The 72089-nt window shown below is 36.5% G+C and overlaps 1 long non-coding RNA gene across 1 annotated transcript; it reads left to right on the forward strand.

The window, feature by feature from the left end:
• The first annotated feature begins 12460 nt into the window (after positions 1–12460).
• On the forward strand, positions 12461–51572 carry LOC132345805 (uncharacterized). The gene is made up of 2 exons (XR_009495371.1): positions 12461–13503; positions 51350–51572. It is a non-coding gene; the product is annotated as an uncharacterized lncRNA (long non-coding RNA).
• The last annotated feature ends 20517 nt before the right edge of the window (positions 51573–72089 follow it).

Genomic DNA, 72089 nt, shown 5'->3' on the forward strand with positions numbered 1-72089 from the left:
GTAGCCATTTATATATACTTACACGTGTATATACACATACATATCTACATACTCAAGATATTGGCTTTTTTTTTTTTTTCAAATAACAGGTATTTTCAAACATGGATATTCTGTAAACAAATTTTTAAAAAAGAAAATTTAACTGGCAGTTTCTAATAGAATGAAGAAGAAGCATAAGTGCATTTAAACTACTGGATTATTCCTCATGAAATTGGAATATTGATATTATTCATATACAGCAATAGATAAAGTTCCCACAAGTTTAGGAAATGCATATTAGAAAACAGCAAAACATTATTAATAGATAAAACTATTAAGTAGTATGCATCTGCAAACCTAGAATGATTTCATTATGTTAACTAGAAACTTATACAAAAGTAAAGTTCATATTTCTTTCTGGGCATGTGGAAACAATTGATTCAAATATGTAATTTGAAATTTCAAAAACATTGGCTGCAGGAGGCCCTGCCTCTTATTTTATTCTGGGCTAATTCTGGTATAGTTTTGTTTTTATTGACAATTTTAGAAGATACTAATTTCCAGTTAAATTTAATAATTTTAAAAATATAAATGTCTTTGCATCCATTAAAGATAAAGGAAGAGAGGAAGAAGGAAAAAAACAAAGAAGGCAGAGGAGAGAGTGAAAAAGGAAAGAGAAATTGAAAGTAAAAAGACAAAAAGAAGAGAGAAAAAATAAAATATGAAAATGACATTTTCCAATAAATAACATTTAATGGCAATGCACATGTTTTCATGTAAGTACTGTGTAAGAGAAAAAATACTGTAAGCATAAGTACAATCTCAAGATTGTCAGGAAAACTGATTAATTTTGCTCTCTTTCCCATTTTCTCAACAATCTTTGTCTTCAGAGCGGATAAATGCAGTGTCACTCTGGGTTCGCTTGGCAATCTTAAAATTGTCACAAGAATGGATTGGGTGCCGTTTTCTCTTCTTGTTACAATCTTTGTCATGAGCTCTCCCAGACCTTTTAATGCTTGATATGCTCTCATTCTCATTACATATTCTCATTCCCATAACAAAGATTATAATGAAAGAAGAAAATGTCATAAAATTAATCCATTCTCATAACAGTCTGTAACGAGGGCAGAAAATTGAGCAGAATTAATCCATTCTCATAACAATCTGAAGATTGTAATGAGAACAGAAAATGGCATGAAATTTATCCTTCTTGTGACAATCTTTAAATTGTAACAGGGCAGAAATGGGATACAAGATTAACAAGCCCTCGGGACAAAGGCTCTAACTAGAACTGAAAATCATACAAAATTAATTTGTGTGTGTGTGTGTGTGTGTGTGTGTGTTTGACAAAAGCCTGGAAGCCTGATATGATGCCTGGTTCCATTGGGATGTCATATTAAAACTAGTAACTATTTTAATGTGCCTTAAAATATTAGAGCCTGACACCTTTGCTAAAATGGTGAATTAAAACAAATATGGATGTTGATTCTTCAAGTAGACCCTTGAGGGCAAAACTTTTTTAGTAAGTAGTATGCTAAAGAAAGTGGAACTTGTTATTGAATTCATGAATAACCCATTTGTTATCCAATAACTTTAATTTTAAAATACTTTTTAAAGTGAATAACATAGCTTAATAAAGAGTAACCGCTTTGTGACTACAAATCTTAATACATTTGTATATGCAGCTGACACATGGATTTGTCTGTGTGTAAACTACAGTTTACCTTATTTTGACTCATTTCTGCTGGCAAACGTAAGTGATCTAATATCTAGGTTTTTGGTTTGTACTAACTTTAAAAAAAATTTACCTAATGTATGTATAATATCTTCAATTTAGTCATGTAATGAATTGAATTTATAATTGCCTTTCAAAATGTTTTCGTTTTAAATATTCTCAATTTCTAAAAGGAAACTAAGGTCAGACAATACTTGCAAAGAGCTGCAAATCTATTCAAGCAGAACATGAACTGCCTTTTATTTGCCTTTATAATTGAAGTATAAACAATATAGTGAATTAATGTGCTAATTATTCTCACTTATGAGGGCACACATATTTGTACAAAAAATGGAATTTTGAAATACTTGCTTAGCACTTGTGATAAAACAGCCATTATAAATGAATTTATGATCATATGCATACTCTATAACAGTTATAAACTTTTTTCTGTAAGTACAGGGATTATTACAAAGAAGTGATAATTTCAATAGTTTGACAAAAGTCCATCATTTTAAAGACATATAACAGGAAAACCCTGATGCTGTGAAAGATTGAGGGCAGAAGGAGAAAGGCATGACAGGGACGGTTGGATAGCATCACTGACTCAATGGACATGAATCTGAGCAAACTCCAGGAGATAGTGAAGGACAGGGAAGCCTGGTGTGCTGCAGTCCTTAGAAGAGTCGGAAACGATTTAGCAACTAAACAACAGCAACAATAATGAGTGACAGTAATATTAAATAATTTTAAAAGTTTCATTTTTATGAAATGTAAACGAAAAGCCACATTTATATTGTTGTTTTCCCTCTTTGAATCTCATACCTTCAAAGGCATTTCAGAAAACTGTGAGTATATCAGTGAAATTGTGGTACAAATCTAGTTTGTGGTATTTTCCTGAAACTTTCAAAGGAAATGTCTATTTGAGAAACTTCACTGTTACATAAAATTATATCAATAGTTGGGAATATATTATTGAACATCAATTGTATTAAACATAAAATATACTATTAATATTTCAGTAAGTCAGAGGTATAGTTAGCATGTTCAAAAAATGTATTTTTAGTTGCAGCTATTTTCATATGTAGAGACTAGATTTGAATGATGTATCTTCTACTGTTTCTTTTGACAAGAAAATATAACTATATCGACAATTAAGATTGATTTTTTGATAAAAAATATCATTAGAATCTTGATCAAAATAAGTAAATCTGGAGATGGTTATGGCTCCATATTTTGAGAAACATGCCAGGCCTGGGCTTAAATTGCCACCCATTTTTCTACATCTAGAGGGAAGATAAATATAGTGATTCATAGTACTTGTGAAACCTTCAGAAAGTAAACCTTTGCTTCATGGAAAAATGAGAAATTTGGGAGGTTGCACTTTTCATCATCAACAAAAGCTATTTTTGTAGACCAAAGAAGAAATGAAAAACTTTTCATTTATTTAGCTCTTCCTGGAAAGGTTGTAAAAGGTCCTGTATCATGAAAGACGAAAAGGAAGAGCTGTTCACAGAAAGCTTTTAAAGAACAAACATCATAAGCACAGATTCATATGGTAGGTGGAATATTGTAGGAAGGTGCAGGGGGGCAAAAGTGCCAGGATTTGTTCCCAGAAAGATGAGCCTCTTCTCTGTACTTTCTCCATTGTTCCCACCTTTTATATACTTAGCTATAGGTATGTTCCAATTTAGTGCCTTATTCTGCGTGGAGATACAAGTTTTCCAAAAAATATAAATGAGTGTAAGTTATCTTTAAAGTCAGTTTTACTAAAGTGTACACCCATGGGCAGCTATAAAAAGTATGCTTCTATAATTTCAGTGTGATATGTGCCATTATCAAAATGTGTGCCTTATTCAAAGTAGGCTCTGCCTAATTTTATTGCTAAGGTATTCCAAAGTCGTCTTATCTGAAACTATTGATAGAAGAACCAAATAACTTTAACTATTATTAGGAAGTAAAAATACCCATTTCTTACATAGGCAGAATGGAAGATTTTTATTATATTATAGCATAATTATTGAGTTGTACACGTCAGGAATGGAGGCAAGATAATATTCAAGGGAAAAATAAAATGATATTTGGTTAGTGTTCAGATTTTACTTAAATAGAGGCAACTGGTCCTGGAATGTAGCTGTGTCGCCTTGGAATGTAGCTGTGTTGCTGTGTTGACAATGATTATCCCTCCAAACTTGTCAGTCTTAGAATATAGCTATGATGTGAGGTACTGACAAGGTCGTTAACCAGGTGGTAATGAGAACTTTGCATCCAGTTTCTCAAGGACCTCTTACCCTTGAATATGCTCCAGTTGCTTCCACATTTCCTGTACGTACGGAACAGTTGATGCATCCCAAGAAGCCTCTGCCCAGTGAGTACATGCCCTCACATCATTGCAAATGGAAGGGGTCATTGTCTCCAGCTCTAGACATTTTTTGGAAGTCACAGATGTTAACCCTCTACTGTGGAAACTGTGTTCCCTGAGAAACACAGTCTCTGTTCTCTAGTCTAGAACGATGGATAGGTTTGGCCATCTGCATCTTGTTTAACTTTTGGTGGTGATTCCACGTCTGTAATTTTTTGCTTGAATTACACAGATATTTTTCAGAGACCTAGCCTGCTAAGGATAGGGCTCCAAGATGGAAGACTGTTCACTCATGTTATTTGGTCACTTCTTTATGTTTCCCACACCATTTTGTTATCAAGTTTACTTGACAATGATGGCAGAAGTTTGCATTGAATTCCTGTAGTTTATCCTGTTCTGGCCCCCAAATTTATTTAAACATTTTTCTGTTTATCAACCACCTTTCTCAGATTATATTTAGGTTTTACACGCCTCTAAGGGTTTTCAAACTGGGATATATAGACTTTATTATTTATATATTAAATCTCTAAACAGAATTAAATGCTGAATATGAATATGAATAAAAGTTCATTGAAAAGATATAATTGTACACTACCTCAAATAAAACTCGGTGTGTTCAGCCAGTAAAATGATCACTGTGTATTTCCTCAGCAATACTAAAATCATAAAGTAATTCTGCAATGTGTCTTAAGTAGGATAGGTAATTTCCCCAGGATTTCATTGATGATGTGCAGCATCGCAGGTACTTCATTTTAGGAAGAAGGAGACAGGTGACACATTGAGTTCAGCAATGAGAAGGGAGAGAAAGTGCTTTGTTTAGACATAGCAGAAAAATACCACTTTATATGTAGGCATTTATTTAGCCTTTATTTCAGATGTTTTAACAATTGTACCCTGTCACTTCTGACAGCTATTTCTTAGAAGCGAAGCCTGTCTTAAAACTACTCCTGCGTCCTAATAGCTCTGACACTTCGTATAATGTCTTTTAAGAGATAAGAAAATAAGCATGAGGGGCAAAACTGGAGTTAGGGAGGGGAAAGTCTCAGTCGGATGGAGGTGAGTCACACTTTAGAAAAAACATCAAGAGGGATCACTTTTATTTCAGTCTCCAGATGTTTTCAGGTTCTGTAGTAAAGCTAAAGGCGTAACAGAGTGCTTCTTTTCTCTTATACTTTAAGATGTTTATCAGTCCAATTACCTTAAATTACCAAAATCAATTTATAGTCTACTTTCTCTTGTTAGTAGACTATAAATTGATTTTTGCTAATTCAAGGCAATTGGACTAATACCATCTTAGAGTATATTTCTACTAATTATCAATAAAACCTTCATATTTGGAGCTGTGTTGAATATTTATGACAGAATCTTTTTCTAGAAATTTGCTTTAAAGTCTATTAACTGACAAATTAATAAAATATTTATTAATAAATATGTAGTGCATATAAATGTATAAACAATGTATATTGTTTATAATATACATTATTATATGTATAAACAATACATGTATGTTTTGTTTGTATATGTTTATACATATATGTATAAACAATAAATGCAATCTGCTCATTTATTTACTTTTAAATATAAATGCCTTTGGGATAATAAAATGAATTATTATTTCCATTTAATGATTTCTCTTCAGTGTGTAAGTAATTTTCTCTCTCTCCCAGAAACAGTGGAAGTCCAGTCTATTTTAGGGTCTGCTGCACCAAAGAAAGAATGGAAGAGAAGGGAAAGCAGTGAGTTTAATGGTTAAGTTTGTAATAACTCACTCCTAGAGAGCGTATTCCGGAGAAGGCAATGGCACCCCACTCCAGTGTTCTTGCCTGGAGAATCCCAGGGATGGGAGAGCCTGGTGGGCTGCCATCTATGGGGTCACACAGAGTCGGACACTACTGAAGCGACTTTAGCAGCAGCAGCAGAGAGTGTATATCTACGATCTGTTGTAATGGGGGGGCTTAGACATTCCACGTTACACATGAAATAATTAAAAGATGTCGGTGAGCATGAATTACTTGAAGTGGTAGCTTACTGTTTTCTGCCTTGATTCGTACAGTTTGGGGGCAAAAAAGGGGAAGATGTCAAACCATGACAAATAGGCTGATCTCATTTATTTTTTGCTGCATACCTGCAAGATTTTCAAAGCTGTGTATTTTCAATGTTATCTTTATTATTGTTTCCTTCTAGTTGTTCAGGTCTTCTTTCTCCTAGAATTGTCGAACTCAGTAGCAGAGGAACTGATGCTGAATTACCATCGCATGTCCATAGACTTTCTTCTTACCCCAGAGCATCCTTACATGAAAGCAAGAAGCAGCGATGAAGACTATATCCAGAATTTGGTCACTGTGTGGAGGCAACATCCCTTTGTGCTGTTTCTGAACATACATAGACATTCTATTGAAGCATTATAAAGTGTTTTTTAATAATATTCATAATATGCAAATGTATTAAAACAATGCTAAAGCACTTTAATATTAATGTATTAAATGTGAAACATAATGAATTATGTAAATTATTACATTTAATATTTATGGAAAAGGATCTTGGATTATGCACTTAAAACTCCACTATTAACTGTTTTTATCTTCTACTTTAATATTTCTCCAGTTTGAAGACTGTTGATTATTTCTAAAGAAAATAGAGCTTCACTAATAATCTATGTCTTAATGTTTGAATCAAGTACTTATGAACTGAGAATCAATGAAAGAATTAGGGAAAAATTTTTATTTGTGATTGCCTAAATTAATCATTTGAACTAGTTAATTTATACTTATTATAAGTGGAAAATCATGATGATTAACTGGAAAGTAGCTCATTTATTATTTTATTCCCACCAATCAAGAAAATATATCTTTAAGATGGAAATATTATTTTAACTTTTCTTCGTAAAGCCTTCTCTGTTGCTATAGATTCTATTTAAACTTCATGTTGCAGTTTGCACCAACATAGCCCCTTATCAAAAGTGAGCTTATTTAAAATTATACAAATAATATATTTAAAATTTTAAATTAAACAATTATATGTTTAGGCCACTCAAGATGGCTGTTCTCTTGCTCTCTGTATATCCCCTGCTTGATCAGGGCCTGCTTCACGCACACCCTTCTCACCTCACTGAACTTCCTACAGATTGCCCCAGACCCACACAGCAAATTTCATATCAGAGGGGTAGTGACGGCCTTGCCCCTCCTGATTTCCCTGGTAACTAATGAGCTCACCTGACTTCAATTCCCTTATAACTGGCAATCTCCCTTTCCCCCAGCAAATATGTTTTTCTATCTGAATTTGTTCTTTAGAAAATTCAGTGTGATTTTTGCTTGCATTTGTCTATGACTTTCTTTGTAGTTATCCAGTTTAATGTTCACTGAACTGCTTGAAACTGTGATTTAATATCCTTCATCAGATTTAGAAAAAGTTTAATCTTTTCTCCTCAATATTTTAATATTCTCCTCTTGTCTCCTTCTTATAACCCAACTACTTGTATTTCAAGTATTTTGAGCAGCTTCACCAGTATCTTCTATTCTTCTTCTGTTTCCATTTTTTTCTATAAGCGTCAGTTGGATACTTTCTGTTGACTCTTTGAAATCATGAATCCTCTCTTTGTTGGTTACAGGCTTGTGTTGAACACATCCATCAAGTCCTTAACTTAGGTATTGCATGTTGAATTTATAGAATGTAAATTAGATTCTTACTTTTATTGATTCTAAATATATTTTGAAGTTGTTTACCTTTTCCATCCATTTCCCCTATAGTTTATTGCATTTTATTTAATGTATTAACCACATTATTTGGAAATATTTGTCTGATATGTCCAATATATGGATTATCTCTGGTTCTATAAACAAATATATTGCCACATCTAAGTTTATCTTCTCTCATAGATTGTGGCCCTAAACTGGTTGCTTCTCATTGTCTGCCAAGAGTTCTTTTATAAATTTTTTTCAGTTAAAATAGTGTTGGGCGTTCTTATTTATTTAGTTATTTTTTGGTTGCTTTGTATTGAGGGAATGAGCCTGATAACCTCTTCTAGATCATGACTGAAACTTTAAGTTGTGTTATTGAAAGAATTTTCTTCTTTAAACAAGTAGAAAAGGCAGAATTATCCTTTTTACTCAGGATCAAAATCACAATCAAACATGGAAAGTTCCTTTCTGTTTCTTAAAGGTATCTGTTGATTCAGCTGCTTCATTTGCTGTCAAGTAGCAATAGGTTCAGTTCTTCTCCTCATGGAATAAGACACTGTCCTAACAGTTTAAACATTCATTCTTTCATAGGAATTATAAGAAGCTCTGCCAAATGTTTTTCACTGGCTGTACACCTGCACCTTCTCTTCTGAGCAAACTACTTCCGATGTATGTGGATCAGCCTCCAATGGCCCGTCATAATCCCTTCTTTGCAGTGCATTAGAATAATCCACTTCTTCACTGACTTGTTTTAGGTGGCCTTCTTGTTTTAGCTTTAAGTAATTATGATTCAAACATCCTGTAAGTATGAATAGAACAACAGTGGATTTTAGAATAGATGATAGAATAAAGTCAAACATTCTGTTCAGCTCTCATATTTTACAATATTGCTACACAGAAGGTTAGTAGGTCACCAGAACACAGAAATCAACATGAGACAAGATTTGTGTCAGTTCTCATGTACAAAGATCCTTTTTTACATTACCTGTTCATCTGACAAGAAGATGTGTTTGCAGTTATTTGTATACTTTTAATTGTGATACAAAATAATTGAGTGTCTACTGTGAAAGTTCTGTGGCGATCTAGGCATGAAATGTCTGAGTCTCAGGAACCTATAGATGGAGCCTTCAGAATCTCTGAGAAGCATACATGCCATGGGAATTGGAATTTGAAAACTAAATATTTAATAGAAAGTATGCCAATAACAGATCAAATAAACATAAATGTTCTATTCCAGTTCACAATTTTAGTGCTCCATGAAACAATTTTCTAAACTTATGTTTAAGTTAGTAGGCCAACACTGCAGCTGTTGCTTTTAGACATGAGTGGATTGACTTCTGGCTTATTCAGTGATTGGTAATTATATAACATGGTTTTATTTATTTTATTTTTTTAACATGGTTTTAAAAACGACCTTAATTTCTCTTTTCTATCCTGAACTATGGGAACATTATTTAACAAGATTTTACATTTGAATTCTTAGAGAGAATACTACCTAACATAATAATACTTATTCTAGAATTATGTATTTTTGCAAAAAAATAATTGTAAATATTACAAAGAGAAATTACCGTATCATGCATAGTCCTCAAAGTCCACCTGCAAGAAATATTTGTATTATTTTAAGCACTTGTGCAGTTTCTGGAAATAATACAAAGTCTAGTAAGAATCGCTAAAATACTGTAGTAGAGACATCTTACCTCATTTTAAAAATTTTGGTAGCTGATTAAATTCCCTAAGTGCTTCTTTATGAACAGAATACTAATTAGAAATATATAGATTGATTTTAAAGAGTAGAACTCCAAGTCAGGTAAACTTATCTTTTTTGGGCTGACCAAACAAAGGCAGCTATTGTTTCAATCTTCATATGAAACTTAATATTTACAAGTAAAATATAATACCTAATTTCCCTTATGTGCAAACACTTTCAATATTATTGACATCCCTAAGTGCTATCATGCTGCTCAAAAACTGCTGCTTTTGTTTTGTTTTTCTGTAATCCATATGTTCTTAAACATGAATATATATGAGTGACATAGGGTTTTTGTCCAAAAGTGTGTCCCTTGTCTTCAGTCTCAGAGATTCCAAATATCAGTCCAGAGTGGGACTCAGGAGCATATATTATAATAATGGAAATCTGATCCAAGTGGTCCAAGGATAACACTTGATAAATATGACTTTAAGCACTCTAGTAAGTACTCTGTGGCATTGTGGTTGTTCTTTAATAATTGTGAGACTCAATTTCCCATATTCGAATTGATAGAATAATTGTAATTGATCTATCACATTTTTTAGGTAGACTTTTAGATATAAGGTAATGATGGCAATATTATCTTATTTTTATATTTAACATCAATTAGAAATCATGGTATAAGGATGAAATACTGATAAACTTACTTGTATATAATACTTTGTATACTTTTGATGTTTTATAAATTTTGTATTAGTTTTTGTACACACACATGCACACTCATAAACCAAAACCAAACAAACTAAAAACACACTGTACATATGAGAACATTGAGGTTAAGACAGAATAAATGACTTAAATTGAGGGCACAGATGGAGTGAGGTCCATTGATTCTGGGTTCAGTGCCCTTCTGAGTACAGTGCAATGCATCCCCATTGTCAGAGCCGATAACTCGCTACAGAAAGCTGACTCACCCATTCAGCTTAGTGCTAACTATGAAACAGGCGATATGCCAGATACTAGATGACAACAGTTAATGAAGCAAACAAAATTCCTTTCCCTTATGAAGCTTCCATTCTACAGTAGAGAGAAAAGAATGGACAGAGGGGGTGAGTCACATGTAAGTTGGTGAGTCCATGAGTTAGAAATATGCCTAGCATATATTAGAAAAATCAAGGAAGTCAATATGATTGTGAATAAGGAGAAAGGAGGAGAATAGGAGGAGATAAGGTCAAAAATGTTAGATAGCTTAAGAGGGGAGGAGAGGGTAAGATGTATAGAAAGAGTAACATGGAAACTTACATTACCATATGTAAAATAGATAGCCAATGGGAATTTTCTGTCTGGCTCAGGAAACTCGAACAGGGGCTCTGTATCAGCCTAGAGGGGTGGGATGAGGAGGAAGATGGGAGGGAGGTTCAAAAAGGAGGTATACAGGTTCAAAAAGGAGGTATACATGTATACCTATGGCTGATTCATGTTGAGCTTTGACAGAAAACAGCAAAATTCTATAAAGCAATTATCCTTCAATAAAAAGTAAATTAAAAAAAGCTTTGTGGATCAACAGTGGGACTTTGGCTTTTAACATGAATGAGATAGAAAGTCATTAAAGTTTTCTGATCAAAGGAGTATTGTGATCCAACTTATGTTGTACAAAGCTAATTATGTTTTTTTTTTTTCCAGATTGGGCTTCCCTGATAGTTCAGTTGGTAAAGAGTTTGCCTGCAATACAGGAGACTTCAGTTCGATTCCTGGGTTGGGAAGATCGGCTGGAAAAGGGATAGGCTACCCACTTCAGTATACTTGGGCTTTGTGGCTCAGCAGAAAAAGAATCTGCCTGCAATGTGGGAGACCTGGGTTTGATCCCTGGATTGGGAAGATCCCCTGGAGAAGGAAAAGGCTACCCACTCCAATATTCTGGCCTGGAGAATTCCATGGACTTTATAGTCCATAGAGTCGCAATGAGTCAGACACGACTGAGTGCCTTTCATGTCACTTCACTTTTTGAGGTTAGTATGGGCAGAAATGAAATAGAAAGTTATTAATAAGAGATGTAAGTGACATGTGCTAGCTTGTTATTTGTGGAGGTAGCAAGAAGGTATCAGATTCACTAATATGGAGGAAGAAAATAATTTTTGCCAACAGACTGGATATTGGGTTTCAATAAAGGAAGTCAAGAAGACTCCAAAGTCTTTCTCCTGTGTATCTAGAATGATGGACTATTAGGAAGATAAGGACAACCAGGGCACAATGTCTTTTTGAAGGAAGACTATACGTTCAGTTTGTAATTTTTAAGTTTGAGATGTTTGGTAGACATTCAATTCTGTGTCCTAATTAGGACAATGGATTCAAGGAGACAATTGAGGGACAGATTCAGATTGAAATATTAAATCTGGGAGTCCTCAGCATATACTCAATGTCATGGCAATCACGAAACTAGGTAAAGCCACCAGTGGAGTACACACATCAAGCAGAGATGCCAGGACAGCAGTTGAGTAGAACCTTAGAAGGATCTAAAAGGTAGACTGATGAGCATCTAGGGATATAGAAGTAAACCAGGTACGTGCTTTTATACTGGATAGCAAGTGAAGAAAATGCTTAGAGGTCAAGAACATGATCACCCCTGTCAAATGCTTCATATCATGTGTATAATCTACTGGTTGATTACGAATGTGAAAGTGCTCAGTGAGCTTGGTAAGAACAGTTTTCACAGTGTGAATAAGATATGGTATAAAAAGTCTGATCAAAGCAGGTTCAAGAAAGAATGAGAGAGAATTTTAGACAGCAGATTTAATAAATTCACTAAAAGAAATGAGCTCTAAATGGAAGAAAAGAAAAAAAGTGAATTAAAAGTAGTGTACAGATTTTTTTTTTTTTTTTAAAGATTGAAGGAATGGAAGTGTGGTTGTATTCTGGTAAAAAATAAACAACGGAGAAAAACGTCTGATAATAAAGAGGAGAGTACTTCCCTCCTGGTCCAGTGGGTAAGAATTCATCTGCCAGTGGAGGGGACATGGGTTTGATCACTGGTCCGGAAAGATTCCATATGCTGTGGAACAAGTAAGCCCGGATGCTGCAACTATTGAAGGCTGTGTGCTCTAGAGCCCATGATCTGAAACAAGAGAAACCACCGCAATGAGAAACCCGCACACCACATCTAGAGAGTAGCCCCACTCGCGGCAACTAGGGAAAGCCTGTGCCCAGCAGTGAAGACCAGCGCAGCCAAAAATAAATAAAAAAGAAAAAAAAGGATATAGGGGAGAGAATTGCTAGATTGTTTTCCTGAGAAGGATGGGAGCTAGTGCCCAGAGGGAGGCAAGGACTTAAAAAAAAAAAAACAAACAGGCAGTTTATTCCTGATAACGGGGGAAGTGTAGGGCCTTAGTAGAGGCAAGTGTTACTGGCCCTCCAGATTCTGTCCCCAGGAAAGGTCCTTCTGCTGGTGTCCTCAGAGCCAACAGAAGCAAAGGAAACCTTTGTTGTTTGCTCAAAGGACAGAGAGACGTGCTCAGGCTCTAAGTTGGGGGTCCCCAAACTCGGGGATTGAATGCCTGATCTGAGGTGGAGCTGAGGTAACAGTAATAGAGCCAATGGGCACGGTTAATGCAATGCACGTGTGAATCATCCTGAAACCACTCCCCACCCACATGTCCTTGGAAAATGTGTCTTCCTTAGACCTGGACCCTGGTGCTGAAAAGTCGGGGACCACTGCTCTAGAGCGCATGCGTCCCCTGAAGGCCGCAGTGGGGGCCGCTTGACAAAGCGCGGGTTTGCAGCCTAAGGAAGGGTCGGAGTTCTCGGCGCAGCTGCAGTCAGCTCCCGTCTCGCGAGACTGAAGCGCCTGGTGCGGCATCTCTGCAAATGGCCGCGCCCTGCGGAGCTGAGGCCTGGCCATAGCCATTTCACGCCAGGAGCTCAGGTGTGAAGCCCCGGCGTGAGGCTCTGCATGTGGCATCCTATGAGCAAGCAAAGCTAGACCCTGCACAAAGGAAAAGGGAAAAAAAAAGAGAGACTTTATGACCCAGATTCTACTTGTATTTCCTGAGAATTGTTGATGAGCTTTGGAGGTGCCACAAATAAGGTATGGAAGCCATTCTGTTCTGGAAGCTGGTGGGAATTTCTCTTTTGTTTTCTCATTGATTTATGCAGCCAGGTTTTGAAGTGACTGGGAGGATGAGGGAGGAGGTGTTGGAGATTTGAACTGAAGAGAAATTAGGAGTGTGGGGCTGTGACTGGATTATCAACAATGTAATGTCATTCCTGTGGATCGCTCGGAGCTTTGTTTTGCCGCAGGAATGAAAACTGAAGCCAGTCAGCAACTTTAAGCTAAGTTGTCCCTCACCTACTATCCACACTGGTTCAAATCTAAGCTTCATTCTCTAAGTCTTTACTATATTTGTATGAGTTCTTACGCTGGTGTCGGGTGTTAGTCTGCAATTTGTGGGAGTGGTTCAAAACAGAATCTAAAACTCTTAGCTTTTACTACCTTGGCTTCTGTGATGGCTCAGCAGGTAAATAATCCACCTACAATACAGTACACATGGGTTCAATCCCTGGGTCAGAAAGATCCCCTGGAGGATGGCATGGCAACCTCTGCAGTATTCTTGCCTGGAGAATCCCATGGACAGAGGAGCCTGACAGTCCAATGGGTCACAAAGAGTGGGAACCAGCTGAGCCGCTAAGCACAAGCGCAGGGCATGAGTGGGTCATACACTGAATCAGGGGAATGCTTTCCTGGGTTAGCTCCCCTCTGTGACTGTGTATGTCCTATAGCCCACAGGGCCCCCATCACCCCAGTCTCCAGGCTGATGGAGTTTCTATCAGTTTCATCTGCCTTACCTTTTTTTTTTTTTTTCCATGATGTCTGTGACTAGAACTCCACTCAAGGCAAAGTCACAGGAAGGAAAAAACCAAGATGAAACACAAATCTCTGCTTCACTCCTCCAACATTTAATTTTTCTGCACAGGTCTTACTTTTTTAGAGTGCTTTTTTAGTAATTTTGGTTTTCAGTTTTGTATTTTATCCACAGTTTTACATTTAATCCACATGAGTTATGGGCTGTAGTGAATTATGGGCAGTATAGCCAAGAATCCAGAATTTCCAGCCTTGTTTTTGGTAGACATAATATAAAACTTGGTAAAGTCTGGCCTACATAGTGTTTCATATGTTTTTTTTTATGATGCGAACTGCTTTGAGGGAAATAAAAAAAAATGTATACAGCATAAAAGATAAATAGAGCAGAGATACAGAGTAGCCAGATAGAATACTTCTTGAATTTCTTATTACTTACTAGATACATTCTTTTTTAAGAGACAGTCATATTCTTGCCCTTCAGTTTTATGAAGATTTCTTATATACTTACAAAATACTACACCCTTTTACTTAATTGTACTCTGAGTGAGCTCTCTTATTTATAACCTGAAGAGAGTTACAAATGCAGAGATAGGATACAAGACTTTAAAAGTCATTTATTTTAAATTCCAGGAGGTTTTAAGCCCTCTCCAAAGACAGGAAACTTTGAGATGGATCACGTACAAATGGACTGCTTGGGGACACATGCTTGGGCCATGGCTCTAAGGCTTGATGCTTGATGAGAGAAGGAAAGGTGTAGGAGCGTACGCTACCCACTGAACACAAGGTTGAAGTTCTTCTGTGTTGTGCGTGCTCTTTTTTCCGCTAAAATGTCCAAAGAGACTAATCTTTTATGTTGTGTCTCTAGATTTTCTGTAAGACAGGAAACATTGCAGTGTTAAGGGCTTCACGAAGGAAGCTTTATGTAACATGTGCATATCTAACACATAGTTTTAGTTCTCTAAGAGACATTCAGCTCAAACATTAGTGCCAGTTTTCAATTGAAAACGTTACTGGCCCTGAAAGTCAGCTTCTCTTGAGTGCTGCGATTTTGTCTGCTCATTTCTTTTTTGACATGTAGGGACTTTTCTTTTTCTAGCTGAACTTTGCTTTTCTTTTTCTAACTTATCCTTGTTTTTTCATGGTAATATATGGAGTGTCAACTTATCAAAATCAGTTGAATTCATATGATATTTTCTTTGAATATTCTATGAAAATTGACGTTTCTGGTTCCAAAATAAACAATGTGGAGTAAAACCATCTGTGGGACAAACCTCCTGTCTTATAAAATAAACAATTTTTTTTGAGCTGGGGATCTTTGGGTTACCCTGGCTTGGCAATCTCAAGCTGGAAATTAGTTCAGCTAGTAATCCATGGGAACTCCTCAGCACAAGTTCATGAAATTAAATCTAAAATTGTTTTGCTAAGTCCTTATGGTGCTAAAAAAAAAAAAAGTGGGAGTTTTTGTATTTATCTTTTTGTCCTTAAAAAAATGAAATTCAATTGCTTTGATGTCACCTTTGCAAGATAGTTCATGTTTTGGTTAAGTTTTGATAATATTAATCAATTTTGAACATATCAGAATGGGGGGAAATGATAATTAAATGAAAGCCATTATCTAATATTGTTGGCACCCACATAATGAGCTGATCTCATTTATTAATCCTGTGACTGCTTTCTGGGACGTATAGTAGATTGAGGTTCTTCAAATATTTGAAGTCGTATATCTACATTTCTCTCTCCCTTGACTTACAAGAATGTCAGTGGAAACTATTTGTCAGAAACACCAAGATGTTCATTCAAGCTTGTTTTTGCTTAACATGAAGCCATTACAAGATTTTAGATCACCAAGCTACTGTAAAGAAACTATAAAAATAAATATAAATGATTAGCCCTTAAACAAAAGAGTTCAACTACTATCGGTGATGTTTGCTAACCACCCCTTCTTAATAGTGAATCTCTCTAAGTTAGCTGCTCTGAGCAGATTGCATTTTTTGGAGAAAAGATGGACGTTTGTAAGAGGGAAAGATAAAAGTCATATCTATGGAGAAATAAAGCCAGACCTGATACGGGCAGAATAGTGCAGAGGTTTGTAAAGAGCTGAGGTAAGGATAAGACTGTGCTCACTCAGTGCATTGTAGCCATTCTTATTATTACTGAGCCAAATAATTCTACCGTACATTGTCAGTGCTTTTAATATTTATAAAGTGATTTCACATACAGCAGTTGATTGATATCGGTTGGTAGATGCAACAAGAGGAAGTCTTGCTGTTTCTTTCTGTGTTACCACATGGTCTTCAGAATAGAAAAATATCTGGGAGCTGAATCAGTTCCCTGATTTACAAAGTTATTTTATGCCTCCTGTCAAGTGTGGAACTTACCCTGGTGTAAGCAACCAGTGATCGCAGCAGGGAACAGGTAATAGGGATTCCCCAGTTCAGCAAGAGAAACTGACAGAGAGGTGGGGACATGGAATGCACGGTGAGAGAGGGAATATGAATGAATGAATTTCTTTCTTGGCTAGCTTTCTTCTGGAAGATAAAGTCTGAAAACAAGAGGAAGAATTTCCATAACCTCTTTCCAACATAGCCTGAGGCCATATTCAGGTATTCACTGAAGTATGATGTTATTAGTAAGTCCTTGGTGAATGGAAATTATTGTTGGACTACATAGAATCTTAATAAACACTCTAGGCAGGTGAAGGGTACTTCACAATCTGTGTCGATTTACAGACACAGAAACTATTTCAGTTCTTCTTTCTGGGAAAACGTCAAGGACCCAAAGTTAAACTCTGTATTTATACAAGTTGATAAGATGATTTATTCAACTATATGCTGATCCTGGACTTTTTCCATGTTCAGTTATATCTTAAATAAACACTGTTTGGGACCAAAAAAACAACCAACCCCCAAACCCCTCACTTTGCTCTCTTGGTTCTTGCTTGCCGCCTTTGCGCCGCCTGCTTCCTCTCCACCTGCCTTGGCCCTGGGCTCTGGAAACGTTTAGTCGAGGAAATCTCTGGACTCTAAGCTGTATCATGCTCCTGCTGCTTAGTTGCTTCAGTCCTATCTGACTCTGTGATCCCATGGGTGTAGCCCGCTATGCTCCTCTGTCCATGGGGTTCTCCAGGCAGGAATACTGGAGTGGGTTGCCAGGCCCTCCTCATGGGGAGCTTCCCCAACCCAGGGATCAAACCCAGGTCTCCTGCATTGCAGGCAGATTCTCTACCACTGAGCTACCAGGGAAGCCCCATCTATATCATGAGGCCTGCGTAAAGATCTATATTCTGTTTGGTTTTGCTCTCAAGTAGGTTCACCTGCATTTCAGTTATTTTTTTTATAATTTAAAACAGCTGATACTCTCTATACCTTATTATTTCTGCTTTTACTTATTTAAAGCTAGTTATTAGTTGATAAAAGTTCAGTGTGTTTGGATGGCCAGTATATAAAAATACAAGTGTAAATAAGTAGCTTCTTATACTTTTTATACAATTATATTATCAAATATAAGAATATGAGACACAATGGTTACTTTTTTTGGTTTCAGTTATGTATGTCACTAAGAATTTTCCAAAGCAAATCACTTGTAAATTTAATTTTCTAAAGACAGCCTTGCATTTCATGGTTTTGATGTACATAACTAAACAAAAATAATTCCTAGGATTTTACAACAGAACAATGATATAATGATTTAACTTGTACATGGTTCTTTGCATCAGTAAAAGTATATATAGTGATAGTAATTAACCTCCAATTAAAATAAATAAATTTATATTTAAAAAAAATAAAATAAAGAATTACTAAGTCAAGAGTCAGATGCCTTTGAAATGTAATTAATTGCCCAGTTACCTGTCAAGCCAGAGACTTATTCTTCCTCCTGGGGTGTATGCCAGTGCTTATTTCTTCATGCCCTTATTGGGCATTATAACTTTTTAGTAGTTGTTAATGAGATAGGGCAAATCTTATTACAGCATGTCTCTAATTTGAATCTCATTAATTATATTGAGTGTTTTTTCATGAATGTATGTTTTGTATAAAACTTCCCATAACTTTATTCATTTATGTTTTTGGTAGTTGCTCTATTTCTTATATACATTCACATTTGTTTATATTTTAAATAAGTATCTGTATTGGCTACAAATATTTGATGCAAATATTTTGTATTTTTACTTGAATAGAGCATTTTCACTTTGTAGGGATTTTTGTAACATAAGAATTCTATGTTATTGTTGTCACATGTATCATATTAAGCATATAAATTAAGCAGATGAAACTGTACCCCCTTGCTCCAGCTTCCACTGAGATGTCTCTAATATATCTTATTTTTCAGGGTTTCATATAAGATTTTGTTCGAAAACATGTATCTTCATAAACATTAACAAAAACAGAACTCTGACCCCTCCTATTTAGTTACATCATAACCTGTTACTAATTTTTTTCTGTAGTATGACCACAGACCATATTAGTATCTTATTAATGGAAATGTATGTCATAAATCAAACCATATTTCCTGTTCCGTGGTCATTTCTTGCTCTTATTCTGTTTCTTTCTGCTGGGAATGTCTTCTTTAGTCTTACTGTTTTTACACAGTCTTATCAGATTCCTTTTTTGAAGGAAATCCAACAAATATTTTTGTTCTGAGTTGTCTTAGCTTGCTATTACAGACTAATTTTGTGGTGTAGAGTGAAAAGATTTGGTGTGTCTTAACTTCATTACCAAAAGAAGTATGACTTTTGATAAAACTGAGTCATCCTTCTGAAACAGTAACAGTTTTAATTTTCACTTTTTTTAGTCTACAAAACAGGTTATACGAGAATAGTGCCAGTTCATGTGAGATTATATAATTTTATTTATTTATTTTTAAAATGTATTTATTTTAATTGGAGGCTAATTACTTTACAATATTATATTGGTTTTGTCATGCATCACGGAGAAGGCAACAGCACCCCACTCCAGTACTCTTGCCTGGAACATCCCATGGATGGAGGAGCCTGATAGGCAGCAGTCCATGGGGTTGCTAGGAGTCGGACACAACTGAGCGACTTCATTTTCACTTTCACTTTTCACTTTCATGCATTGGAGAAGGCAGTGGCACCCCACTCCAGTGTTCTTGCCTGGAGAATCCCAGAGACGGACGAGCCCAGTGGGCTGCCGTCTATGGGGTCACACAGAGTCGGACACGACTGAAGCGACTTAGCAGCAGCAGCAGCAGCAGTCATGCATCAACATGAATCCGAGAAATACAGATGTATGGAACAGTCTTTTGGAGATTATATAATTTTAAAATAGATAATGTTTGTAAAAGTATTTTATATTCAAAATTTCAGTCTCAATTATTATTATTCTCACTGGAATTTAAAACTGCATGGATAAGTGTTCAGATAAATTAAGATTTCATTTTTGCATAATGAAACTTAAATTTCTTTAACAGTTGGTTAATTGATTTGAAATTCTGTAAACATATGTTGTTCTAAGTCGTTAGTAAACTTTAATAGGTCTTTCAAGAACAGAATCTATTCTGCCCCCTGAATGTTCCACTCTATTGAGTTATACTCAGAACTAATAAGCTAGTGTATTAAAGTCTGTCAATTAGCTACACAGGTCTAGTAATTATGATCTGAAACTATTTACACACTTTCAGGCTATCTAGACTTTAAATTTAAAATTATGAACATTTTAAGAAAAATATGTATGATATGTCCAGTTAATAAAATTCTAGCTCATTTTCCTTTTTCTGTGAAGGATATGAATCTAAATTTGTGATAAACATGTATTGAATAAAGAATAGATGTGATTCTGGAAGCTTTACTTCTAGATTCAAAAGTTAACATTCATCTTCTCCCTCATCTGCAAAAATCTCTTCCTAAAAAATCAGAATATACTCCTTCATGCAAGAGCAAAATCTTAGAGTCATCTCCATCACCTTTCTCACCCAACTTGTCACCAAATCCATCCGTTCTACTTCCCAAGTGAATCCACCTTCCATTTTCTATGTGGTCACTGTCTTATTTGAATTATCATCATGTATTTTAACTCAGTTCAGTTGAGTCGCTCAGTTATGTCTGACTCTTTGCGACCCCATGAATCACACCACGCCAGGCCTCCCTGTCCATCACCAACTCCTGGAGTTCACTCAGACTCATGTCCATTGAGTCAGTGATGCCATCCAGCCATCTCATCCTCTGTCGTCCCCTTCTCCTCCTGCCCCCAATCCCTCCCAGCATCAGGGTCTTTTCCAATGAGTCAACTCTTCACACGAGGTGGCCAACGTACTGGAGTTTCAGCTTTAGCATCATTCCTTCCAAAGAAATCCCAGGGCTGATCTCCTTCAGAATGGACTGGTTGGATCTCCTTGCAGTCCAAGGGACTCTCAAGAGTCTTCTCCAACACCACAGTTCAAAAGCATCAATTCTTCGGCGCTCAGCTTTCTTCACAGTCCAACTCTCACATCCATACATGACCACTGAATGATTTTGTAATTGATGTAACTCCCTCTAACTTTTCCCTCTTACCCATTATTCACAGTGCCACTAAAAATACACACTGAATCACATTGCATTCCTTTGTTATATGCCCACCTTTGCATTTTATTTTCTACGGCCACATAACATGCATATTTCTCTAAAAGACCTTGTAAGGCTGCACAGAATCTTACCACAGCATATTTTTCCAGTTTCAGCCTTACAAACGGCAAATTCTTTTAACAATCAGATTATGTGTTACTTATTGCTTTGGCTGACCCATTTAGTTGGAATTTCCTTTCCCCACCTCTAACCTGACAAAACCCTTCTCCCATGTTTCAACTTTCATACTTAGGTCACTTTCTTTGTGAGTCTTTTCCTGGTCAACTCTATGGTTACCGTTACTTCCTCCTTTGTGTTTGGATCCCCTGCGTATCACGTTATTGGTGTTTCTACATTTGCTTTGCAGTTGCTTAGTATTTATTTTTACATCAAATTTGGATGTTTCTAAGATCAGACATTATGGCTTTTGCATTACTAGACCTTTTAGTACTTGGCACATATTTGGCCCTCTGTGAATATTTATTGTTCTTTGGAACAAGGAGTAATGAAAAAGAGAACTCAAATGATCTGTGAATAAAGGGAAGGAGAATGGGCGTGTGAAACGGTATCCTTCAAAATGTAGTATATGTATATATATATTTTTAATTCTTCTCCCACAGCACTCTTGCCATTTGCAATAAGTCTCATCATTCAGGGGTTGTTATTACTGAGGTCCTCACAGAAGAAATACTGTTCCTCTTCTGGCTGCTCTCTGCAGCACTTAGACATCATTATTTCCCCATGGGTTTCGTGTCCTTTGGGGTTTTTTCACACTCCTTTTTTTTTTTTCTTCAGTAGTATCTATGATGAGGGATTGATGCCAAGTAATCACCTTTACTTTTTCTGGAAAAAAAAAAAAAATCTCAGTCTGAACTGATGGTTTATTTTATAGACAAAAGCATCCTCCATATTGTCTGCAAAACCCTCAAAACATTTCAGCACAGTGTGGTAGGGTATGCCAATTGATGAAATGCCAAAGCTCCATAATGGAAAAAGAAGAAAAGGATCAAAATTCTTTTCACCTAAGAAATTGCTATTAGTTCAAGTAGCAAGCACTTAACTAGTGAAATGAATATGCCCTGGAGCAGAATTTCATCTTTGGCAGCTGCAATACCTAAGACCTACTGGCTGTCCTTTTGTTCCTGCTATTCGGAAAGTCTCATTTTCAAGGGGGGATGATTCAATTTGGATTAAATTCCACTTCTTTTTTTTATCATTACTATAAAATGAGGTATTGGGTGGATCACCTTGGGTGTTCTCCCACTTGCAAATTCCTCAGTATTTAATGTAATGTCAATTTAGCTTACTGACAGCAGCTTTTGTGTTGTGCCACCCAGTTTAAAGTGCCGGAGTACATTTTTACAGCACAGAACAGAGACGAAGCGAATGTGGGCACAGGGTTGAAGAGGCAAGAGAGACAAGGCTGGCATATGATCATGATCCGTCTAGTTATATTTTCAGGAATACAATGTAAAGGCATTAATGTGTCACTGTACAATAAGAAATGAGGCAGAGATTCTTCTGAGTTGAGGGAGGCATTGCAGCACCTAATACACAACAACTGTGGGAAGGTTTCAGATGGCGCTTTTTATAAGGAAAAAGTTGGGCAATATATGTATATACATCTTCTGTCTACTTGCACTTGAGTGAAGCATAATGAGTTCTGAAAGACAGACTGTGGTCCCATTTATTGTACAGCTAGATTATATGATGCTGGATCAATAACCTCCGCTCCGAGCCTACCACTAAGTAGGCGGAATTCTTTTATTAGCCATCCAGTGGATGGCTTATTTGCAGTGTTGTCTTAGCAAATAAAAATAAGAACACCGAGTTAAATTTGTATTTCAGATGAAAAACAATTCAAAGTACAGTATGTCCCATGCAATATACTAAAATACTCATTGCTTATCAGAAATCCTAATTTAACTGAACCCCCAATATTTTACCCAGCAATTCCTTATTAGGATATCAGAAGTCCCTCAAATAGGCATAGATTTTCTCCTGATGTTGAAGTATGCCTTAACACAAAATGAGCAAAAAATACCAGACACATCAAGCAAAACCCCCAAACCAGAGGTCTTTAACTAGAAGGAAATATTGTCAGTTATAGCCTTTTGATCTTTTTAATGCCCCATATGTGGATTGGATATATATGTACACCGAGACTTCCAAATAACCCACCTGAGCTTTTGTCTTGAAAAATCTCTTGTGGAAATCAGGAGACATATTCAAAGACACTTACTGCAACACTGTTTGTGAAGGTTAAAAAAAAAATGGCATAACTGATTTGTCCATCAGCAGGAAAATAAATACAAACACATGGTCTATTCTTTGACCTTGAGCACAGGGAAATGTGGTTTATATATGGACTCTGGATGCACACATCCTGATTTCAAATGCCAGATCTACCACGTATAAATAACTACCTATGTAGTAGGTAGTACATTGTACAAGTTACTTAACTTCTCTGTGCTCCTTTTAGACTGTCTATAAAATAATAATATAATAAAATGTGTCAGTTCAGTTCAGTCCAGTCCAGTCGCTCAGTCGTGTCTGACTCTTTGCGACCCCATGAATCGCAGCACGCCAGGCCTCCCTGTCCATCACCAACTCCCAGAGTTCACTCAAACTCACGTCCATCGAATCGGTGATGCCATCAGGCCATCTCATCCTCTGTCATCCCCTTCTCCTCCTGCCCCCAATCCCTCCCAGCATCAGAGTCTTTTCCAGTGAGTCAACTCTTTGCATGAGGTGGCCAAAGTACTGGAGTTTCAGCTTTAGCATCATTCCTTCCAGAGAACACCCAGGGCGGATCTCCTTCCGAATGGACTGGTTGGATCTCCTTGCAGTCCAGGGGACTCTCAAGAGTCTCCAACACCACAGTTCAAAAGCATCAATTCTTCGGCGTTCAGCTTTCTTTACAGTCCAACTTTCGCATCCATACATGACCAGAGGAAAAACCATAGCCTTGACTAGACGGACCTTTGTTGGCAAAGTAATGTCTCTGCTTTTGAATATGCTATCTAGGTCGGTCATAACTTTTCTTCCAAGGAGTAAGCGTCTTTGAATTTCATGGCTGCAATCACCATCTGCAGTGATTTTGGAGCCCAGAAAAATAAAGTCTGACACTGTTTCCCCATCTATTTCCCATAAAGTGATGGGACCAGATGCCATGATCTTCGTTTTCTGAAAGTTCAGCTTTAAGCCCACTTTTTCACTCTCCACTTTCACTTTCATCAAGAGGCTCTTTAAATCCTCTTCACTTTCTGCCATAAGGGTGGTGTCATCTGCATATCTGAGGTTATTAATATTTCTCCCAGCAATCTTGATTCCAGCTTGTGCTTCTTCCAGCCCAGCCTTTCTCATGATGTACTTTGCATATAAGTTAAATAAGCAGGGTGACAATATACAGCCTTGACATACTCCTTTTCCTGTTTGGAACCAGTCTGTTGTTCATTGTCCAATTCTAACTGTTGCTTCCTGACCTGCATACACATTTCTCAAGAGGCAGATCAGGTGGTCTGGTATTCCCATCTCTTCTAGAATTTTCCACAGTTTATTGTGATCCACACTGTGTATACAATATTTATAATACAATGAATTGTAACTTAAAATATAAAAACAAAGTTTCTACAATGTAGAGGATTATAAAAAGTCTCTACAAGGTAGGAGGATAGAATGAATTAATATACATGAAATATTTAACACAGTAATTGACACTTAGTTTACTAGGAAACCTGGCTTCCCTGGTTGCTCAGCTGATAAAGAAGCCACCTGCAATACAGGAGACCCCAGTTCAATTCTTGGGTCAGGAAGATCCACTGGAGAAGGGATAGACTACCCACTCCAGTATTCTGGCCTGGAGAATTCCATGGACTATACAGTCCATGGGGTTGCAAAGAATGGGACACAACTGAGTGACTTTCACTTTACTAGGAAACCTGGAAAGGTTCAGTTAATACTAGTTTGTATCAAAATGAAATACTATAATATAGCAAAATAAATGAACAGAAAAATAGGGACAATTATTAATAGCATCTGTGTGCAACAAAACAGGCATACGTTATCTGATGCTTATATGTACTGAATATATAAAACCATATATTAAATGATATAACATTATGATGTCCATGTCACTGAGAAAAGAAGAGTTGTAGGAAATAGAATAAAGTTATTTTAAAATTTGTAATTATTTTATTTAGAAAACATGAGGGAAAAATCACAAAATGGCACTCACAAATGGCAAAATGGTAATTCTTGATTTATGTATATTTGTCATTATGTCCCCTGTAGTTTGCTATATTTGTTCAGACAAATTCAAAAGTAGGTGGTGTATAGAGACAAAGACTTGTAGCCTACAGACGTTCTTTGGTAAAGTCTTGCTTTTTATATGATATCTGCTGAATTCATGTGCCAATGTCATACTGATGAGCTTAACATTTATTGAAAGTCTAATATATGCTAGGTACATTTTAAATACAACCATCAGGCAACGTGGAATTCACTGTTCCACGATGAGGCTAAAATCGAGTAACTTGCTAATCAGGCTAGGAGGTTACAGTGTTGGGAATCAGGTCTTTGTCTGCCTTGTCACTGTTGTTCAGTCGCTCAGTCATGACCAACTCTTTTGAGACAGTGTGGACCATAGCCCACCAGTCTCCTCTTTCCACGGGATTTTCCAGGCAAGAATACTGGAGTGGGTTGCCGTTTCCTTCTCTAGGCGATCTTCCCCTCCCAGGGGTTGAACCTGTGTCCCCTGGATTGGCAGGTGGATTCTTTTCCAGAGACACCACGAGAAAGCCCATGTCTGCCTTACTTCTGACTTAACTCTCTTTTCGTTTCACTTAGTGGAACCCAGTTTTACAAATATCTTTTTTTCCTAGTTATAATAGGTTGGTGATCTACTTTCAGAAATTTTATTCTCTTCTATTTAGAACTTTATTGAAACTGTACATATTCTGTATGATAAATTTTTTTCTTCACTTCTATCGAAGATATTGGCATATTTTTTTTTAAATGACCTGTCAGGCAGTGAGGGGTAAGAAACATAATTTGAAACATACAGGGAGTGGGTAATTCAGCTTAGCCTAGAATTTGGGATCAGGATCTTTCTAGCATATAGTATTTCTGAGGAAATTATCATATGAAGTACTATTTTTAAATAGAAAAAAAATAAACTTATTCTATAGATATATTTTCACCAAGTGTTGTTAGTTTTAGTCTTTAGGGTTTGTTTCTGAAGTAGGTGTTTTCCATGTTGCAGAACAATGTTCTCATTAATGAAGACTTTGTTAGTATGTGACATAACTTTTATTTGCTCTGCAAGCATCCATAACGGAGAAGGCAATGGCACCCCACTCCAGTACTCTTGCCTGGAAAATCCCATGGACAGAGGAGCCTGGTGGGCTGCAGTTCATGGGGTCGCTAAGAGTCGGACATGACTGAGCGACTTCACTTTCACTTTTCACTTTCCTGCATTGGAGAAGGAAATGGCAACCCACTCCAGTGTTCTTGCCTGGAGAATCCCAGGGATGCTGAAGCCTGGTGGGCTGCCGTCTATGGGGTCGCACAGAGTCGGACACGACTGAAGTGACTTAACAGCAGCAGCAGCAGCAAGCATCCATAAAATGCAAAGAGTATGGCTTATTCATGAAGGCTGGATGAAGAACTTTAAATATATTTTATTTATTTCAGTATATACAAAGCTTCCATTTCTCATCACATACAAAGCACATAACCATAAAATTTAATGTTGGCAATAAAATAAATTTATCATATTTCATAAAAAGTTCTAAATAAACTTTATATGGACTGTGATATGAGATGATAACACAGGCAGCTAAATCTGTAGTTTTTAAGAGGAGAAGAATTACTTATATAATCATTTGAAAATGAAGGTAAAAAAATGACAGAAATGTTCAATCCCTTGGCTAGTTTTGAATGCTGGAGATAAGTGGAAATTTAATAATGTAACAAGTAATAGATAATGTTTTCTGACATGCATTATTTCCAAATGTTTTCCAAAAAGCTTATTAACAGTGAGTTAAACTTTTAGAACAGGACAAGTTCCAAAAAGAACTGAAAATGCAGTAAATTTTAACATAGCCTAATATTTTATATTTTTAAAAGAGTCAAATTCTCTCTTCATATAAAATTATTGAAGATATTCTTGAGATATTTCTTCTTCTAAGGAAGAAATATATGATTAAATATAATTAACAACAAATAACAAAATAATATTGTGTAAAAAGTGAAAAAATGATTATGTTACATTTTTTAGAGTTATTTTTTTTAAATAAGTAAAAATTCTGTATCTATCAGACACACAGAATATAATAGTTTAAGATTAGAAGAACTCAACTGCCAATGCAGGAGACGTAAGAGACATGAGTTCTATCCCCGGGTCGGGAAGATCCTCTGTGAAAGGGCATGGCAACCCACTCCAGTATTCTTGCCTGGAGAATTCCATGGACCGAAGAACCTTGCAGATTACAGTACATGGGGTCACAAAGAGTCTGACACGACTGAAGTGACTTGAAAAAAAAGTGAAAGTGAAAGTTGCTCAGTCGTGTCTGAGTCTTTGTGACCCCATGGACCATACAGTCCATGGGATTCTCCAGGCCAGAATACTGGAGTGGGTAGCCATTCCCTTCTCCAGGGAATCTTCTCAACCCAGGGGTCAAACCCAGGTCTCCCACATTGCAGGTGGATTCTTTAGCACACAGGTAAATAAAACCATTCAGTGACAGGTTTTTTTAAGAAAATTATTAAAACTAATATTTAGTTTCTGTGTTATTGTAACTGAAAGAATGGGATTAAATTTCATTTTGATAAATTACTTATATACAATTTGTGTGTACATGTGCTTGGACGCTCAGTCCAGTTTGACTCTTTGCGACCCCATGGACTGTAGCCTGCCGGGCTCCTTTATCCATGGGATTCTCCAGGCAAGAATACTGGAGTGGGCTGCCATTCTCTTCTCCAGGAGATCTTACGGACCCAGGAATTGAACCCAGCTCTCCTACATTGCAGGCAGATTCTTTACCATCTGAGCCACCAGGGAAGCCTTACTTATATACAACTTATATAGATCAATATCAAAATATTAAATAGATTGAATAAGAAAAATAAAATATGTATATTCTTTGATGTGAAGGAAATTGACATTTATCCATCAATATATTTCATTTCTTCTATCAAGAAAAAAAAATTCTTATAATTCATTTGAAGTGGAAGGGCACTCAATGATAGAACTTTTCATTTATCTAAGACTATTTATTATATCTTTAAAAGTGAAATTGTAATTAGCCCCCTCCCCCCCAAAATGGACATGAAAATAAATAAAAGAACACTTGAGTAAGAATTAACTAATTGTTGGACACTATTGTCCTCACTTTTTAAATTTACGTTATCTTATGGACTTTAAATTTTGATTTGAAGTAGAAGTAAATAAAGAAGGAAAAATTAAATTTACCATTGTTTTTATAAACTATTTTAAAATGGTATTTAAATATGATTACTATTTTATTTTTGTGAGAACTCATTAACCACCATTAGTTTTCATTTCTACCTCATTATCTTTTTCTCTTGTAATGTTTATTATGGTTAAAATATAGTAGAGGTCATTACATATTAGTGATATATCTGCCTTCATATCCATAAGTGGCTATATATCTAAGAAAAAATAACAGATCATTGAAATAGATTTTTATTATATGAATAATACATTTAATACTGGGTTACATGTACAATATCCTTCTCTATTTAAATCAAATATAAAACGTCTAAATAATATTGTCTAAAGAAAATGGTCCTTATATCTTAATGACCAATACCAAATGAAATTGATTTGTATCTAGGAAACATTACATAGCACATATATTTATGCTTTAAATTAATGTTAAATCAAAATGATTCAGTTTTTGCAGAAACTTTTTGATAGTCTGTTTTATTAGGTTCATTTATAATACAAATGATGGTATAATATATGAAGTTATATCATCATTTGTATTGTAAATGAGCCCAAACTATATAAAGTATATATGCAAATTGCATAAAATAAAAATTTTAAAATTACGAAAAATGAAAAATGTTAAAGTTAATATAGGGAAAATAATTACATGATCGAAAATTTTCACACAATCTTGGAGAGCTTCACAAATGTAAAATCCTAAATAAATAGTAAAATCTGTGAGGATATGCATTATGTCTGTCTTCTAATTACTTATTAAATCACCTTTAAAATTAAAGGTGAGGTTAAATTTAATGTGAGACTGGACACACAGTAGAGACTCAGTAAATGTTTGTGAATGAAGGAAATATACAAATCAGAAATCAGCTTTTCTAGTCTTATATATGTTCAAATGCACACACATGAACTAGTCTTAAGTTTAGAGAGTACACAGGATAATACTTTTTAACATCTTCATGTACTTACTGGTAGAATAGTCTTAAACAATTTTGAGCAATTTTAATAATTATCTTTGTGAGAAACTGTTTTAGATGTACTAATTGTCCTGCATTTAAATTTCTTGAGCCTACTTAAAAGAAGGATCAATTTTCTAAAACTTATAGATCTATTTTAAATGTATGAAACTGTGCAATATATGCCATAATTTGGAGGGTTCTTTCATAGATGTTCTGTGATAAAGCAGTATCATTTAGTGTAATGAAATTATAGTGTAGGCTAGTAAGTAATCTATTTAATTACAATTCTAAATTAGTTTCATTAATGAAATATATCTGTATATCATATCCCTTTTCTTAGGTGGTGATTGTTCATGACCATTCTTTTACCAGCTTTGTGAATTATTGAGTTTGACTAATTAAATTTCGTATTGTGAGGTGTACATTGGTATGTATGGGAAACAGTGCATCTTCTTTTTTTGTAGAGATAATTTCTTGATTATTTGTTTAGTGCCTACTTAACAAATACTCAATACACAAGCATCACAAAATTTTGTTTGTTTTCAGAAACAAGCAGTCAACACAACCAGAACATAACCTAGGAATGAATTTCCCTCAAAGAGCTGATTCATATTGTGACAATATCCAACTGATCTCTGATTTACTGTCTGTTGCTTTTAATGGAATACAAATTTATTACTGAAAGATCAGAGACCACAATAACAACACAATTCATTATTGTGTTAATAACCCAAAAGTGTGATTTGCAAGGAAAAGTAGAAGATCAGTGGAAAAAATTCCTGGATAATGACTCTTCACCGTAGTCAAGAGTATAATTTAGTATCTTTATATTAATTTCAGGAATTCCAAAGGCAGAACTTTAAACATTTAAACATTGACTTTTCTTAATTTGATCTTTTGTGATTCTCTAAAGTACATAATGTCCAGATCACAAATTCAGGGGATTTTTCATTTTTGTAAAAAAGCCTTCTCCATATTTTTATTCCTAATATTTTCTCACAGGGGTGTGGGGGAAAACCAGGGCAAAATTAGAAGGGACTGATATGTTACAGGCTTTCTGATCAGTAAGCCCTTGTATGTAATGGGTGACACAGCTTCCATTTTCTAACAATTATAGTTTAGGAGTTGATTCCCCTTTTAAGCTTGTTTTTGATCTAAGGTCCCGATGGTTGTGCCTCACAAGACATGCAAACACAAAATAAATAAAAAGAAACATCGAAATGAAGAAATAAAGTAAATATTGCTATTTGGTATAAAGACGGTATTAAATTTACACCTTTAACCTTTTCCTCAAGGAGAAATGTTTAGAAAGGGTCATTTAGTTCAGCTGTGCCGAGGGTGTTTTTTGAGTTAGCCAGATAACTGTAGGGTTCTCAACATCCATTTTATTTCTGTCTTATATCCATTTTATGTTAAATGAACAATATTTTCAACTGCACTAATACATCAAAGTTATTGATTCTTTCAAAGTGAATTGCGTAAATGTTTCACTTCAAAGCATTTTAATACATACATAATACTTCTCAGTCTCTACTCCATGAATAACTAGTGATCTTTATGCTTCTGCTTGTTCCAATATTGCTTTCACTTGGCAATTAGGTCCAATTCCAGAGAGGGCTACTGTGAGCGTGTAGGGCCCAATCTTTGGCAAGTATACACACAATTAAAGTCAGGGCTACCTCCCTGTCATCCGAGGTACAGAGGGATGCATTAAAACTAACAAAGTGATAAAAGGGACCTGAAATTGAAGCAGTTTAAGAAATGACAGTTTAATGAAAGCAGTGTAAAAATACTATCACTGTGATGGAAAACATCTGTTCACCACGAATCTTGAGTGATGGAAGTTTGTGAGGCTCTTGAGGAATGTGTTGCCAGCCTATGGTTATATCAACAGCAGGTCAGGCATGGCCTGTCTCTTTTAATATCATAGTTATGACTGTCCAAACAAATACCATCCCAGCCAATGCTTTGTCTTTAGCATTGCAATAGGTTGCCTTAAAGCTCCTTTCTTTTCACTGCTTGTTGGGCTTTTTCATCAGAGTCTGGAAGTAATACTACTGAACTATAAGGAGAAAGAAGATAATGTATATCATTGAGAGTTGTTTGTAACGGAAAAAGTTCATAAATATAATTCTAGTTATTATAATAATCAAAAGGATATTTTCAATTTAAGATCTTTGTTTTAAAATTATGGTTGTAGTTCAACAGTTCGTGATTTGTTTTTATTCAAGTAGTTTTTGCTCCTCCCACCACCAAATCATTTATTCCAGAGAGTAAAAATATATTACAGCAGGTAAATATTTTTAACAGCAGTGCATTGAAGACCATCACTGTGTGATAAGAGTTAAAGTGTTTTCCTGTGGCATTTGAATTACTATGACAGACTTTCACGAGAGAGGACAAAAGCTTATTTATATTCCAAATTGATGATATGCAAGTGGATTAGTCTCATGCCCCAAATTTGAAAGAAATTAAATTTTTTCATTAAAAAATCATTCTTTTTTTCCTTATTTCTTATTCACCAGGTAATTTTTGAAATTAAATTTTATAGGTGAAAAATCTAAACTATGATATAAATAATTTTCTTGGAGATAAAAAAAAGAATCATTTCTCAGCAAAAGTAGTTAAATCAGGTGTTATTCAGACATGCCAAATGATTAGTTATATGTGAGTTTAAAACAAATAACGAAAATTTAAGTTGTTTAAGGAGTTCATCTGTGTATTTATTCCACTGATGGAAATGTTTCCCCGTCCCCCACCCAAGGACTTACCAGGTCTGTCATGGCAATTTTAATCATTTGTTCAGTCTTGTCTACTACCTCTGTAGTATCCCACTCAAGTATTCATGAATTGAGGGGTGGGATGGGTGAGGACAGAATTAGACATATAGTTACTGTGTGCGAAATCTGACTTCCTTATTTATGTGTATCTCAGTACCTTGTTTTCTTGTTTTTTTAGCAGATCTTGAAACAGTGGTTATTTGGAGATGTCTCAATATTTTTGTGTAGTAAAAATGTTTTTTTTATAGCTTGTATTCTTCTCTGTGTGTGTGCTTGGTCACTGAGTCATGCCCAGCTCTTTGCAACCCTATGGACTGTAGCCCACCAGGCTCCTCTGTCCATGCAATTTTAAAAAAATACTGGAGTGGGTTGCCATTTCTTTCTCCAAGGGATCTTCTCAACCTAGGGATCAAAGCAGCATTTCCTGCATTGCACAGCATTTCTTGCATTGCAGGAGAATTCTTCACCCACTGAGCCATTAGGGAAGCACAATATGCTTATGACGAGCGGAATAATCCAAAATGTGAAACCAGGTCAGAATTTTTATCAACAGTTTTTAGTTCACGTCTGTAATCCTGCCCAACCATATATTTTCCAGAACAAATCAATTGTGAGGAAAAAGTTACCTTTCATATTTAGGAAAGAAAATTTCTTTGGAGGGAGAAAAATATATAATAATTTTTGACAAACACAATTAAGAATAGCTTTTATACAGCACTCTTCCATTTCCAGTGATATTTAAATTAAGATATATCTCGAAGAAAAATTCAGCTATGTGTTAAGTATCTTTAACAATACCGTTTAATATCTGACCTTTAGGTCAGGGCAGCTTATAGGATTTGTCAATTCAAGCACAATGGATTTTCTGAAAGCATGTCAAATAGTAATAGAGTTTATCTAGTTTATAAATCAGCTATCAGTTTTAAAAGCTATATTTAAACCTAAATAGTAGTCAATAAAAATCTAAGAATCGGTTGATAAATGATTTTCTGTGGATGCCATATCTGTATGACAATATTAAAAAAAAATGATAGTTAATATATCCTGAAATCCTATTGTCTCATCTCTGCCTCAGTTATATTAACATTTCCATCAGAATTATTCTTACATATTTCATTTCTCCTGCATCTCTAAGTAAAAAAATCTGCCTCTTTCCTCTGCTGGTAAATGATGTTTAACAGTCTGTGACTTGACCCTTAGCATTCCTTTTGACATAATTAAGGATTCATAATTTCAAGTTAGCTCAATATACTATTTTTCATTCTAAGAAAACTGTAGTTTAGACTCGTTACTAACATGTTAGCCTTTTCTGTGATAATCTCTCTTTAAATCTTCCTTCGATTGACTCAGAAATAGAGAAGTGTTTTATACACACAGAAAGCGTGGGGTAGAGCGTGTAGTTTCACGTCAGGACGCCTGCGTAGAATCCTTGCTAAGCGTCGGTGCAGGACCTACTATTCTGTAGACTCATTTGTTACCTTTTTCCCTGTACTGCTTTCACCCTGGGCTTCCTAGGTGACTCAGTGATAAAGAATCTGTCTGCCAGTGAAGGAGACACGAGAGACGTGGATTCGATCCCTGGCTTGGGAAGATCGGCTGGAGGTGGAAACCGCAACCCACTCCAGCATTCTTGCCTGGGAAATCCCATGGACAGAGGAGCCTGGCAGTCTGCAGTCCACGGGATCGCTGAGTGGAACACTTCTGAGCGACGGAGCATGTGCATCCACTTATCCCCTTTCATTATTTGCAGGGTTAGGACAGTCTTAAGGAGGTCAGCATATTCTAAACAACCCCTTAGGGCGCTGTGATTTTACCACCATCAAAATAAAAAACTGAAAGACATAGCAGATGGCAGATTTAATTTTTACTGTACCGTTAATACAAGCAATACAAAGTATCAGTCTGCAATTCCAGTTTTTCTTTGTAACCCTAAAAATGTGGTCATTGTGTGAGGCTTTAGCCATACCTCTAACAAGGTCATAACAATAACCTAACTTCTTAAGGTTATTATGGTGTTGACTTTCAGAGTTCTCTCTGAGACTACTAAGTGAGCAATTTTCATATGCATTATTATGCTTTGTGTCCAGGGACCAGATGCCCTATGGGGTACCCTCCTCTTAATCTAGGGAGATTAAGATAGTGACAATCACATTGCTTGTTGCCCGTCTAGAATCCCTTAGACCCATCAATTATTTACAGCCAACAAATGTACAGAAAACACCCTGTGTGAGATCCTAAAACAAGTGCTTATCAACTTGAGTTAGCTTGCACAACCCTGTATGCGAGACAGCAAAAGAGACACAGATGTATAGAACAGTCTTTTGGACTCTGTGGGAGAGGGAGCCGGGGGATGATTTGGGAGAATGGCATTAAAACATGTATAATATCATATAAGAAATGAATCGCCAGTCCAGGTTTGATGCAGGATACACGAAGCTTGGGGCTGGTGCACTGGGATGACCCAGAGGGATGGTATGGAGAGGGAGGAGGGAGGGGGGTTCAGAATGGGGAACAACTGTACCCCCGTGGCGGATGCATGTTGATGTATGGCAAAACCAATACAATACTGTAAAAAAAAAAAAAAAATACTCCCTAAAGCTGAGATGGGAGAGCATGCACAGGGAAGGGAGAGCATGTTAGGCCTCTGGGAGGCGATGATAGCAGTTGTGAGGACATTTTAATTTAATTAGTTTTTAATACTTTCACAGTAATGTTTAAAAACCCAAGTTTTAAAAATAACCTCTAAGTCAAATTTCACAGCAAATAATCCTACCTCTAACACAACTGGCTCTCCAAAGAAAAGTGGGAATGCAAATTAAATTAAACATGTGTGCTCTTTTGCTCAGTCGTGTCCGACTCTTTGTGACGCCGTGGACTGTAGCTGCCAGGCTCCTCTGTCCATGGGATTCTCCAGGCAAGAACACTGGAGTGGGCTGCCATTTCCTTCTCCAAAATTAAACATATAGACTAGAATAATTGCCATTGCAGTTGTACTTTAAACTAGGGTTAACTAACTGATAAATTATTTTTAATGCCTGCACTTGCTATTGGGGAATAATAACTCTGGTTTTAAATTTATAGAACATTCTCTGTTTCTTTATATAGATTCTTTTAAAACAAAATTGTTATGGTGTATAGTTCTTGATATTGCATTTTCCCTTTTCAATAAATTTTTCATGGTTGCCTATCATGAAAAAATACATATAATCATTACTTGTACCTTCATTATCTCCTTTAAGCAATAAAGTCAAAATACACCTGGAAATCTTAGCTACCAGAAAGAGATATAGTCAGTTTTTGGAATCAGTCCCACATTTTATGGCAGGAACATGTTGCTCACTACAGACACATTGTATTCCTTAATTTATCTGATTATATCTTCCTGAATAATTAATATCCCCACACTATTTTGGGTATTTAAGTCTCTCTTAACTAATTATACTCTGTATATGTAGTTACACATTATTTTTGGAATTTTCTTCTGACTTGGAAAATATTATGATATCTGGTGCATAAATGTTCTATGAGCAGTCTGGGCTGATCTTCACATCTCTTGGGGCAATAGTGTTTGTTAAGTCAAAATCTCACATTTTCTTTAACCAATCTAAATCTGTATAAATGTGACTAGCCTTATTCAAAATATAAATCTCAAGCACTCTAAGCCATGTGATTTATTTGTTGTTTGGTCTACAGTGAACAAAGCGTCTCACAAAAGCTACATAATTAAATATTTTCAACCAATTTGTTGATACGGGTCTTATCTGTTTTTAAAACACAGACTTTACTTTGTAAAACTGTTACATTTCTGAAAACAGTGGTCATGCAAAAGGTGGGATGCACCACTATCAAAATTTGGTTATCTGACCACCTAGTGATTTTATCTAATCATTTATAAACCTATAATGTTTAATAATATTTAATATCGTTTGTTATTAAATAAAGCCACACTCTGGTAAGCATTCTGACAAAGAAAAAAATATACTTTCCATTTTAGAGAGCATAAGAGAGAAAAATTCTAAGATACAATTACATTTCCTTTTTTCTGTTGCTCAGTATCAAAGCATTAGACTAAGATCAGGAAAGTATAGAGTTACCTTTTTATCAGAATGTGTCTGTGTATAGTCTGAGCACAAATCACCTATAAAGCTAGTCTTTTTCTGTAGAAAAATGTATTTATTTGTTTCTCTGTTTCTTACACTATTTCATAAGTGTTAAATGTTAAATTTAAGGGCCCCCCAAAAATGTTTTTCCTCATTTGGCCTGTTTTAATAAATCCATTTGGGCCTTTCTAATTGAGAGGGAAAGAGAGTAAGCATGAGACTGGGAGCTAAAGTGAAAGTCAGAGGAAAAGAGAGAATAAGTAACTGTGCAGTTCATTTCTATTGAAACTGGGTATCATTATTTTTTGTGTGTAATAGAATATAAAAATTATTGTGGTGATATAATTACATATTCTTTATGGAAATATTTTTATGAGTAATACAGTTAAAATTATTTGTGGGCAAAAGACCAAGAATAACCAACACAATATTGAAGTAGAACAAAGTTGAGAGACTGCTGTGATGCAGCTCGCAGACTCACTATAAAGCTACAGTAATTAAGACGTGATGGTTGTGGTGAAGGAGTAGGCAGCTAGACCAGTGGGATAGAATAGAGAGCCCACATTTAGACCTCTATAAATACAATCCGCTGGTCTTTGTCAAAGAAGCAAAAACAGTGCAGTGGAGCAAAGATAGTCTCTTCAACAAATGATGCTGGGATAACTGAATTTCCATGTACAAGAAAAAAAAGAATCTAGACACTGACTTTACATCCTTCACAAAAATTAACTGAAAAGGAATTAGAGATCTAAATGGAAAACAAAAGTATAAACCTCCTACAAGATAGAGTGAAGTTGCTCAGTCGCGTCCAACTCTTTGTGACCCCATGTACTGTAGCCTACCAGGCTCCTCCGTCCATGGGATTTTTCAGGCAAGAGTACTGGAGTGGGTTGCCATTTCCTTCTCCAGGGGATCTTCCCAATGCAGGGATCGAACCCAGGTCTCCCACATTGCAGACAGGTGCTTTTACCGTCTGAGCCACCAGGGAAGTGTACAAGATAAGCCTACAAGATAAGAGAAAACCTAGATGACATTGAACACGCTGGCAGATTTTTAGAAATAATGCCAAAGGCAGGATCTATGAAAGAAAGAAGTGATAGCTTGAATTTTACTAAAATTTTTAAAAACTTCTCTGAAAAAGGGAATGTCATTAGAATGAAATGACAAGCTACAAACTGGAAGAAATATTTGCAAAACACTCACCTGATAAAGCTCTGTTATCCAAAATACACAGAAAACTGTTAAAACTCAATGATGAGGAAAAAACATAATTGAAAAATGGGTCAAAGACCCAAAAACCACTACTATAGACTGGAGGGCTTCCTAGGTGGCTCAGTGATGAAGAATCTGCCTGCCAGTGCCGGAGCCTTGAGTTTAATCCCTGAGTGGGGAAGATGCCCTGGAGGAGGAAATGGCAACCCACTCCAGTATTCTTGGCACAGAGGATGGACAGAGGAGTCTGGCGGGCTGTGGTTCATGCGGTCACAAAGAGTCGGACTCAGTTTAGCAACTGAGCACGTGCGATAGGCTGGACGTGTCCTTTCCAGAATGATGTGTTGAAAGCTAACCCTCAATGTGGTGGTATTAGAAGGCGAGGCTTTTGGAAGCTGATTAGGCTTTGAGGGTGGAGTATTTATGAATGGAATTAGTGCCCTGTCAAGGGTCCCCAGAGAGCTCCCTCTCCCATTCCACCGTGTGAGGAGACAGTAAGAGAGGTATGAGCCAGCACATGGGCCCTCATTTGACACTGGGTTGTCCAGAACCTTGTTCTTAGACTTTCCAATCTCCAGAATTATGAAAAATACATGCTGGTCGTTTACACAACCTGTATTTATTTCCCAGTAGCAGCCTGAACAGACTGAGAAACTTCCCCCCAAAAGATACACAGATGGCAGATGAACATATGAAAAGATGCCTCACACCATACTCATCAGGGAGATACACGTTAACACAATGAAATGCCACTATGCAACAGTTAGAATCACCAAACCAGAGTCCCGGGAACACCCAAGGCTGATTTTGATGTGAACCAACAGGAACTCTCATCCACTATTACCAGGACGTATCAAGGGGTATAGCCACCTTGGAAGAGTTTTGTTGTTTCTTGAAAAACTAAAGGTACTGTTACTATAAGATACAATAATCACTCTCCTTTATATTTACCTAGTTTAAAACTTATGTCCATATAAAAATTTGCAGGTGAATATTTGTAGTAGCTTGATTCATAATGGCCAAATCCTCAGTTCAGTTCAGTCGCTCAGTCGTGTCCGACTCTTTGCGACCCCATGGAATGCAGCACACCAGGTTTCCCTGTCCATCATCAACTCCTGGAGTTTACTCAAACTTACATCCATCCCGTCGGTGAAAACATCCAACCATCTCATCCTCTGTCATCCCCTTCTTGTCCTGCAAGCCACCAAAATGTACTTCAGCATGTGAATAGATAAACTGTGGTACATCTAGATGGTGGAATATTAAATCCAAAAAATTAAGCTGTGAAACCATGAAAAGACATGGAAGAACCTTAAATATGTATTACTAAGTGAAAGAAACTAATCTCTTGAAAAGACTGCATACTGCATGACTCCAAATATATGGCATTCTGGGAAAGGCAAATTGTAGAGACTGACAAAAAAAAAAAGTCAGAGGTTGCTAGAGATTGTATAGGGGCAAAGAAGATAAATAGGCAGAATACAGAGGCAGGATTTTAAACTGTGAAAATACTCCTGTGGTGGTGGTTTAGCCCCTCAGTTGTGTCAGACTCTGCAACCCCATGGACTGCAGCCCACCAGGCTCCTCTGTCCATGGGGATTTTCCAGGCAAGAATACTGGAGTGGGTTGCCATGCCCTCCTCCAGGGGATCTTCCTGACCCAGAGATCGAAACTGCGTCTCTTGCATCTTTTGCATTGCAGGCAGATTCTTTACCACTGAGCCAGTGGGGGAGCTCCTAAAAAAAGTAATATAAATAGCTCCTATTTTGAAGATGAGAAAACTGAGTCACAGAAAGAATGTCACCCAGCTAGCACATGGCAAAACTTGGATTTGACCCTAAATATTGTGAACAGTCCATTCTCTTTACAAAAATGCCACACTGCTGCTCAGTGTCAATATGAGTGCCTCACTTGAGACATGTTTGGAATCATTTCTAAAATCCAACATATGTTTAGAGTCTCATGGTTTTTTTCTTGGGATAAAAGGCATGAGGAGCATCAAACATTATCTAACACTGCTTTTGTATTTACATCTGTGAATTCACAGTTACCTTAGTTCTTTAAGGAAACATTTTTCAGTCATCTAAGTGTTACAAAGGGGCTTCCCTAATAGCTCAGTTGGTAAAGAATCCTCCTGCAATGCAGGAGACCTTGGTTCAATTCCTATGTTGGGAAGATCTGTTGGAGAAGGGTTAGGCTACCCACTCCTGTATTCTTGGGCTTTCCTTGTGGCTCAGCTGGTAAAGAATCCTTCTGTAATGCAGGAGACCTGTTTTGATCCTGAGTTGGGCAGATCCCCTGGAGAATGGAAAAGCTACCCACTCCAGTATTCTGGCCTGGAGAATTCCATGGACTGTATAGTCCATAAGGTCGCAAAGAGTTGGATATGACTGAATGACTTTCACTTTCTTCACTTTCATTTAGTCATACAAAAAGGTACTTCTAATCATTATTTGAGCATATATGTAAAAAGAGATTTGTAGTCATTAATTTTAACTAATTATACTAGAGTAGGATATACTACATATTTTCAAGTGAAAGTAATATCAAAATTATCACAATTTTATGATTATAATCCTCCTGAGTCATACTTATTTACATGTAGCATATTAATCATATTTTTTCTAGTTGCTATTAAATATTTTTTCTACATTTTCATTTCAAAGTAATTATGTAAACACTTTTCTAAAATGGTATCAAGACCATAAATACTATATAATGATATAGGAAAATATATACTGTTAATGGAAACATAAGGCACATACTGTATAAAATTTATACCCATTGAAAATAGATAATATTATGAATAGATGTCCAAAGTAAAAGTATAAAAATAAAATTTATGAGGTCCCACTTGTCAATATTTTTTGCCATGGATTGTGTTTTTGGTATTATATCTAAAACTCATCATCAAACCCAAGGTTAGGAAGACTTTTCTTTCAGAAGTTTTTGTTTTGGACTTTATGTACAAGTCTATAATCTATTCTGATTTAATTTTTGTGAAAAGTGTAAAATCATTGTGTCTTTTTGCATGCAGAAATTCAATTATTGCTTCACCATTTCTTGTAAAGATGATCATTTCTTCTTTGCACCTTTGTTGAAAATCTATTGACTTCATTTGTGTGTATCTTTTTTTGGGTTTTTGGTTATGCTCCATTGATCTGTATGTCTTTTCTTTAGACATATCACACCATCTTGATTACCTTAACAGTTACTCTTGAAATCAGATCAAGAACTCCAATTTTTTCTTCTTTTTCAGTGTTGTGTTGGCTATGTAAGCATGTCGCCTTTCCATATAGGCTTTAAATTTAATTTGTCATAGCTATAAAATAGCTTAATGAGACTTTGGACTTACATTGACTCAATAGATCAAGATTGAACATCCTAACAATACTGAGTCTTCCAATTCATGAACTGGTATCTTGAAGAATATATATTTGTATTTCATTAAATTTTGACATCAAAATGTGCATATACATTATAAAAATCAACATTTGTTGAAGAACTTTAATTTAAAAATAAACTATTGTTTGTATTTTTAAGGTAATAACTGAGTAGCTTAAATGTTACCAAAATTTTTCCCTTTTATTAATTTATTGATATTCATATAATTTTCAAGTTGATTTTTAGAGCTTTAAGATATTTTTAGTCCTGACTCTTGCCTATTACCCAGTAAGTACTTAGAGTTAAAATGAAATTTGTTAAAAATAGATTTAGGTGGTTAGTTGTAAGATACTGTGTATCATGGAATATCTAATTGAAGTGTTATTCTAGAAAAGTGACATGAAAATCAGTCTGTTTCAGCCAGTGACTATTTTAGATCACACTTTGCTGATTCAAACCAATTGAATCAGAGTGAGACCATTGAATAAATTACTTCTATTAATAGCATCCATTACATGATTCAGGCCAAAAAGTGATTAAAGTATCTCCAGTAACACCATAATTTTCATATATAATTCTTGCTAAATGTCAAAATTATTTTTCTTCCTTAAACTAAGCAAAGCATGAGGCATCCTTAATCTTTAGAAACTAACATTACCAAAGAAACCTCTTTTCATAAAGAATCTCACTTTTAATATTCTCCAGATTATGATCTTAACCCATGGCTACAGTTAAACTTTCTTTTTCCATAATCAGAGTATTTGAAAATTCATTTTTAACTTAAATAGATCAATCTTAATGATTAGAACTTTGATCAATGATCTATGAAGTCTGTACCAGCTTGTAAAGTACAATTTATCTTAAATTAAAATGCTCCCTTATTTGACAAGACAATACAGTGTTCTATGTCATGCCATGAATTATATGGGTATACTTGTCAGTATAAATTTTCTGGCAACGGTAATAAAGAATGCTATCATTCATTTTATTGCTGGAGAGAATCATCGTTTCTTATTCATACTAATGCAGCATTTCCATTACTTCTTACAAAAGCCTTGGCAGTACTTCAAAATGAGTATTATTACAAAATATTCTATTACAGCACGGTAAATATATGACTTTCTCTTCTATTATGTTCACAACTGTCCAAAGAGGACTTTACTCTGATTATACTGCTCTACCGTCAAGTGAGAAAAACTGGCTTTCAGATCTTTGCCTTACTGAAAGGATGGATAGCTTTATTCCTGGAAGTCCTCTGGTACGCCAGGGTACGTTGTCCCCTTGCAGGCTTCGTTACCGACTTCCTTGCTTTCACTTTAGCTCTTGAAGGTAAAACTTTTTTGGGGAAGGTATCCAAAGGAGACCTTGACATACTGTGATACACTTAGAAATTTAAAGTAATAATTAACATAAGTATCACATATTTTAGTGAAAATAAGAATCTGAAGCTCATTAACTTTTACTGATTGTGGTGGATGTACAGTGTCATTTTGTCCGGTGTGTGCAGCGTAGTGAATCACTTAGTTTACTTATTTTCCATACTACAGTAGCATGTGAGGATATAGCTCTTAACCCATGCACCTATCTTGCCTACCCCTCTCACGCTCTCTCCACTGGTAATCACTAGTTTGTTCTCTGCCTGTGAGTCTCTTTTTTACCCTATTTATTATTTATATTGGAAGTATAGTAGATTTACAGTGTTGTGTTAGTTCCAGGTGTACAACAAAGTCGTTCAGTTAAATATACACAGATATCTGGTTTTTCCAGATTCTTTTTTCCATAGGTTATTATAAAATATTGAGTAGAGTTCCCTGTGCTATATAGTAGGTCCTTGTTGATTATTTAGCTTGTATGTAGTAGTGTGTGTATGGTAATCCCAAACACCTACTGTTTTCCCTCCCACTTTGCCTTTTGGTAACTATGTTTCTTTTCTATGTCTGTGGGTCTATTTCTGTTTTGTGTATTCGTTCATTTTTTAAAATAATTCCCATAAAAGCAGAATCATATGTTTCTTGTGTTTCTCTGTTTGGCTTACTTCATTTAGTATGAGAATCTCTAGGTTCATCTATGTTGCTACGAAGAGCATTATTCCACTTTTTTATGGCTGAACAAGATTCCATTATTTTAAATGCCACATCTTTATCCATTCATTGGTTGATGCACACTTAGTTTGTTTCCATATCTTGACCATTATAAACAGTGTTGCTATGAACATTGGGGTGTATCTTTTCAATCAGTGTTTTCAAGTTCTTTTAACATTCAAGAATGGAATTGCTGGATGATATGATAGTTCTGTTTTTAGCGTTTTGAAAAGCCTCCATATGGTTTTCCATAGTGGTTGCAAAAATTTACAGTACCATCAACAGTAGTTCACTGTCTCCACATTCTTGCCATCATTTGTTAAGAACTTATTACTTTTTAATTACCAACAAGAATGAGTAATAAAAGTAGCTTTACTTATTGAAGTGTTTATGTTTTCTTGCTAACAGTAACGAGTATTGCTCAGCACATGCTTGACAGTGCTCACAAACGTATGCTATTCTATGAATGTTAGAATAATAGGTTCAAAGTTTTTCTTAAATCTCATTAAAACATTACTAATTATGAAAAATAAAGATCACAAAAAGGTCTCCGCTTATAGTAGCGTTACATATAACTGCTCTAAAGTACATATTTTTTGATAGACTAAAACTTTAAGATACTAATATATAATTTTTATCCATACTGAGTTTTTAATGGATCTCTCAAAACTTTTATAATAGAAAACACAATTGTTTTGTGTGTGTGTGTGTTAGAATATACAGTGACAAAGTGTAAACAGGGGTTAAGAAAGTATTTGAATATGTTTACTTTAAAAAATATTCCATTATATTGATCATCTACTTTGTAACATGCAGAAGGATAAAATGATAACTAAAAGATTCAATAGGGTCTTAGAGATCGTGATTTAGTTTTCTTATTTTAAGTTTTCATACTCAACCTTTCTTATTTCCAAGTTGTCCTGTTTATCACTCTGATTACATTTTCTTGATTTTGAAGAAAATAGTTATCTGACTCACCTCCCCCAGTAATTAATCCTTTAAAACTCTGTACACACTGCAGAATGTTTGCTTTCATTTTCTGAATGGGAGACATGAGTAGATATTCTTGGGGTTCCATTCAAATAACTCCAAAATTGTATAGTCCTTGCCAGTTTTACAATCCCCAATCTTGAGTTATTTCCATCATCAACTTTCTCCATTCTCCCTTTTAAATTATTAAATTTATACTTCTTTGCAAATGACTTTTTCCTCTTCCTTTTTTTTTTTTTTAATGGAATTAACAGTTTGTTACATATACAGAAAAACAAGATCAGCATTTCTTCAGCTCCTCGCATCCCTAGTCCCACAGAATGAAACCAAACCGGATGGTCCAGAAGACAGGAGACATGAGCAGTGGGTCATTTTAACATTGACCAGTCAGTGTTAGATTATAGCCAAGCAACTTTACATCCAAAAGAGAGATGGGACATAAAGGGAAGTGAAGACAAAGGGAAGTACACTGTGGCAGCTGTCTGCAAGACAGAGAACGTCTGCAAGATAGGGAGGTGGTCGGTACATTACTCCCACCATGTTCCAAGGACGATCCTGAAACCGTATGTCAAGACTTGGACCAATCTGTAATAAGAGTTGCCTATGTCTGGCTTATGTGGAAACGTGCAGATTGCCAGGGCTCCCCAGTGGATCTATTCTGCTATATTCACACAGACCGTCTACTCTTCATTTTTCATTTCAGTCCAAAGTTGGGCTTTCATTGTTTCCTGCTTATGCCCAGTACTGTTTCTCCAGCGATTCCTGTAACTAAAAGCACCCTCCAATCTCAAACCACTATTTCTTTTGTTCCTAAAGATACACAGTGATCAAATCTAAGGATAAGATAAATTAATCTAACAAAAGTTTATTTAATGGCAGCCTACTCCCGTACTCTTGCCTGGAAAATCCCATGGACAGAGGAGCCTCGTAGGCTACAGTCCATGGGGTCACAAAGAGTCGGACACGACTGAGTGACTTCAATTCTTCACTTACTGTTTTTGGATTAAAGTAATGCAGCATCCATGTTTTTTGAGGATTTCACAATCTATCTCCAAATCTTTTCTAATCACTTCCAAACAACTGTGTTATTCCAGTTAATTTGATTTGAGTCACCAGTTCCTGAGGATTTGTTATAATTTGGCACTTCTATTTATACCATTCCCCCTGCATACAGCAATTTTGCATGTCAGTATTCTTTCCAGCAACAAAAATTTTTACAAATGATTCCTTCTTTACCATACTTTCTTTGAACATTAACTGAACTTTCCCAGTTTTGACTTCCAAGTGTCTAGTTATATCCTTTATGATATATTACTGCTAACTTGTCTTATTGATATTTTCACATACAGAATTTGTATCTCTACTGCATGAAATATAGGGATTATGTTACTTTTTATTTCTTTCTATTTCTTCTAACAAAGGTTATACTTGATAAAAATATTTTCAGAGAATTCCAAATGATTTTCCATTGTTTCAAATTCAGGCAATATTAGCTACATTTGCTATTTAAGCATATGATCATGATTAAGAGAACAGTTAATATTAGATAACTAACTTACAGAAAAATATTATATATGAACGCAATTGTATATTTTAACCATCCTTGCTTTATAATTGCTTATTTACCCTTAATTACATCTTTTTTCTTCATTCAAAATTGGTAAGAGATGAAGTATTAGCTTTATTACTTATTTGGATTCCTCATTTGTTATGGTTTTAAAGTAAAACATTCACAAACCAAGGACATCCTTATATGTGAAACTAGTATGTTACTGACTCTTTACCCCTAATGAGGAATTCTAACCCTCTTTTAGGTTCTCTGGAGCCTATATCATTTGTTACAGGATAATCTCAGAAAGTTTACATGAAGGAACATGGAGAGTTAGGTAGGGATCAAGGAATACATAGGGAATTAGATACACGGTTGACTTATTACCCCTCTGGTGATTAGGAATCTGTTATGATGAGGAGCCTTGAGGAGCCACGTATACTGCACTTCAGAATGGTTCCTCTGAAAGCGGAGAGACTTGTACCCTGAGGGGGTATTAACACTTTGAAAATTCTAGGAAGAGCTGGACAGGTTTTTACAAATTCCGTGGTCCAGAGGTAGAAAGTTGAGTGCACACAGGGTGTCTGCACTCACATAATTTATTCACGGTAGCTTTAGCTCAAATCGGTTGTGACCCAAGATAACGTGCAGTGGTTTCCGATCATGGGTACACCAACACAGCACTTCTGGGAGGTTTGGGAAGCTCCAAAACTGCCTTTAGCATGTGTTTCCAAGATGCATCAGTTATCTGGTAGTATCCGACTTCATGAAACTTCTACTTTATCTTCGCAGTCTGTTACCCATTCTGATTGATGGGCACTGCTGGGTTTATGAAACAAAAAGTCATTGCAATTCTGCTCTGTGGTGAAAATTCTCTTTGATAGGCACCTCTTCTGTAGTTTATTGCTAAATTCATGAAGAACATTTTCCTGGCATTCTCCATATTTTCACTAAGTGTAATAAGGTGAATGTGAAGTCGCTCAGTCGTGTCCGACTCTTTGCGACCCCATGGACTGTACCCTATCAGGCTCCTCAGTTCATGGAATTTTCCAGGCAAGAGTACTGGAGTGGGGTGCCATTTACTTCTCCATGGGATCTTCCCGGCCCAGGGATCGAACTCAGGTCTCCCACGTTGTGGGCAGACACTTTACCGTCTGAGCCACCAAGGGAAGTGTAATAAAACTTGCAACAAATCACTGTGTCCAACAACAAGAGCAAAGGACGTGTGCTTCCTGGTGTCTACCAAAATACTGAACCGTTGTGTGTCCCTGTAGAGCTGAAAAAGCCTTGCCTTGTCTTCCTTAGTGTTGCTTTTTCATGTGGCTATCAAAAAGGACTGTTTTTATGACGTTATGAATGTCAGCTCCAAGAGAGAAAGAATTCTTTTTGTTCACTGCTACATGAAAAACCCTAGGCTGGAAGAAGCACAAGCTGGAATCAAGATTGCCGGGAGAAATATCAATAACCTCAGATATGCGGATGATACCACCCTTATGGCAGAAAGTGAAGAACTAAAGAGCCTCTTGATGAAAGTGAAAGAGGAGAGTGAAAAAGTTGGCTTAAAGCTCAACATTCAGAAAACCAAGATCATGGCATCTGGTCCCATCACTTCATGGCAAATAGATGGGGAAACAGTGTCAGACTTTATTTTTCTGGGCTCCAAAATCACTGCAGATGGTGACTGCAGCCATGAAATTAAAAGACGCTTCCTCCTTGGAAGGAAAGTTAAGACCAACCTAGATAGCATATTCAAAAGCAGAGACGTTACTTTGCCAACAAAGGCCCGTCTAGTCAAGGCTATGGTTTTTCCAGTGTTCATTTATGGATGTGAGAGTTGGACTGTGGAGAAAGCTGAGCGCCAAAGAATTTATGCTTTTGAACTGTGGTGCTGGAGAAGACTCTTGAGAGTCCATTAGACTGCAAGGAGATCCAACCAATCCATTCTAAAGGAGATCAGTCATTGGAAGGACTAATGCTAAAGCTGAAACTCCAATACTTTGGCCACCTCACTCAAAGAGTTGACTCATTGGAAAAGACCATGATGCTGGGAGGGATTGGGGGCAGGAGGAGAAGGGGACGACAGAGGATGAGATGGCTGGATGGCATCACCGACTTGATGGACATGAGTTTGAGTGAACTCCAGGAGTTGGTGATGGACAGGGAGGCCTGGCGTGCTGGGATTCATGGGATTGCAAAGAGTCACACATGATTGAGCGACTGAACTGAACATTACCAACATGTAGAGAAGTACATGGTGTATATTAGGCACTATTTTTGAATGAATGAATAATTGTCTTACATAATTTTTAGTTAAATAGCTCCTTTATATTTTTTCCTTACAAGTGTATTTATCCTCTGAGATTCATATGGACAAGAATGAGGAGGCATGAAAGAAGGGTTATACCAAGACACAAGTATAAGTAATACATATCATAATATTTAAGCCCTGAAATTTACCATCTCTGGCATTAAAATGTAGAGATCCTTGCATAATAAAATTAATCATACATGGCTGTGACAATAATTGGCCAGATATGCCATGTCTGTTCAAATTCCAGTAGGCATGAACCAATTCTGCTGCATTTAAAACATGTTTATTTTTTGCCATGTTTGTGGTTCTGCTGCTGCTGCTGCTAAGTCACTTCAGTTCTGCTACTTTATATTTAAAAAAAAAAAGAAAAGTAAACTACCTTTGAAGAAAGATTCAAGTCCTTTCTGTGAAAATCATTTTATTATAAATGGAATCATACATTTTGTGAGTTTTAAGGATGATTGCAACCTCTGAAATTTTTAAATTAAAATACATACGGCACCAAAATTCTGTCTTCCAAAGACATATCACTAAGAAGTAACGTGATCCAGTACCTAAATTCCAATTTAATGTTTTGTACTTCATATTTTCACTTAAATTCTCATTGTTGTTGTCTCTAAGTCATGTCCAACGCCTTGTGATGCCATGAGTTGCAGCATGCCAGCATTTGCTGTGCTTAACTATCTCCCAGCATTTTCTCAAATTCATGTTCATTGAGTTGGTGATGCCATCCAGTCAGATTCTCTGATGCCATCCAATTGGATCCTCTGCCACTGGCTTATCTCCCTGCCTTCAATCTTTCCCAACATTAGGGTCTTTTCCATTGAGTAGGCCCTTCACAACATGTGGCCAAAGTATTGGAGCTTCAGCTTCCTCATCAGTCCTTCCAATGAATATTCAGGGTTGATTTCCTTTGGGATTAACCGCTTTGATTCCCTTGCTGCCCAAGGAACTCTAAGGAGTATTCTCTGCACCACAATTTGACAGCATCAATTCTTCAGCATTCATCCTTTTATGGTCCAACTCTTACATCTCTGCATGACTACTGGAAAAACTATACTTTGACTATACAGATCTTTGTTTGCAAAGTGATGTCTCTGCTTTTTAATATGCTAAGTTTGTCATAGTTTTTTTTTTTTTTTTTTCTCCCCCAAAGAGCAGGAATCTTAATTTTGTGACTGCAGTCACCATCCTCAGTGATTTTAGAGCCCAAGAAAATAAAATCTGTCAGTGTTTCCATTGTTTCCTCATCAATTTGCCAGGAAATGATGGGACCAGATGCCACAATCTTAATTTTTTGAATGTTGAGTGTTAAGCCAGCTTTTTCACTCTCCTCTTTGATCTTTCATCAACAGGCTCTTTAGTTCCCCTTCACTTTCTGCCATAAGGGTGGTGTCATCTGAAGTTGTTTATATTTCTCCCAGCATTCATGATTCCAGCTTGTGCTTCATCCAGCCCAGTGTTTCTCATGATATACTTGGCATATAAGTTAACGGGATAAAAATGTACAGCCTTGATGTGCTCTCTTCCCTATTTGGAACCAGTCTGCTCTTCCATGTTCAGTACTAATTGTTGCTTCTTGACCCGAATACAGGTTTCTCAGGAAACAGGTAAGGTGGTCTGGTATTTCCATATCTTCAAGAATTTTCCCCAGCTTATTGTAATCCACACAGTCAAAAGCTTTAGCATAGTCAATAAAGCAGAAGTAGACTTTAAAAAAAAAAATTCCTTACTCGTTTTATGATCCAACAGCTGTTGGCAGTTTGATCTCTAGTTCTCCTTTTCTAAACCCAGTTTGTACATCTAGAAGTTATTGGTTCACATACTGTTGAAGCCTAGTTTGAAGGATTTTGAGCATTATGATGGTAGGATGTGAAATAAGCACAATCGTATGGTAGTTTGAACATTCTTCATCATTGCCTTTCTTGGGGATTGGAATGAAAACTGACCTTTTCCAAAATGTAAACAATGGGGAAGTTTTATTAAATAAGGAATATCAGTTGATAAATCTATAGTGATAGATAATGTAAAAACTAACTTAACAATAAAATTTAGGAGAAAATGAATTCCATATACTGAAAGAACAATGATATAAAATACTATTGCTGATTTAAAAGCTTAGCTTTTCTTTCAAATATTTCTATCCTTAGGAAGTTTGTAAAAATTGATGTTAAAATTGTAGAAATGAAGAACAGATTAGTGCTTTCCAGAGAGTAGAGACAAGGTAGAAAAGTATATTGGTGTGGCTGTAAAAGGACAATAGGAAAAATCTAGGTAGCGATGGAAATTCTGTGTCTTGACTGTAATGTAGAAATCCCAGTTCTAAGAATGTATATATTTCGTAAGACACTGCCGTTGCTGGAACTGAGCCAAGGATACATGGGGCTTCTCAGGAGATTCAGCCACAAAGAATCTGCCTGCCAGTGCTGGATACTCAGGTTCGACCTTGGATGGGGAAGATCCCCTGGAGAAGGAAATGGCAACCCACTCCAGTATTTTCGCCTGGGAAATCCCATGGAGAGTGGAGCCTAGTGGGCTACAGTCCATAGGGTCACCAAGAGTCAGGTCCAACTCAGTGACTGAACAACAGCAACGAAGGATAAATAGGATCTTTATTATTTTGTACAGTTTCATGTGAATTCTGCAACTTCATGTGAATTGCAGTTAGCTCAATTGATTTAAATTGTGAACCTATTAAATACAGTGACAACTTAGGGTTTTGTCATTTTGAGAATATGCTATAATATAAATAAAAATAAAATCGGTATTCAGAGTGTTAAGTTTCTGTGTGTGTAACATGTTTGGGGGAAAATATTGAATTTATTTATGGAGTTAAGATAGTTTATAGTGACAGTATACTTTGACTTGTTGGGATAATGTGTTATAATAGGAAGCCTGATATTTTTATTGCTAGTTTGGTGTTTCCTGTTTTTTCAATTATCTATAGATTTAAGGTAAATTTTGTAATCTTCATGTTAGTCTTCCTATATCATTTCTTAGGCCATTGTATATTTCAGTGATTTTAATGTGCATATTAATAACAGTATCATTTCATTACATTCTTTTCTTGTTCTACTATAAAGCCAGGGTAAATAAAACCAGAAAAATTATGATAATATATCTGTGATATACCTATGTTGTATATTAACTAATAATATTAAAATGTTACTCCTGGCATTTTTGTAACATGATTTGACCATTAGACCATCCTCCTGGCCTAACTGACCTGTTCGTAAAATGTGGGTGTGGGGTTGGATGACATCTATCACCTCTTTTTAATCTAAATGCATTGACTTTCTAAGTTAGCTTCTTGTATAAATTCTCAAATGCATAAGGCTTCTGGAATAGAGTGGAAGCTTTCAAAGTGCATGAGACATGTCAGACTCTAGTGGGTAAGGAATGCTCTTGGAGGAGATTTAGTTAGAGAGACTAAGAGTCACATGTTTAAAACCCCTTGCATACCATCATACTGTAATTATCTGAATTGTAGGTTATCAGTGATATCTTGGCAGCAATTACTGTGGGCTATGACATGATATTTATATTCATGGAGAATTAGGAGGCATATCCTAGCATTGCATAGCTAACCCTTTTATTTGTGTATTTATCTATTTAATTTTTGTGTCCAAATATAAAGGTGGAAATGTTACTTAACATTTGACTATGTTTTGTTTTAAAGAATGAAGATTTTCATCATTGTGTGCAGAGGGAGAAAAGAACATAGAGAACAAATTCTTTATTCAGGATCTAGAAATACATTCTGAAGGGGAAAGAAAGAGGCGTGTTTTGAAGCAAAGAGATGTACAAGAAATTTTGACAAAAAGAATTCTCATTCATATGCCTAAAGGGTAAAGTGTAAAGTCCCTTTGCCACTTTGTTTATTAAAAATGATTCTGAAGGTCTACTCAGTCTCCAGCCACTTCAGATTAGCTCTTTTTCATGTCAAGGACTCACCTGCTGAAATGACTTTTTGTTTACTCATTTATTTTTTTCTCTTTTCAGTGTCTCTCCTATCCAGAGTACTTTTAGCTCTTAGAAAAGAAAGCTTCATACACTTTTACTACAGTATTCATGCTCTCCCCAGTTTAACAATTTTAAGACTCACAAGATCAAACCTTCTTCCTCAGGTTTAGATATTGCCTTTTTTTTTTTTCCTGTCAAGAATGCTACTTATTCCAGATATACTACCGTTAGAATAACTTCCTCCCTAGACAATGATAATCTACAAGGCATAGAGATCAATATCAATTATCTCAATTCAGATGTGAATAATAAATCAGTAAGCCTTAAAACAAACAAAATCTGTCTAAGCTTTTAAAGGTAACAAAAAGATAGAAGAAACTGAATGCAAAATGTAAGGGAATTACCTCTTGCTTACTCAGAATACCCTTTTTCCTCTTGATTCTTTGTGTATCTGTGTGTTCGGATGTGCAGATAATCAGAAATGTCTCAAAAGGCAAGACAGCTACAATCACAGAAATACTAGATTACTGGTGGGAAAGTAAATGATTGATATCTTTTAAATAGCTTAAAATGGTAGAGATGGTAATATAATTAAGCATTTTAAACAAAGAGTGATGGTAAGTGTCTGCATGTTCAGTCATGTCTGATTATTTGCAGCCCTTTGGACTGCAGCCCACCAGGCTCCTCTGTCCATGGGGCTCTCCAGGCAAGAATACTGCAGTGGGTTGCCATTTTCTCCTCCAGGGGATCTTCCCAATCCAGGGATTGAACCTATGTATTTTGCAGCTCCTGTATTACAGGTAGACTCTTTACCCACTTAGCGATCGTGGAAGCCCTTGACAAAGAGGGTGGCTTCTTGTTTCATTTTATTTATAAACAACCACATTTTTAGAGAAAGCCTGACTCTGTGAGGTAAGATTGTCCAAAGTGTGAGCAATTACCTTGTTTTGTCCAAATGTATTGTATTTAAAAGTATTTAGTATTCTGTCATTAAACGTATTTCCAAGTTTATAGACATCACTTTATTAGTCTGGTGGAAGTTAAATTTGAAACAGTAAAACACAAAACCACAAAGCGACAGTGACATGAAAAATTTTCTTGAATTAAAAAAAAATAGTTACTTGTATTTACAACACTAAAATAGGGCACACTTGCAAAACCAGCTTGATTCAAGGTCTTATGCAATTAAATCTGGGTTGTATTTGATGTCAAATATTACAAATTCAGTTTGCCTAGAAATGCAGCCCTATTTACCAACTGTTTATTGAGTTAAACATAAAAATATTAAACACTTTTCCTCTAAGACTATTAAAAGTGGTAATAAAATCTGAGAAAGCATCCTGTTATCATGAACTTTGAGAGCACCTACTTATGGAGCAGATTAATTATAGAAGACAAGAGGCAACATTTTCCGGATGTGAAGCTGCAGGTAGTCTAACCATATTCACAGCTGAAAATTAATATTATCTAGAACTCATACTGATGTAATCATATTGAACTTGCTACTTCAAGTATGGGGTAAATAATTTGAATGGATAGAGGAAGCAAGAAGTCATCAGTCATTGCAGAATTTAGGATCTTAAAAAAAACAAGACATTCGCTGAGTTGAAAAAAAGTTTGACTGTTTTATATTCTTTGAACAAAGGTAAACTTTAACATAGCTTCTTAAGTCTTTTGAACCACTATCAGAATTCTTCAGTTTAATCAAATTTTCCACCACCTGACAAAGGGCCATGGTAGCTGATCTGACCAAGCATATCTGCTATAAACATCCTCAGTACAAGCAAGAGGTACTGCCAGTGATCAGCTACTGATTTTATTTTTTTCCCCTCATATGCTTTCTTTAATCTCCCTTCCTTCTTATGCAGCCCTTTAAATAAATGTGTTGTTATGACTAAGAATGTCTATGGCACACAGCACTCTATATTTTCATGCATGCTTCTTTGAACTATGAATGGAAACTTACTTTGCAACAATCACCTAACTAGCCAACTAATCAGGTGCTCCTCAGACTTACTTTCAAGTTATTTGATGTTGAAATAGAAACATTCATCCAGTAGTCAATGGAATAATAAGCATAGAGAGGTTGTACTTCAATGTTTCTTGGTCCAAAAGCTATTTTTCCAGACTCGCTATTGAATTTATAATCTCTCATGAATGTCATGAAAGAGAACCTAAATAAATAAATGATACAAAAATAGAATTGGTGCTTCCCTGGATCTGCCTGCCGAAGCTTGTCTGCCTAACTCAGGTTAGGAAGATCCCCTGGAGAAGGAAATGGAAACACACTCAAGTATTGTTGCCTGGGAAATCCCACGGACAGAGGAGCCTGGCAGGCTATATAGTCCATGGGGTCACAAAGAGTCAGACATGACTTAGCGACTAAATAACAACAAAAATAGAATTATTTGTCCTGCAAATACAAAATGAAAAGTTCGTGTGCTTCTGACAAGCCCTAGGTTGTATTCTGCTAATATGACCCTGACTGTAGATCTGAGGATGGATGCATTCCGTAAGCTACCTAGCACGTCCTCACTCACTCTCCCTTGATTTTTCACAGATGCTATCTCCTACACCTGGGCATTTTCCTGTGGTTCAGGAAGAGTCAGGGAGAATGACTACCAAATGGGGACTTGAAAATAAAATTGCCTTTAAACTACTACCTGTGTTCTTTCAAGTCTAATGTCTTCTTTCATGTCCTAATGTTACCATTGCCACAGAGGAAAAAGCAAAGTACCTGTGTGCACATCCAAAACATGACTTCAAGGCAAATAACTAAGAATTAAATAGATCAATGAAAGAAAAGACACCTTGGACAAGGTCACTTAGATTTGATTAAATATATTAAATTGCTTAATGCTGTTTTGTGAATTTAACTTATCAAAGTCATTCCTTTGATCATCACACTTAAAAAGTAAAAAATATGCCATGAATACTTCTAACAAAATAACATTAAATCAGAAGGCATAAAAACTTTTAAGTCTAATTGGTCACTAGTAAACTTTGTTCTCTCCTGTAAATAATGCATATTCTCCAAACTCCCACCTAGCTCCTACGTGCAAGACACTTTTGTCCTCTTTAATTGCAATACAAGGGAATGTAATGATCATATTAGAAAACTAGAAACAGCCATTCCCTACTTTCCAAATGCTACAATTCAACTCACCATTATGAATATTTCTTGATATTTTCCCTTTTCTTTCCATTCGCAAGTTAATGACTTAGTTTCCACCCCAGTGATGTAGCACCTATATACATTTCTAACATATAACAATATCTTTGTTTCTACTCAACTTTAGTTAGGTCTCTATGCCATTGTCATCATGGTCTTTCATAGATATAAGTGCTATCTAGTTTAAAAATCTTAATGGCTTACTTTAACTTCAAAATAAAACCCTTTGAGTGGCTGAGGAGATTTTCATGGTTGATTCCTGCTTACATGAATCAGTTATGCATCAGTCAATGCTCTTCTGGAAATTTCAGGAGTCATTTATATTAAACATTTTAACATTGCCCTGTAAAAGTTTGCTTAAAACTCAAACTTAAAACATTCAAAAAACTAAAGTCATGGCACCTGGTCCCATCACTTCATGGTAAATAGATGGGAAAACAGTGGAAACAGGGGCAGACTTTATTTTTTGGGGCTCCAGAATCGCTGCAGATGATGACTGCAGCCAGGAAATTAATAGATGCTTGCTCCTTGGAAGAGAAGTTATGACCAACCTAGACAGCACATTAAAAAGCAGAGACATTATCCGCCAACAAAGGTCCATCTAGTCACAGCACATTAAAAAGCAGAGACATTATCCGCCAACAAAGGTCCATCTAGTCAAAGCTATGGTTTTTCCAGTAGTCATGTATGGATGTGAAGTTGGACTATAAAGAAAGCTGAGCACCAAAGAATTGTTGCTTTTGAACCATGGTGTTGGAGAAGACTCTTGAGAGTCCCTTGGACTGCAAGGAGATCCAACCAGTTCATCCTGAAGGAAATCAGTCCTGAATATTTATTGGAAGGACTGGTGCTGAAGCTGAAACTCCAATCATTTGGCCACCTCATGAGAAGAACTGACTCATTGGAAATTACCGTGATACTGGGAAAGATTGAAGGCGGGAGGAGAAGGGGAGGACAGAGGATGAGATGGTTGGATGGCATCACCGACTCAATGGACATGAGTTTGAGTAAACTCTGGGAGTTGATGATGGACAGGGAGACCTGGTACGCTGCTGTCCATGGGGTCACAAAGAGTCGGACATGACTGAGCAACTGAACTGAACTGAGCTAGTAATGTGAGTTAATGTTTGGCTCCTTCCTCCTTGAGCAATTATCTCTAGTACCTTGAACAATTCATCCTTTTTCATATATTAGAGAAATTTTATTCATTTTTAATTGAAATATAAATGATGTACACTATTACATAAGTTAAAGTATATGATATAGTGATTCAAAAGTTTTAAAGATTAAACTCCATTTATAGTTATAAAATATGGGCTATATTACCATGTTGTACAATATATCCTTGTAGCTTATCTTACACATAATATTTTGTATCTGTTTATCTCCTACCCTTACATTTACCTTCCCCACTTTCCCCACTGATAATCACTAGTTTGTTCTCTGTCTCTGTGAGTCTGCTTCTCTTTCTTATATTCAGTAGTTTGTTATATATTTTTTAGATTCCACATGTAAGTGATATATTACAGTATTAATCTCTCTCAGTTTGACTTATTGCACTTAGCATAATATCCTCCAGGTCCATCGATGTTTAAAATGGGAAATTTTCCTTCCTTTTTATGACTAAATAATATTCCATTGTGTATATGTGTGTGTGCATGTCTATACGTGTGTGTGTATGTGTCTGTGTGTGTGTGTGTACATCACATATCTTTCATTTATTCATCTTTTGATGGATACTTAGGTTGCTTCCATATCTTGGCAACATTAAATAGTGCTGCTATGAACATTGGAGTGTATGTATCTTTTCGAATTAGTGTTTTGTTTTTTTGATATATATTTGAAAATGTAATTTCTGGATCATATGGTAGTTCTATTTGTGGTTTTTGAGAAACCTCCATAGTGTTTCCGCAGTGGTTGAACCAATTTGCATTCCTACCCACAGTCATACGAGGGCTTCCATTCTTCATGACTCAGTTTTTTCAGGAAATGATTTCATCATTCTGTTCTTCAAGTCCTTCTCTTACTAGTTCCAGGAGGACTCTACGCAAACTTTTTTCTTGTCATTTGTTCATACTAAAAAATAATTGTCTATTTATTGTCAGTTGCTTCCAAGTATTCACTGTGTCTCCAGGTTTAGCATAATGTTTAGCATACAGCAAGCACTCACTGAAAAGTAACAGCCCGCTAGGAAATCAACTTCACAGTTGCCACTATGCATGTCTCATTCTCGATGAATTCCTCGTATATGATGAGTGCTGGTGTAAAGGGTGCTTAGTAATCTACTAAGTGAGCACATGAATGAATGAATGAATGAGGGAACTTTATTCCATTTGTTTTATATTATCTTGGATTCCTGTGTTAGGAATACCTCTGATCACATTTTCTACAATTTATCTAAAATTTTAACACATACCAGCATAGATTATGTAACCTAAATATTTTAATTTTGAAATATTAACAGGTATTTATGCATATATAATATTAATAATAGCAACAAAAGTATTTATAACTCAAAATGTATTATGTTAGAACTTTTTCTCACATAATTGTTATACACTAATACCTTTTATATGTATTGCTTTGATCAGACTAATACATATATATATACACTTACACACTGATGTGAAGCATCTCTTGAATTTCTAATTTTTCCTGTCTGTCTCTGTATCACATTTATTTGAAACAGTAAAGCAAAACTTAACATCACTACATGATTTTACGTGTGTGTGCTCAGTCAAGTCCAGCTGTTTTTGACCCCAGGGACTGCAGCCCACTAGGCTCCTCTGTCCATGGAATTTTCCAGGCAAGAATACTGGAGTGGGTAGCCATTCCCTCCTCCAGGGGATCTTCCTGACTCAGGGATCAAACCTGCATCTCTTAACGTCTCCTGCATTGTCAAGTGGGTTCTTTACCACTGTGCCACCTGGGAAGCCCATGTCACTACATGTTCTGATAGAAAAGCCAGACTCCATAGTTAATATCCATGTATCATTGAAAGATTAATTAGTAATTTGAGACTTATTCAATAACACTTTTATACTAACATAGAGTTTACTTAATATCACATAATTCTATGCTTCCTCCTCATTACTAGTTGAGTTTAGAACTTCAAGGTAATTAAAATTTTAAGCAGAATAAAAGTGATACAGGAAAATAATCATGCAAAAATATGAATTAAATGTTCTGAGGACAAATTGCAATGGTTGAATTATAAAAAAAAAAAAAAAAAGCAGTTGGGAAAATATATAGTAACCATAGGCTGTTGAAGAAAGTCAGGGAAACCATTAGACCATTCAGGTTTGACCTAAATCAAGTCCCTTATGATTATACAGTTGAAGTGACAAATAGATTCAAGGGATTAGATCTGATAGACAGATTGCCTGAAGAATATTGTACAGGAGGCAGGGATCAAGACCCCAAGAAAAAGAAATGCAAAAAGGCAAATTGGTTGTACAAGGAGGCCTTAAAAATAGCTGAGGAAAGAAGAGAAGCAAAAGGCAAAGGAGAAAAGGAAAGATATACCCATTTGAATGCAGAGTTCCAAAGAATAGCAAGGAGAGATAAGAAAGGCTTCCTCAGTGATCAGTGCAAAAAAATAGAGGAAAGCAATAGAATGGGAAAGACTAGAGATCTCTTCAAGAAAATGAGAGATACCAAGGGAACACTTCATGCAAAGATAGGCTCAATAAAGGACAGAAGTGGTATGGACCTAACAGAAGCAGAAGATGTTAAGAAGAGGTGGCAAGAATACACAGAAGAACTATACAAAAACATATCTTCACGACCCAGATAATCACGATGGTTTGATCACTCACCTAGAGCCAGACATCCTGAAATGTGAAGTCAAGTGGGCCTTAGGAAGCATCACTATGAACAGAGCTAGTGAAGGTGACGGAATTCCAGTTGAGCTATTTCAAATCCTAAGAGACAATGCTGTGAAAGTACTGCACTCAATATTTGGAAAACTCAGCCGTGGCCACTGGAAAAGGTCTGGGAAGGACTGGAAAAGTTCGGTTTTCATTCTGATCCCAAAGAAAGGCAATGCTAAAGAATGCACAAACTACCGCACAATTGCACTCATCCCACATGCTAGCAAGGTAATGCTCAAAATTCTCCAAGTGAGGCTTCAATGGTACGTGAACCATGATCTTGCAAATATTCAAGCTGGATTTAGAAAAGGCAGAGGAACCAGAAATCAAATTGCCAACATCCGTTGGATCATTGAAAAAGCAAGAGAGTTTCAGAAAAATATCTATGTATGCTTTATTGACTATGCCAAAGCCTTTGTGTGTGTGTTGATCACGACAAACTGTGGAAAATGCTTCAAGAGGTGGGAATAGCAGACCATCTGACCTGCCTCTTGAGAAAGCTGTATGAAGATTTCAGGAAGCAACATTAGAACTGGATATGGAACAACAGACTGGTTTCAAATAGGGAAAAGAGTACGTCAAGGCTGTATATTGTCACCCTGCTTATTTAACTTCTATGCAGAGTACATCATGAGAAACGCTGGGCTGGATGAAGCACAATCTGGAATCAAGATTGCCGGGAGAAATGTCAATAAGCTCAGATATGCAGATGACACCACCCTTATGGCGGGAAGCAAGGAAGAACTAAAGAGCCTCTTGATGAAACTGAAAGAGAGAGTGAAAAAGTTGGCTTATAACTCAACTTTCAGAAAACTAAGATCACGGCATCTGGTCCCATTACTTCATGGCAAATAGATGGGGAAACAGTGGAAACATTGACAGACTGTTTTTTGGGGCTCCAAAATCACTGCAGATGGTGACTGGAGACGTGAAATTAAAAGACGCTTGTCCTTGGAAGAAAAGTTATGACCAACCTGGATAGCATATTAAAAAGAAGAGACATTACTTTGCCAACAAAGGTCCAACCAGTCAAAGCAATGGTTTTTCCAGTGGTCATGTATGGATGTGAGAGTTGGACTGTAAAGAAAGCTGAGCGCCTAAGATTTGATGCTTTTGAACTATGGTTTGGAGGAGACTCTTGAGAGTCCCTTGGACAGCAAGGAGATCCAACCAGTCCATCCTAAAGGAAATCAGTCCTAAATATTCATTGCAAGGACTGATGCTGAAGCTGAAACTCCAATACTTTGACCACCTGATGCTAAGAACTGATTCATTTGAAAAGACCCTGTTGCTGGGAAGGATTGAAGGTGGGAGAGGAAGGGGACGACAGAGGATGAGATGGTTGGATGGCATCACTGACTCAATGGACATGAGTTTGAGTAAACTCTGGGAGTTGGTGATGGACAGAGAGGCCTGGTGTGCTGCAGTCCATGGGGTTGCAGAGTCAGACTCGACTGAGCAACTGAACTGAACTGAACTGGAGTTGATTTAATTAGCCATAAAGTACTTTTAAAAGTTTTTTTTTTTTTTTTTACTTAAGCTCTTTCAAATTGGGTTTTATTTTGCTGACCATATCTTGCTCTTTTTAACACTGAAATAATATGTAATTGGTAGCCAAATTTCTGAAAGGAGTTTTCTTTCTTTTTTGTTCTATTATTTCTAAGTGTTTTAGCATGTATTATTATATCTGCAGATATTCTTTAGCCTCAATATATAGAAGGACTGTTGTGGTAATTTTTTGTTTTATCTATCTCATCTTTTCTATTGGAAATCACCCTATCTAGTTCACAGATGAGGAAATTGATGTTAGATTAATTTGTCTACCACCAGCTCTTAAGTGATGGAACTAAGATTCTAAGACTGTGTAAACCCAGGGAATATAAGTGCAGTGAAATATTTTTAATACAAGCTTACATATGATAATCCACATGGGTAAGTAGGGTAGACCTCAGATGGGTGCTGCAGAAATATAAGGAAGAGAGAGATGACTCTCCATTGATGGTATTGCTTGGTCATTTCCATCCAAAAGCACCAAGAAGCCAGGTCAAGTTTAGTTTGGATCTGAAAGCTCAAATTTGCTTTAGAGAAATAAGCAGGCAGGTTAGAAAGACAAAGCTTAAAACTACTTTCTTTATCTCAGAATGGAATCTAATATCCAGTCCATCCTTTTCTAGTTGAAGTTTAGATTTCTTGATATTCTGAAAACAATCCAACATGCCTTGGCTCCTCTGGGCAGAGTTTTTCAAGACTCTCCATCAATCCAGTTTCTGAGCTGCAGCCAGGCTTGGCTTTGGAGGGCCACCCTTTGATGCAAATATGAAATGTATGTTATCACAGTATTTCCTGAGAATACTATCTACCAAAGATTGTTCTGTAGAAAAAGATCTTTGGAGGAAAAGGTTTGAGGAATTTGAGAAACACTGCATACAGTATCTTCATTTTGGAAAGTATAGTGTGCATTAAACAATTAAAGATGCTTCAAAATTATTCATTTAATGTATTTTTTTCTAAATGAATTTAACAATAATATTTTCCTCTGAAATATCTTAGTTTATGCCAAAAAACTTTGATTCAAAAATCAATATGAAATTTAAATCATACCACTTTTGTCATTTCTTGATATTTATTTCTTAATAAAATCACAAGCCCAAAGTTGTGATAAGCAAAAGCATTAAAGTACAAATATGAAATTAACATTTAACATTCTTATTGTTAGTACTATGAAGTGTTATTGATTGCATTTGACAAAATTTGCATATTCTGTCATTGAAAGTCTAATTTGATCAATGCATACCTGTATAAAATTTCTATGTTTGCTCTAAAGGTCACATAGTTGTCCTTCCCAATAACACACACACAGTCGTTTATCATATGTATATCTGAGAAGTATCCATCTTTCTGTCAAAATAGCCTTGATTCGGAGTTCCAAGTTTTCCAAGCAGCATGAACACTGATTACATACAATTAGAACAGTGGGAAAAGCTAAGCTCAATTATACTCCTCAGTGTGAGTTATATGCAGACCTTCCCAGGTTTCATTTTCATGAGCTCCATTCTGTTCAGCTACTGTATCAAAAGAGGATTAAAACCTGAAAGACACTATGAGTGGAACAGAACAGTGCTCAGGGAGCTCTCTATACACTTAACATTTGAGAATATTTGGCCATGATAAAAGTGATTGTCAGATTTTCTAGAAACCTTGAGCCTTGAAGTGATAGAAACCTGAGTTTACTTCTAATTGGAAGAAGGAAGAAATCACAAAAATGGGCTTTTCTGTTTGAATTTGCTCTAACTTTGGTCAGTTAAATTGTACTACCCTGTGCCTTGCCAGTCATTGTTTTACATACAAAGAAATGAGATGTTAAAGATGCTATGAGAATCCTATAATTTCTAATAATTATTTGTAAAGCCAATATATAAATGCATTTTATTGCATTTATAAACACATTTCTAAAAATGCAAATATTTCATAATATGCTTTGAATAAAATTATGTCATATCTTCCCTTGCTTATGGAGTCAATTTTAATCCTTAAGGGTACACAAGGGCATGCTGCCTCTACTATGAAAATAAAACCTATATTTACAGATGTTTAATGCTGGTTGCCTGGTGAATCCCATGGATGGAGGAGCCTGGTAGGCTGCAGTCCGTGGGGTCCCTAAAAGTTGGACACGACAGAGCGACTTCACTTTGATGCATTGGAGAAGGAAATGGCAACCCACTCCAGTGTTCTTGCCTGGAGAATCCCGGGGACAGGGGAGCCTGGTGGGCTAGTGTGTATGAGGTCGCACAGAGTCGGACACGACTGAAGTGACTTAGCAGCAGCAGCAACAATGCTGGATGAGTATTTCTAGAGATGAAGTGACAGGAACAAGCGGCATTACCCCTGTCACTCTGAATTTTATTTTCCCTTGAGGTCATTTCATTTGCTTTCTCTGCCATTAACAAGCACACTATATGGGAACCACAGCTAGGCCTTTAACCATCTGCCCCAGGAGTACCTCAAAACTACTTTGTTTAGTAGGAGATACCTGAAACTTCCAAAGGACTTCATTAAAGACAACAAAGAAAAAATTAGGCACAATGATATATTTGTAAAATAGAGGAATTCCAAAAATGACCATATCAAGCTTGCTCCCTAGATATATAAGAGCCACCCAAATTCAACTAACTGTCTAAATCACTCATTTCTATGATCACAAGCTTTCAGTTGTGACATGAACTTAGAGTCCTCTTGCCCAGATTTGTCCAAATCTAAGCCTGTCTTCCAACAAAGGTCCATCTAGTCAAAGCTATGGTTTTTCCAGTAGTCTTGTATGGATGTGAGATTTGGACTATAAAGAAAGCTGAGTGCCAAAGAATTGATGCTTTTGAACTGTGGTGTTGGAGAAGATTCTTGAGAGTCCCTTTGACTGCAAGGAGATCCAACCAGTCAATCCTAATAATCCTGAATATTCATTGGGAGGATGGATGCCAAAGATGAAACTCCAATACTTTGGCCACCTGATGCAAAGAACTGACTCATTTGAAAAGATCCTGATTCTGGGAAGGATTGAAGGTGGGAGGAGAAGGGGATGACAGAGAATGAGACGGTTGGATGGCATCACTGACTCAATGGACATGAGTTTGACTCCGGATGTTGGTGATGGACAGGGAGGCCTGGCGTGCTGCTGTCCATGGGTCACAAAGAGTCGGACACGACTGAGCGACTGAACTGAACTGAACTGAAGCCTATCTTCATGTATAGGATGTGTTCCTGTTGTGTACTAATCAGGATTTACTTCCTAGATACCTTGGCACCTTCAAGATTTTGGAAGACTGTATTATTCCCCTCGAATATCTCTGTCCTTCCTGTGAAAGAATTTCACTCCCCCACCCTGTTGATGTCAAGTTTGGTCTTGCTACCGTTTATACTGCCTTTCCCTGCGAGGTTAATACTTGGCCACACCAGTGATACCAGTTTTGTCCATGTGACTTATTTAGGCCAGTGAAGTATGCAATATAGAAGGGATATTTGCCACTTCTGAACAGGGTGTTTACGAGTTTTCAATTCCTTTTATCACTTTTTGTTTTACAATGATATAGATAAGATTATTTCAAAGCTCTTGGTTCCAGAGTGGAGAACATGCAGCTGATCAATGAGAAATATGCAACATGAGAGAGAAAAACAAAACTATGTATTATTCAATTCCACTAAAAATTTTTGGGCCATTTGTTCCCACAACATAACATCTCACCAGAACCATGGTCAGGAAAAAGGGAAGACGTTTCTACTCTGGAGGCTGTCAGTTCAGACTTTTCCAATGTGTTTTGTGTTTCTGTTAGAAGAAGTTTCTGTGTTATTTTCTTCATGATAGGAGAACACTGATGACTTTCTTTTATTATACATCAGACTGGTATAATGAGATATAAGATACTACTCTTCCCATGCTCTTCACATTCCACAAAGCTGAAAAAAAAGATTTTAATAGAATTGTTATGGGTCAAATATTATTTTTTACATGAGAACAGATTGATTTCACAATTGAATCGTTAGATTTTGTTTGTAGAAGGCAAAGGCATCCAATGAAAGGCTAACAGATCATTTTGAGGATGCTCAGCTTAGGAACAGAACTAGAAAGCCTCCTGGCTCTTCTGAGCATCCTAGCCTGGCAGGACATCCTAGGAAGCGTCCTGCTTGAACTGGTCAGTCTATTCACAGGGAGGCCAGGCTTCCTGCTGATACATCTGATTGCTCTCTGATAGCTGATGCAGATGCAAAGGGGAATTGATACAGCTTTCTGCTTGCAGTCAAAGGCTGCCTGCGGTTATTGGACATGCCCAGCTCTGACAGCGTTTTTAATCTTCTGCACATGATAACAGAGCGGCAACGGCAGCAGTAAGGAGAGAGTGGTTTCACCACAGGGACTGAACTGAAAAGTCAGAAGACTTAGGACAAATGTAATACAAGTTGGGTTTACTTCCACCATCAGCCCCTGTCACCAGTACGAATCAGGCTTGCTCTGGTCTCCTAACACCTTTCACCTCCACTCCCTCTGATGAGTGGCAGGGTCTTCCTTCATGATGACATGTTCCACTCTGAGGACTTCCACACGACTTTTTTCCAGCCCTGCTCAGTATACTAACTCTTCAAGATGGATACACAGACAGACACATACATAGACATACACACTTTTCTTGTAAGCTGCTGTATTTGTTTTCAGTATGGAATTATAAAGAAATCATTTTAAAGATATTTCTGCTTCAGTAAAAATATGAATCATGATTTATTTGTGATAGAATTAGGTAGATAACAACAGAAATGACAGGAGATTTTTTTTTGCAGACTTGAGTTGCAATAGTCTTTATGCTTAAATCTTGCAATAAAAAATAAAGCAAGCATTTATAAAACAGTCCTCAACATATGGTTATAGATTTCTAATAAGTATTTATTAAATTGATTAACATTGAATCTATACACGTGAATCAGAAAAATATTTAAAAAGGAATATTGATGGGTCATTGAATACTCACATTAAATCAATGGGTTAAAATCTTAAAGGCAAGGATGAGACTAAAGTGGTTTCTGGTTTTTAACCAGCATAATAATATATTGCAGAGTTTGGAAAATTTCAGTATCTCTTATGAGTGTTTATAGATTGCCTCTCTTCAAAACTGCTTCATGCTTCTGATAAATTCAAGTATGGATTATAGCAACTCAGTGTTGAGTATAATGCTTTGCTCAATGCTTATTTATTGACTAAAATGTGTTGATTTCTTTTAAATAAAACAAATATTTCTCATTCAAAAGTAACACACACTCCAGAAAAAAAACTAGTTTAAAGGATAAATTGTATTCAGGTTTATTCTGTCTGTTTTATTAGAAATAAAGCCGGTAGCAAACATCACATTATAATCTATCTTTCAAAATTTATGAGTTTACATTATTGTATTTTTAACTTGGCATTTATTACTTCATGCATCATTTTAAGTATGATGTTTCCTTTCCATATGTAATACTTATAAAACCACCTATGAGCCATATACTTTTATTTAGATGGCTATGGCTTGAAAATTAAGGTCTTGAGTTCAGTTTTATAATTAAGACATAAAAAATGAAAAAGTGTTTTTTTCCTCAATGACCTACTTCAAGAAAAATCATAAAAATGTACAGACAAACATAGGTGCTCAATCTCAGACTTTATAAAATTTCAAATATACATGATTTTCTCAGACCATTTAAAGAAATTAATATTTTCATTGATTATGGAGCAGTGTCAAACGTAACATTGATTGTCTAATAATCTTTAACCAATCAGTCTCTTCATTCTGATTATTCTGTGTGTGGGGTGTGTGTGTGTGTGTCTCCACTTAAGGACTATAAGAACACATTTCTGAACAAACCAAACGAAAAGTTTGGTGCTCTCTAGACTTTTATTTATGTTTACTTGTCTTAAGGGGGCAGCAGAGGCACACAAACCATCGGATAGTATACCATCCATCTGCTGTGCCTAGACTAAAATGCAAACGTTCGTGTGATAATAGAAGTTAAGGACAATGTAGTGATGTTTCTCATTTCAGATCTTTATGGAAACAAAGTCTAGTATTTTCATAGGCTGTATGACACCTTGCAAGGGACATTTATTAAAGAGGCACAGTTTACCCATTCATTGAAGTATTTCCTTCATTCACTTGTAGCTTAGCTGGGCAGGTATAAGACAATTGTTGCCACTGTGAACTATGATTACTTAAGACTTTACATAAGCATAATTCATGTGAGGGCTTCCTTGGTGGCTCAGAAGGTAAAAAATCTGCCTGCAATGCAGGCGGCCTGGGCTCAATGCCTGGGTCAGGAAAATCCCCTGCAGAAGGGAATGGCTAACTTACTCCAGCCTGTTTGCCTGGAGAATCCCATGGGCAGAGGAGCCTGGCAGGCTGCAGTCCCTGGGGTCTTTTGTGACCCCAACTTTTGGGGTCACAAAAAGTTGGGCACAACTGAGTGACTAACACTTTCACAGCACACACAACTCACCTGAGGTTTCTTTCTTCAGTCATTAGCTAAGCCCAGGGATGTTAGATATTAAAAATAGATGCAAATTTCATACCTGATTTGCTAAGAAGTACAGAGTTCTATGGTGGCTCAGAAGGTAAAGGGTCCCCCTGCAATGCAGGAGACGTAGCTTCAATCCCTGGGTCAGGAAGATCCCCAGAAGAAGGGCATGGCAACCCACTCCAGTATTCTTGCCTGGAGAATCTCATGAATGTTGGAACCTGGAGAGCTACTGTTTGTGGGGTGGCAAAGAGTTGGACATGACTGAGCGACTCACACACACACACACACACACACACACACACACACACAGGGTTCTACGGGGATTCCCAGGTGACTAGGTTGTAAAGAATCTGCCTGCCAATGCAGGAAATGCAGGAGACGCTGGTTCAATCCCTGGATTGAGAAGATTCCCTGGAGTAGGACATGGCAACCCACTCCAGTGTTCTTGCCTGGAAATCCCATGAACAGAGGAGCCTGGCGGGCTACAGTTCATAGGGTCGCAAAGAGTCGGACACGACTGAGCAGGAGCATAGGGTTCTATACCGACATGTTGATTCATTAAATGACTTAAATACAGTTCAGTTGATCTAACACAGTTTAACTTTTTAATAACTTTCATATTTTACTCAATGTCAAATGTGTTTTGAGGATTAGATAGCATCAGTCATGAAGTAATCCATACCATTTCAAAAACAAGAACTTACCTTTGGGAAATTACTCAGTTTTCTTGAAATAGCTATTATTTATTTGTTTTATTTACTGGATAGCTATTTATAGTAGCCTATACGGTAGTTCTAAACATGCATTATAATGAATTCACATTTAAATGGAGGTTGTAAACTTTTCTAGTCAACTCAAATGCAGTGCTTCAAAGTGTACAAAATTGATGCAAATGCCCTGAGAATGCATGTAATGTATGTATATGTGTATATCTGTGTTTATATGTGCAAAGTATTGAGTAAAAGCTTGAGGGTCATACCAGTACTTCAATCAGATAATTCATTTATGTTTCTATGTATTTCTAGCAAGCCTAGTGCTCTGGCTTCTAAACGTTCAGTGATTTAGAAGCAATGAATTAAAAATTGTAGACAAGTACACAGGGAAACATGAAGTGATCTGATTTATATTTTGTGTGGAGTCAAAAAAACTATAAAAAAAAAGTCACAGTAGAGACTTGAACCAATTTTTGACCAAAAAGTGTAAAAAAAAATTTTTAAAGCTAAAAAAATATTAACTAAAAGCATAATGCAGTACAGTCTTGTGTTTAATTGAAGTTAAACATGATGTCATTATCTAGAAAAGCTAAGATTATCTTCAAGTTATTGCTTAATAAAGCAATAAATAAATATCCAGACACTTTTTAATAGTTCAAAATTATAAATGACTAAAATTTTAATAACAGATAAAAAAGAGTGTTTGTAATATCTACATGTTAGTATATTGCTGCTGCTGCTGCTGCTGCGTCACTTCAGTCGTGTCTGACTCTGAGCGACCCCATAGACGGCAGCCCACCAGGCTACCCCCTCCCTGGGATTCTCCAGGCAAGAGTACTGGAGTGGGGTGCCATTGCCTTCTCCGGTTAGTATATTATGTACCCATTAATTATTTTATTTTTCTATACTGCTGCTGCTAAGTTGCTTCAGTCATGTCCGACTCTGTGCGACCCCATAGATGGCAGCCCACCAGGCTTCCCCGTCCCTGGGATTCTCCAGGCAAGAACACTGGAGTGGGTTGCCATTTCCTTCTCCAGTGCATGAAAGTGAAAAGTAAAAGTGAAGTCGCTCAGTTGTGTCCGACCCTAGCGACCCCATGGACTGCAGCCCACCAGGCTCCTCCATCCATGGGATTTTCTAGGCAAAAGTACTGGACTGGGGTGCCATTGCCTTCTCCTGTTAGTATATTATGTACCCATTAATTATGTTATTTTTCTATACTAGCTTAAAATAAAAGTATCCATTAGATTACAGTACAGATTATATTCAATATGATACCACTTTTGGTAAAGTCGGAGAAGGCAATGGCACCCCACTCCAGTACTCTTGCCTGGAAAATCCCATGGATGGAGGAGCCTGGTGGGCCGCAGTCCATGGGGTCGCTAAGAGTTGGACACAACTGAGCGACTTCACTTTCATTTTGGTAAAATATATTTTATATTTAACAACTCATTAGAACAAAAATATTTTATTGATTATAGAAATATCTGTCCTGAGATTGTATACAGATGCTTTAAAGAACAGAATTTGAGCTGCAATTTCATAAAATGGTATTAATTTAAAAAGATAATAGAACTTAAGATCCATTGATACATTTTGACTTATCAAATACATGTTGCTCATTCATTATTTTGTGTTTTCAACAAACATCTGTTGAATACCCACTATGTACTTATGTACTGTAATAGGTCATGGGGATATTCTACTGAGAAAAACAGTCCTCTGTTGTTCAGTGGCTAAGTTGTGTCTGATTCTCAGCAACTCCATGGACTGCTGCACGCCAGGCTCCCCTGTCTTTGACTCTCTCCTGGAGTTTGCTCAGATTCATGTTCATTGAGTCGATGATGCTAACATCTCATCCTCCGCTGCCTCCTTCTCCTTTTGCTTTCAGGCTTTCCCAGTATTAGAGTCTTTTCCAATGAGTTGGCTCTTTGCAACAAGTGGCCAAAGTATCAGAGCTTCAGCTGCGACATCAGTCCTCTAAGTGCTTATAATTATCGATAAAGACAAATATGCTGACTTATCATTGCATCAGGGTGGGAATGTACCTTCCAACAGGGATTGCATGAAGTAGTAGCCCTGCATAGAAGAAGCATGGAGAACCACATGAATCATGAAAAAATAGTTTCCCATATATAGTCTCAGGTGAGAAGATGAGAACAATGACTAGGGGTTACAGATATGAAAGAGAACAGGACAGGGAAAGGGTAGCTCCCATGAGAGTCCACAGAGGGACATGGTGTGAATGGAGAAGAAGGAAAAGTGCATCTCTTAATCAAACAGGGTAAGAGGGAAGAGGGAAGAGAAACTGGACATGACAAGAGCCCTGCAAACCTTAATAATACCTTTGGGTTTTAACTAAGGCAAATCAGTGGCCATAAATCTTTAAGCAGTCAAATGACATGATTTAATTTGGAATGCAGATTTCTGAATCTGATTGTGGTGTATAAAATAGATGGGAAGGGGACATGCATGGAAGAAGGGCACTCGTTGCAGTGATGGAAGTGTTGGCATTATTTGGGTCAGAATACAAGTGCCTATAGCATTCCCACTCTACTCTTCTTGCCTGAAGAATTCCATGGACAGAGGAGGCTGGTGGGCTACAGTTCATGGGCCACAGAGTCAGACAGAAGTAAATGACTAACACACACACACACACACACACACGTCTAGACTGGAGTTACCACAGTGCAGGATTTCTAAAACTCAGGACATACATGTAATAAAAGAATTGAGATGTTGAATATTCCTTGGGGAAAATGACTAGACTGAGCTTCAGTACTGGTAAAGGCAGGTATGGACAATGGGATTCGCTGACCCCAGCCTGTTGGATACTAGCTGAATAGCCTCCTAGGTTTCTTTCCTTCTTTACTTTTTAAAAGCCAGCTCTGGCTCTTTTTAATGCTACAGAACAGAGGTTAGGTCAGGGGTGCTTTTTTCTAGCTGATGTTGCCCTCACAGGGTGATTCAGGGAAGCCAGCTGGCCAGGTGCAGGCCTCTTTGCACTCCTTCACCTCTAGTAACAGAAAGCTGCAGAATTCTCAGCTGAGCACATAGAGTGAACTCGCTCAAAAGGTGTCACTGGTCACGTGCACACACTTTGTGGCAAGCTTCCCATTCTTCAGCTAGAGATGATGGATAGTCTTCCTAAATGGCTTCGTATAGATGGCGGCAGCCTGGCAGGAAGACCTGGGGAAGAGTACATAGAGTATTAGAACTTCTTGAGTTTCAGTTTTAAGGTTTGTAAAATGTACTAACTGACCCTAAACTAATAGGGTTTATATAGGATTTCTGCTTTATAGAAACATGGGGGCTGGGGGAATGTCTTTCAAATATTGCTGCAGGTCCATTAAACTGGCTTAGCTGCACATTACCCATTTCTGTATATTTGAAAGAGTAGAGGACCATTTATTTGAACATGAGTTGTTTCATTATGTTATTGCTGTGACATAATTTTTTTTGTAGGTGTCTGATATCTTTTAAACCCATACTGAGAATGGATGCTTAAAGTTTGAAGAAATATCACTTTATTTTCCATTAAGTTAAAGAAATAGGAATAATAAGAATGAAGAATTCTTACTGAGGAAAACAAATTAATAGATAAATGGGTCAATTTTAAAATGTACTTTGCAGTCACCATTAACAGAATAAATCGTTTCTTAGATGTTTTTATTCAGCAATATATAAACATTGCCTCTCACCTTATACTGTACATAACTGGTGGCAAATGGATAATAATAGAGTGTTACTTCACTTGTTAATAATCCAACAAAGAGAATGTGACTTAGTGATCAATGGCAATTACATTAGAATTGCAACATATGGTAAATTGAATCTTTTTGTACAGTGGCATTTAGTTGTCTGGGACCACGTACCAAATTAATGGGAACATCAGGTAAATTTAACATCTTTACTGCTTTAATTGATCCTAAAGTCAGTAATTATGTTATCTATAAAGTCAATTTGTCCTTTTTCCATTATTTATGATATGCACTTGTACATCAGGCATACACCAGGCACAATGCAATTGCAACAGATATGGTTGGAGCCTGCTCCAAATGCAGTGCATAGCACGAAAGAGGAATGACCTAGAAGTTTTGATATTACACTGAAAGATGATCTTATTACTTTTGCTTTAGTTGTCATAGAGATGAAATAAACATATAGCATTGCATTAATCTTTTAAAATTTCTAATAACTAGAGAATTTTCTAAAGAAAGAACTAAAGAGTTTTTCTTTTGGATTGGTTTGTTTTAAAGTCGTTCAGAATGTCCTGAGTCTTCGGTATCCCAAGGTCTATCTCGGTAAACTCAAAGCTGTTGAATAATTAACCATGGCTGAAGTTTCTTGATTATGCCTTGGAAGGAAAAGCAGTCTTTTCAATTGTCCTTTCATCAGCAGTTCTCAACTCTGGCAGTGTGTTTGGATTAACTCTGGAGATAAAAACAAGTAACAACTTCCAGATTCTCCCCCTCTAATTGATCAGGGAGAGGTATTCTTATAATCTCCCCAGATGATTCTGATACACAGTGAGAGTTGGGAACCATAACTCTAAATAAGGCGTTACTATAATACAGTAGGAAAAGATGAAATAAATTCAATGTATAATGTTGTGTATGACCATATTGACAGTAAAGTAGGCTTACCAGGGTGGGGGGAAAAGGCGTA

Source organism: Bos taurus, chromosome 7 (assembly GCF_002263795.3).
Source record: "Bos taurus isolate L1 Dominette 01449 registration number 42190680 breed Hereford chromosome 7, ARS-UCD2.0, whole genome shotgun sequence".
Lineage (NCBI taxonomy): Eukaryota > Metazoa > Chordata > Mammalia > Artiodactyla > Bovidae > Bos > Bos taurus.